General features: G+C 38.3%; 2 protein-coding genes across 2 annotated transcripts; one reads left to right on the top strand and one right to left on the bottom strand.

Annotated features, from left to right (window-relative positions):
- Nucleotides 1-113: 113 nt before the first annotated feature.
- On the bottom strand, nucleotides 114-1,049 carry LOC145140676 (uncharacterized). The gene has a single exon (XM_079074085.1). The coding sequence runs from the start codon at nucleotides 1,047-1,049 to the stop codon at nucleotides 114-116; it is 936 nt and encodes a 311-aa protein (XP_078930211.1).
- Nucleotides 1,050-32,828: 31,779 nt separating this feature from the next.
- On the top strand, nucleotides 32,829-37,401 carry LOC145136547 (putative disease resistance protein At5g66900). Its single transcript, XM_079070667.1, has 5 exons — nucleotides 32,829-33,744; nucleotides 33,866-34,269; nucleotides 34,614-34,969; nucleotides 35,152-35,366; nucleotides 36,410-37,401. The coding sequence occupies exons 1-5, from the start codon at nucleotides 32,997-32,999 to the stop codon at nucleotides 37,225-37,227; spliced, it is 2,541 nt and encodes an 846-aa protein (XP_078926793.1). The 5' UTR covers nucleotides 32,829-32,996; the 3' UTR covers nucleotides 37,228-37,401.
- The last annotated feature ends 34,688 nt before the right edge of the window (nucleotides 37,402-72,089 follow it).

Raw genomic sequence — 72,089 nt, 5'->3', positions numbered from 1 at the left:
CAAAACAAATAAAAGACTAATCTTTTTTGACCCAAACCCATTATTCAAATCAGCCCATCCATGTCAAGATTATCCAACACTCACCCTCTTAATCTTGACAGTAATCTGATTCCTCAAAGCAGTGTTGGCTCATCATCATCTTGAATCATATTAGCTTCTTCTTCTTTTATTTCTTTCTTAGGACACTCAGCTGCATAATGTCCATATTCTTGACAATTATAGCATTTAATATGTCTCTTGTCTCGATACATACCTTGCTCCCTTCGATCTTCATAACTTTGGAACCGACCATCTCGACCTCTACCACGACCTCTTCCTTGACCCCGACCTCTTCCTTGTCCAGATTGATCTTGATTGTAGTTACCACGTTTGGTTCTCTCTTCCCATTCCTCTTTTGACAGTAAAATTTTGTTTTGATTTTGATCACTCTCATCTTCATCAAGAACCTTGATTCTCTCTTCATATGCTTTCAACCTCCCCACAGCTTCCTCAAGTGACATGTCCTCTATCTCTGAATATTGCTCGATAGATGCAACAATCTGTAAAAATTTCTTAGGAACTGAATTTAGAAGTTTTCTTACCACTATCTCATCCTCCAAGCTAGACCCAAGACTCTTGAATTTGGATGCAATCTCACTAAGTTTTCCCGAAAATTCATCAATCGTGTCACCCTCTTTCATCTTCAACATCTTTAGCTCGGTTCTAAGTGTTTGCAGTCTCGCCTTTTGAACTCTTTCGGCTCCCAAATACCGCACACGAAGCGCTTCCCACACATCTTTTGCATCCTTATGCTTAGCCACTTGAAGCAATATATCTTCAGGTAGAGTTTGAAACACAAATGCTCTTGCCATCAAATTTTTCTTTGCCTCAATCGCTTTTCCAGTTTCCGGATTAACCGCTTCCCATAAGTCGTATGCTTGTAAGATCGACTCCACCATAATCGACCAACTTGTATAATTTGTAGCTGTTAACTTGGGGCATTGCAGCGGGATACTTTGAGTGGTCACGGGTACAACCTGACTTGATCCTCCCGGGTTTGTTGCTGGCATCTTCCTTAACTTGACCTTTCTTCATGTACAGAACCAACCACACAGATCACACACACAAACAGATCACACAGATCTGAATTATTTAGGATCTTCTTTCTTTCTTCAAACCACCAACACACACTTGCAGGTGCACAAAAACTTTTTTTTCTGATCTTCTTCCTCACTTTGACTAGCTTCTTCACATAGATAGCTTCACCACATAGGTTCCTGTCTTCTTCACCCAGACCATGAATTCAGCACACAACACTTTCTCAGCACACAGCTTTCTCTTCACACAGATCAAAAAGAAAAAACCAATCACACAAATTTTTGTTTTGGAACTCGGCTCACACAGAGCTTTTGGCTCACACAGAACTGCAACAGCAACAGGTTCACATAGAACCTTAGGTTCACATAGAACCTCTTCAAAGATCCCACATGTTGAGCCTAGGGCTCTGATACCAAATGTTAGAGCAGCCCCTACAGCCCCTGAACAAATAAAAGGAAAACAAGGAAGTGTTCTTTGTTGTTGCTGCACACGAAAATAAGAATAAGAGGAAACAGGAAACTGATTTCTATTCAAAAGGCTGCACTCTTCAATCCAAAAGTAAAAAGGGGCTATAAATAGCCTACAAATACACAACGGAAACATAGAAAACCAAACTAAAACCTAGCCACTAGAATAGGACACTATAAGACCAAATATACCACGTTTTCTTGCCTTGAACCTGGTCAAATTTCCTTTGTTCAAATACTAAACAAAACAAATAAAAGACTAATCTTTTTTGACCCAAACCCATTATTCAAATCAGCCCATCCATGTCAAGATTATCCAACACATGACACATTCTTTTCAGCTTAGGTACATAATTTACTCTTTTAGCCCCACCCATTCAAAAACCTTTCATATTAAGTCCAAATGATACCAAACACCCCCTGACTTCTAAAATCCTATGCAAAATAAATCCCGAAATTACACCTTAACCCTGGAGGTTCAAACCTTGTCATTTGGCTTCCCGAAACTCACAACCCACTAATAATTAATTAATCTTGGACAATAATAACATATAATAAAAATACAAATTGCTTCTCGGGTTCCAGGTCCATTATTTAATTACCTTATTCTAAACGGGATGTTATATATATATATATATATATATATATATATATATATATATATATATATTAAAATGTATGGTTTTTAATTCCCTTCAAATAGAGTATAATATTGGTATAAAATATATTTTTAAAAAATAAAAAATAAAAAATAAGGGAAAGTGAAAGGTGACTATTTCCCGACTTTTGGTGAGTGAAAGACGATTAAGTGGAAAGCTGACGTGATATAAAAAAAGTGAGTGGTGAGGTGTGAGTACACCATCCGATCTTATGGTGATTTTAAAAAGTTTGAATTATGAAAATGGTGAAAAGTTGGATTTTCATGGTGACTTTGTATTGAACAACTAGTTGATGAATCAGATGGTGTTAACTTTTTTTTTCTTCTTATGCCTTGAATCCATTCCTAATAGTAGAAATCATTTCCCATGAGTTGAAAATTGATTTAGGTGAAATGGGTGGCCAAAAGGGAGTTTTCCCATTTTTCGTCGATGTTTGTTGTTCGGGGCCTCTTACGGATGTATGGGCTTCTATCTCGCAAATGTTGAATTTTTTGTGCTAACATTTTAGAAGGCCTTCATGGCCTTGCAAACTCTTTGAAAGGGTACATATGTGATGGTTCAAGCATTGTACCCTACCACCACCTTTTACTTATTCCTTACTAACTCATAGTTACATCATCCCTCATCCCTTTTCCATCTCACCGGTATGAAATGGTCATCTCTCATTTTCCATTACTTTTTTTATTTAAATATATAAAATTGTAATTTCATAATTATGTAAATATTTAATAATAAAATATGGATATTTCATTAAATCAATATTATAAAACATTACATAATTAAAAATTATAAATAAATAAATAAGAAATCTATCACTCTGGATGCATTAGATGGAGGTTGGCTTTGGGTTTAGGTGAGTTTGGTGGTGTTTACTGAACCAACTTGATTCAAACTTGATTTTCGGCTTGGATGGGGGTTGGCTAAACGGAACATATCCGTGAGAGCAGAAAAATTGAGAAATTAGGTTGGGCTTACAGTTGGCATAGAGTAATATTGTGGTACATTTGGATAATGAAATTTGTAACACCCGAAATCTTGAGGAACAATTGTTGGGAATAAATCCCCTTTTAGGATTGGACACAGCGTGTTGCAGGAAGAAACATAGCGTGTCTAGATAAGAAGAAGCGCAACTTTCATTAAGGTCAACACGATGTGTTGCCTCTTGGAACATGACGTGTTGACGGCTGGAATGAAAACCCTAATCTTCTGGGTTTTTGCTCCCTATTTAAAGGAATAAGGAGGCTAGGGTTTGTCCATCCTCAACCCCTCAAGCCATGAAAGAAACCCTAATCATCTTCCTCCATTTTTAGAGCTAGTTTGGTGCTTTTTGAAGCTAAGAAGGAAGAATGAGGAAGAAGGAAGCAAAGATCAAGCAAGAAAGTCCCCATTCTCCACCTTGGCACTCTTCCGGACCATTGTAAGTGTACAAGACTCGATTTTTATCATTCCAAGTTGTTAGATCTTGAGTTTTGTTCCTTTAGCTTCTTATTCTTGAATGATGGAATGGTTAGACCTCATAAAGTTGGCAAATATATGAATCTCCAGGTCAAAAGGAGTTAGTCGTGTTTTGGATCTGGATTATAATCAAGTTTTGATGTCATGCATAAAGATTAGGTCATGAATCCCCATTTTGACCTAATACGGGTTCAAGACATGCATTGGACATGTATGTCTATAAAGCACTAACCTTTGGGATGGTTTTGGTGTTTGAATCACTTTTGGAAAGGATGGACTTCGGACTTTGAAGATTAAGTGCTTGTTGGTTAAGCTCTTGCATTATTAAGCTTTATGGATTAAGTTTTGAACCTTTTTGGGTAGTCCCAATGGATAAAGTTGGAAACTTTATCCTTCTGGACCACATTATGACTAGATCTGAGCTTTGGAGCTCTTGGAATCGGAGAAAACAACTTAATGTATTAAGCTGTTGAAACTCGGGCAAACACGTCGTAGTGGCAAGCCAACACGACGTGTGGCCGAGATTTTTCTCCACTGATTGGATGCTGGCGGAACACAGTGTAGCCAAGTGGCAACACAACGTGTTTGGTCAACATGGATTGTTGACTTTGACTTTGACCAGAAGTTTGATCAGAGTTGACCATGGGATATTTTGGGCCATGTTTGGGCCTTTTGGATTGTTGAATTGGGCCAAGTTATAAAGAGGGTAAAAAGGTCTTCTACCCTAGTTTGTATAGTTAGTGTGGGTCGGATCCGATTATTGATGGATGATTAACTTGTGATTGATAGCATGGGGATTCTTGTAGGCCAGCAGCCAAAGATTCTTTCTGTGAGATTCGACAGTGCGATGTTGTGACAACCGTCAAATTCTGGTCTAGTCAAAGTCAAATAAAGTCAACAAGTCAAACCGGTCAACCCTACTAACACTTGTATACTAGGGTTCACCTTATGTAATTATTGTACAACTCACTATTTTAATAAGAAATCATCACATGAAAAGTTGTATTTTTAGATTTCTTGAACCCTAATCGGGGTAAGTGAGGTAGCAAAGCGATAAAACACTATTACATACCCTTCGGAGGTGTGTAAGACTCTTAATCATGGCTTAACGGGGTTTGTGGACCTTGCGTTTCAAAGCCAAACACTCAAAAAGGTCACAAAAGAAATCTCTCCCAATCTCTTTCACTCTATCTCTCCCTATCTGAAATCTCTCCAAGTATGTCAAATCTCTCCCAAATCTCTCTAAGTATGCCAAATCTCTCCACGTATGTCAAATCTCTCCCAAATCTCTCCAAGTATGTCAAATCTCTCCTAAATCTCTCTAAGTATGCCAAATCTCTCCAAGTATGTCAAATCTCTCCCAAATCTCTCTAAGTATGCCAAATCTCTCAAAGTATGTCAAATCTCTCCCAAATCTCTCCAAGTATGTCAAATGTCTCCCAAATCTCTCTCAAAATCTCTCTCAACTGTTTATAATCACTCGGGGCATCCCGACCCTCAAATTTGACGAAAACAGCTCGAAAACGGAAGTCTACGCGAAAAACAGCCTTAAGGAGCCGAAACTCCTCTTAGGAGCCGAACCTCTTAGAGCCGAACCTCCTGAGAACCGAAACCCTCTCAACCGAAATGGACCGAGCGCTCGGTCTATTTCGGTCCCCTGGTCATGCTGAACCGAGACTGACTTTCGGCTCTCCTTCTCACCTTCGGTCCGAGGACCTGACCTTCGGTCCGAGGACTTGACCTTCGGTTCCGAGATGCGAGCCTGGACCGAACCTCGCAGATAGCCACCGAGACCGAGCCTCGCCTTCTGTTCCTTCTCTTCGCACCTTCGGTTCCTCTCCAGCGACCGAACCCTCCTCTCGGCTCCCACCTACTTTCGGTTCTAAGCATCAGGAACCGAACCTCCGGCCCAGACTTCGGATTTTCGCCTATTTTTCCCGGTTTTTTACCATTTTCACGTATTAAGCCCGTTTTTCGTGATTTCAACGCGGGATTTTCTCCAAAAATCATATTTTAACATATAAGACCCTAAATATTCATAATTTAAACATATTTTTATGGAAATCTTTATTTAAGAATAAAATCTAGTGGGTGAATATTTGAGGTGGAGTGTTGACTTTACTTTAGTGTATGACACAAGCAACCACCTCATACCCACTCCAGGGACCAGCCATTGTCCTTCCACCATACCTGGTCATTCAAGATTACTTTCCCCACCATTTGACCAGCCACACTCTTGGTCAAAGGCTGAAAACTCTTATCTCTCCTCACCATTCTCTCATTTCTCTCATTTTTCCTCCAAAAGACAAACACCATTCTCTCTCAATTCTCTCTCTAAATTTCGAGATTCAAGGCCATTCTCCAAGCTTTTCTTCTACTATTGGTAAGTATTATCATCCTCCACAAGATTATTTCACTTCTTTCTACTCAAATCATGGATATGTTACATAAATATCATCACATTCATGTTAGATCTTCGAACCTTCAAGGCATCTTCTTAGTGTTCTTGAGTAGAACACTTCTTTACTTCAACATCCATCCACTAAGAACACACAAGGTGAGTTCATACCCCTATCTTTTCATGTTTTTCTTAAGTTTTAAGGGGGGGAATACAAGTTAAAACACTAAGAACATAACTAAACTCATTTAACAGCCTTCATCAGAAAAGTTTAACTCCATTCACGGACTGTTTTGGTCAACTTAAACATTTTAGTTTTCAAAACTGTATTAGGTGCAAATAGTTCAGGTTCATACCTTTAAAATGACTACTTGCACATCTCCATACGATTTTTCTACAATTTATGGTGATTTTTACAAAACTGTCTATCATTTCAAGAACAAATCCGAACCAGTCTGTGATTAAGGACCTTTTTACACAAGTTGGAGGTCACTAAAAATCATAATAAAATTTATGAACAAACTAGACTCATTTTCCAAACTCTCAGAATTTACAGATTCTGATTTGGATCTTTGATGATTTTTCTATAAAATTTCTAACAACAGAATAGAAATGTTAATACTAGAAAAATGCTATCAATTTCATTTGCACCTTGTAACTTGTTGAGCAAGGTGTGTATCATTATGTGAATATATGTTTTTACATTATATGTCATTTCGTCTTAGTGTAATGACATACACCAGAAACCAAATGGATTTTACCTTCACAAGTATAGTAATTAGTTTAAGGTTATAAACAAAGTTTACATCAATTTCATACAGACATTTGATAAACTACGGAAGAATAGTTTATATTGCTTTACATTACAAACGATTATACAACTATAATAGGTATAGTTTATGTTTCATTACATTTCAAACTCTTTACCAAAGGTTTTCAGTTCACGTAAATCTGTTAATGAATAAATTTGTGAGACATTCGCTTCGTGTTACATCCATGTAACAAAATCAAAAGTCCTGTAAATTGTAACCAGAGTCTCTTGTAGGGAGAACGTGATAGTTGTGTATAGATCTATATTGGGTCTGACAAACCCACACCTGAGCTGCATGCAACAGCTAGACCGGCAGGTCTGTGGTGACAAGTGTCATTTAACTTGCGACGCCTGAAGAACGTCGTATTACGAGGCCGTCTGAGTCATAGTATGGTTATAATAACTCACATGTGGTATTAACAAAACATAAGATTTACGGGTTTTACTTCTAAATTTAACGAGTTTACGTCGATTTAAACTTGCATAAAATTACTTTAAGTATGGTAAAATACTTGTACACTTCGGTCTTGATTTTTAAGGCTACAATGCATTACATAAGAAAATATGGGATCTTTCTTGAACAAACATCATACTTACAAGAAAAGGATTTTAGCATCGCTTTCAAAAGCTTATGAACTCACCAACTTAATTGTTGACACTCTTTCAAAACTACTTGTATTCTCAGGAAATCAATAAACAGGTAACCAAGTGCTTTTGAGGATGGGACGTAAAGCGTCAAACATTTCATTTTTGTCAACATAATGTAATTGATTTGGAAACATGTAAACGCATACAATGATGTAACTCTTTCAATTATATTTATGTTAGTTGTGTTTACTTTGATCACTATTGCAATTTGTTGTTATGATACTATACATGAAGTCCTCCACCCCCGGACGTTTCCGACATCCTTGGTTTGGGGGTGTGACAGATGTGAGTTTTCTCACTGTGTTTTAGCGTGTCGAAGGAACCAATGTCGGCCCATGGTTGATATGTTAGTATGTTAGATGTCTACGTGACACGTACATGTGTATGTATGGTATGCTTACCGGGAAAGGTCCGATGCCAGGCGGGGCCTGATGAGTATATTGTATGCTAGTTATCCGTATGTGCTTTTATGCTTACCGGGCTAGGCTCGATGACTGTATGGTATGCTATTGTCTTTGTGATTATTGCACGTGCTAGTAAGATTATAAGTTTATATGATTATATGGTTATATGATTAGGTGTGTATCGGGCGGGGGCCAATGTCATGCGAGGCCTGGTGATTGACAGATCTGTAATCCGAGCAGGGCTCGATGCCAGGCGGGGGCCCGAAGCCAAGTGGGGCTCAATGTCGGGTGGGGCCCGAAGCCGAGTGAGACTCGATACCGGTCGAGGCCCGATGGAGGGCGGGGGCCCAGCATGTGATTTATGTATGTATGGTATGTGATATCTTGGGGAACTTACTAAGCTTTGTGCTTACAGTTTTCAGTTTATGTTTCAGGTACTTCGGTTTTCAAATGGAAGAGATCGGGCTGATTGCAGAGCACACACCACATGTTTCTGCTTTCTGTGATTCACTCTGATAACGATGATGGATTAATAGAGTTTTTATTACCTTGGTTTATGAAATTGAGATGATGTACTATTTTAGTAATTAATTTTTTTTTGGATCTTATGATTGGGACGTTACAAAATTGTTGGAGATGTGATGAGGGTGAAATAATCGGAGCATCTGGTTATTGTCAATAAATTGGTGGATCGAAATGAAAAACATTTCGAATTGGTCTTGTGGAACCCCTTCCATGTGATTTGTTTCGGCCGGATCTTGGGGTGAGATTGGTGGGAGGGTTGTTTGAATTCAATTTGGTAAATGAAAGTTAAAATAATGCTAGAAATTTAGGAAAGTTGTGCGAAATGAAGAGTAAAAGATGTAATATTTATAGTTGTAAAAAAATAAAACATTTAAATTTAAATTTAAAACAATAATCGTTTGTAGTCGTTGGAGGAAGTGAAAAGAGAAAGAAGGCGCGTGGGAATTGGGTCATGTGAGGGGCATCACTGCATCGCCGCATATCGAACGATGTGGTGTTCATCGCACCACCGCAGTGTCACCTCACCTCACCGTGGGATGCCATGGTGGTATACCAATATGGATAATAGGTGTGCCTTGGGCTTGGTTCCCATTTGGGCGTAAAACTTGTTAAAAGGGCCCGATTATCAAGGTATCATATCGTTATTCTAAGTGCCCAAATTCGGTTCAAGAAAGTTTGCTCGACTAATTACACAGTTTAAAACCAACTTTAAGACCCAACTTGATTTCTAGCTTTTATTTTACCTTTTAGTGTTATTTTTTTAAGGAAAATTGTTCATTTTGATAGACTTTTGACACATTTTCACATCTTTTTCCTTCTTGGATGTGTACACGTAGGGGTGGGATTGTTTGGTTAGCATGGAAATAGTCAACTTTTATGCATCATAATAAATCATTGAAACAAATCTAAAAAAAATTCAAGGTTGATTCCTAACTTATCTAATAAACCAGAATATAAGGCCATCTAGAGTCGGGTGAAGGTGCCAAAAGGGGTGGCCACATCATCAAAACACCATTCCATACCATCCCTACCTAGTTGATGAAATGGTGTGTACACACATAGAAGAAGAGAGAAAGGAATTATATATATATATATATATATATATATATATATATATATATATATATATATATCACATACATGCACACACACAGATAGAGAGAGAGAGAGAGAGAGAGAGAGAGATAGAGAGAGAGAGAGAGAAAGAAAGAGAGATCCCCTCATTTTTCCATGATAGGAGTATTTTGTAAATTTATAACTCGACAATTTAGATTCATTTCATATCTCTTACACCCCTATTCTCGTACAGACAACATGGCGGGATTCCATCTACCTGGAGATCCTTACTTCCCTAATGAAGGAAACGCTGGATGGCTCGAGGCAGAACCCGAGGAGATGATCGAGGAAGATCCTGAGGAAGACCCTGAAGATCCTGAGGAAGACCCCGAAGAGGTTGAGGAGGAAGAGGAACCCGAGGAGGAAGAGGAAATGGAGGACGAAGAAGAAGAAGAGCCAGAGGAGGAAGTCATCAACCCTCCTTACATCGCCAGGGTGCCTGCGAACCGCTTTGGCTACAACGGGCCCGAACCCCGTTGGGCAACGGTGATCGAGTGATGGAGCCGTCAGCAACGAAAACGATCACCATTTGGCGATCAACGAGGTTACTACGACCTCAGCCACGGGGGACCGGCTGATAGAGCGCTTCCAGTCATGACTCAACAGATAACAAACATCGATGATCGCAGTAGAGCGACGACGGACCAAATTCGGGAGCTGAGTGCTAATATAGAAGCTACTACTACCCGCACTAGAGACCTAGAGAGAGACTCCTACTTCAGGGACCAACTCATCAAGGACCTTCTCGCTGCCCGAGCAGAAGCAAGGGAGTATCAAGAAAAATACTTGGCACTCAAGGAAAGAGTGATTGCAGCCGAGCGACGATTGGCTGAACTACAGGGTGCATCGACCTCGTCCCAAGCACCACCAGGGGCGGATCACCGTGAGTAGAACTCATTCTACTCACACGTCCTTGTAGAATAGGTTTATGAGTATGCGTTGGTGCTACTCTTTTTGCATGTAAACTAACCCTGCGATTAAGTGATTACACTACTCAAGGGGCTATGTTATGCCAAAATTTTCTGTTACATTGATGTAGACCTGCTTAAAGGTCAAATTCTCCTAAACAATATGTACCAAATTATATCAATGAAATTGGCATGTATTCTATTTCACTACGAGTTTATAATAAATCTCATAGCATGGCAGTGCAAACAATTACTTTCGGTGTTTCTGAGATTCTTAATGTGCACCTCCTGGTTAGTTGTAATTATGAGACGATCAACTTAGAAATGGTGAGTCCGCCTTAGGTCCTGTTCCTTGTTTGGTTGTGGTCCTAGGATAGACTCATTAAGTTCAATGGCCTATTGGACCATAATCACAAATAACTGGTGCGCTTCGAGTGATCATAGGAAAGGACCAGGCATGACCAAAGATTACAGAATTACATTTGGGGTCACTACTAAATTCGGGAAGTTCGAGCACAAGAACTTTCTTCATAAATCATTTCTGAATGTTTTAAGTCGGGTCATATAACAAATAATCAAAGTCAATAAACTCCGACTTACAATAGAAGACTTACCGATTTTTCGTCTTTATAACTTTTGACAGAACTATGCCGCCAAGGAAAAGACCCAGACCTTCCGGCAGCACAACACCACCTCCTCCGCCGCCGCCTCCACAATTTGATTATGTGATGTTCCAGGCTACAGTAACAGCAGCCGTGGCGGCCGCAATGTCGCAGATAGGGACAAACGGTGTTGGTGGCTCTGGATCGGGTGCTACACACTCTAACCACGGGGACAGTACGGGTCGTACAAGAGAGTGTTCTTACAAAGACTTCACGAATGGCAAACCTGATTTCTTTAATGGAAGCGGGGGAGTGGTCACGCTAATGCAATGGTTCGAGAGGACTGAAGCAGTTTTCGAAATCTGCGCTTTCCCTGAAGCAAGCAAAGTCAAGTATGCGACATTCACTTTCACCGGTAAAGCTCTCACTTGGTGGAATGGCCGAGTTAAGTCACTTACTCCTGCAGTGGCTAACTCTATCAGCTGGGAAGACTTGAAAGCTTTGATGCTAAAGGAGTATTGCCCGAGGGGCGAAGTGCAAAAAGTGGAAGAAGAACTCTGGAACCTCAAGATGTCGGGCACAGACCTTGAAACCTATACTACCCGATTCAATGACCTCGCACTCCTCTGCCCAACAATGGTCACTCCAGAAGAGAAGAAGGTAGAACGATACCTCTGGGGGCTGTCATCCCAGATTCAAGATAGTGTGCTGGCCTCGAAACCCACTACTTTTGACAGTGCCAAGGAATTGGCACAACAACTTATCGATCATAGAGCCAGCCACGATACTGTTACTACCACACGTGATCAAGCTAAGGGGGGGGGAGCAATAAAAGAAAATTCTGGAACAACAAAAAGAAGCAGTCGGTGCCAGACTCCACCAAAAGGCAACAGACAGTTGCTGTCCGTGCTGCCATTACTCCTGTCACTCCAGCACCACCGAAGCCATATACGGGAACCCTTCCCAAGTGCAATAAATGCAATTTCCACCACACCGGTGCTTGTCGGGAAATGCACTGCAAAAATTGCAACAAAAAGGGGCATACCGTTCGCTTCTATAGGACGCCAGCCCAACCAATCACTCAAGTCGCCAATTCGGGGGCAAGTCAAGCCTGTTACGGCTGCGGGGAGACAGGGCACTTCAAAAGAAACTGCCCAAAAGCACAAACCCCTAATGCTGGTGGCGTGGGGAGGGTCCTGGCTATAGGACATGGAGAAGCAATCAAGGACCCCACGGTGGTTACTGGTACGTTTCTTCTCAATAACTCATATGCATGCATACTCTTCGATAGTGGAGCGGAGAGGAGTTTTGTGAGCCATCAATTCAAACATTTACTTAAACAAGATCCCCAATTACTAAAAGACACATACGTCGTAGAAATGGCAAACGGAAAGGCAGAGCGCACTAGCGATATATACTCAGGGTGTACCCTCACTCTAGACAATCATTCATTTAAAATCGACCTAATGCCGGTAACAATAGAAACTTTCGACATAATCATCGGTATGGATTGGTTAAGTTCTCATCGTGCTGACATTCTATGTTACGAAAGGGCCATTCACCTCAATCTGCCAAGTGGCAAAACCCTTCTCGTCTACGGTGATAAACCCAATGCAAACCTACAAATCATCTCTTGCGTCAAGGCTCAAAAGTATCTCCGAAAGGAATACCATGCCTTCTTAGCCCACGTAGTAGATAAGAAACAAGAGATGAAAGATATCAAAAACATTCCAGAAGTGTGCAACTTTCCCGACGTATTCCCTGAAGACCTTCCAGGCGTACCCCTCGCACGACAAGTCGAATTCAGAATCGACTTGGTCCCCGGAGCTACCCCAGTAGCCAAAGCTCCATACCGCCTAGCGCCGGCGGAAATGCAAGAATTGTCCAGCCAATTCAACGAGCTGTTAAGCAAAGGGTTCATCAGGCCGAGCTTTTCACCTTGGGGAGCACCGGTCCTGTTTGTAAAGAAGAAGGACGGATCTTTTCGCATGTGCATTGACTACCGCGAGTTAAATAAGCTTACCATCAAAAACCGATACCCTCTACCCCGAATCGATGACCTCTTCGACCAACTTCAAGGAGCAAGTAACTTTTCAAAAATCGATCTGAGGTCGGGTTACCATCAGCTACGAGTTCAAGAAGAAGATATCCCCAAGACAGCTTTCAGAACTCGCTATGGGCACTACGAATTTGTAGTGATGCCCTTCGGGTTAACAAACGCACCTGCGGTTTTCATGGACCTGATGAATCGAGTGTGTCGGCCCTACTTAGACAAGTTCATGATTGTATTCATCGACGACATTTTGGTTTACTCACGAAACAAGGAAGAGCACCGCCAACACCTGCGACAAGTGTTAGAGACATTGAGAGCTGAGAAGCTTTATGCTAAATTCTCTAAGTGCGAATTCTGGATCCGAGAAGTGGATTTCCTTGGTCACGTGGTCAGTGAGAGAGGGATACATGTGGACCCCTCCAAAATCAAGGCAATCGAGAACTGGTCAGCACTTACAACCCCAACGGAAATCCGACAATTCTTGGGGCTTGCTGGATACTGATGGGTTTTGAGCATTCTAACACTCCTATGGTGTACATGCAACCCTAGAAACCTTGGATCTATGTTTGACTAAGATACATGCAAATAATTATTTTTCCAAGGTTCTTATCCTAACTAGCATGGCATGGGGTACTTGAATCAAATAAAACTAGTAGAATTACTTACCTTGTAGTAGTAGTTGATTGCTTGGAGTTTGAGAGCCTAGCACCAATAATGTGGATGCCTCAAATGGAAGTCACAAATCACCATAAACTTGGAAACTTGAGAAAATAATCACAAACTTCTTGAAATCGGCCCTCTTAGTTTACACACATCAACTAGTGTTATTTCAAGAACCAAATCCTCCTTTATATAGTGTGGTGGATTAGGGTTACATCCATGTAAACCCTAATACCCATGTCTTTTCATTTCCATGAGATCCATGGGTTAAAGCTCCATGGAGTATCCATGGACTTTCCATGCAAGCCTAGCCCATTCCAAATAAGCATTAGCCCACACTATATAAATACAAGAGCCCATATTTAATTAGTCATACTTTTGATCTCTAAATTAATTCTAAATTAATTATAGATCAACACTAATTAAATAATATGATTTTATATTAATATATTAGAACTTATAATATATTAATAAATCATAACTTATACTATTCTCAAAAGATTATCCGTAAATTGTTCGGGTGAAGTGCAACCCAAATGGACCATGCCAGGTCGGGTCAAGTACATACCAAATATAGTTATGGACTTAGACACTAACTCCAACAGTCTCCCACTTGGATAAGTCTAATAACTATAGTTGCAAGTATGACTTCAGGAACCGATCAGCAATCGTAGCTCTTAAAACTCTGTTGAACTATGAAGCGCCATTTTAGATAAGTGATCATATAGTCCTCTGTTCTAGATATCAGCCGGACAAATACATGGAACATGGTCTTGCTTATTGTCCAGCATTTGTTTCCTGATTTCCGATTTGTTTGACATAGAACTTAACTGAACACATCAATTTAGTTCTGACCGGGCCCGGTACATTGGTCAAAACAAAATCATCGAGGGGCCCAGATATTGCTTCTAATTCTAGAAGGAACAGATAAACTTCGACTCATATGTTTGCTCTACTACTTGTTGAATTACACACAAAAGCACGGTTTATAACATCGAGTTACCAATGTGTTTTCGTGCAATCAATGCATAACCAACTCATAGGCAACAAATCATATCTCTAGGTTTGAAGACTTATATGATATTACCATCTCACGATCACTCGAGATAAATTCCATGAAGTGATACAAGTGAGCGTGGGTTGAATCCAATACTCAGAACTTATGAGCACTCATGAGTGTTGTAGCCCCGCTTTGTCTAACATCTTAGACCTCTACAAGCCAACCCATGACAGTCTTGATTCATATCTACTTCCAACATATGACCGACTGTGGAGAGTTTGAATAATATGATATAAACCATAACATAATTATTCTGGAAGTCAAAACATACAAAAAGAAATAATAGTAAACGATTGACAAGAGATAGAAACACTTTACTCATAAATAACAGCTTTTATTTATCATCAAATGTCAATTACATTTTACAAATTTCAAGATTATGTAACTACTAAAACTAATATCATCCTTCAGCCCTATGCTCCGAGCATGCTGGAGATGCTTTGCCCGAGTCAGTCCCTTCGTGAGGGGATCTGCTGGGTTCTCATCCGATGATACCCTCTTTGCCACGAGGATTCCTTCTTCTATTCGATGTCTGATGAAGTGATATTTTCTGTCAATGTGTTTAGATCTCCCATGATCTCTTGGTTCCTTGGCTAAGGCAACCGCACTATTGCTGTCACAGAAAATCTCCATTGGCTCCTTTATAGCTGGTACAACTCCAAGGTCTCCGATGAAGTTCTTTAGCCATATAGCCTCCTTTGCTGCCTCGCTAGCTGCTATATACTCTGATTCACAAGTGGAATCAGCCACTGTCTCCTGCTTGGAACTTTTCCAAGTAATTGCCCCTCCGTTTAGAGTAAAGACCCAGCCCGACTGAGAGCGGAAATTATCCCTGTCAGTCTGAAAGCTAGCATCACTGTACCCTACAACTCTCAAGTCCTCACTGCCACCGAGGGTAAGGACCCAGTCCTTAGTCCTCCGTAGGTACTTGAGGATATTCTTTACCGCAGTCCAGTGTGCCTTGCCAGGGTTCCCCTGATACCTGCTAACCATGCTCAAAGCAAGGGCTACATCAGGTCGAGTACACGTCATAGCATTCATGATCGATCCTACAGCTGAAGCATAAGGTATTCGACTCATTTCTGCTATCTCAGCCTCAGTACTAGGGCTTTGTGTCTTACTCAATCCGGCGTTACTCTGGATGGGTAACTCTCCTTTCTTGGAGTTATGCATGTTGAACCTTTTCAACACTTTGTCCACATAGGTGCTTTGACTAAGTCCAATTAGTCTTTTACTCCTGTTTCTCAAAATCCTTATCCCTAGGATATAGGCAGCTTCTCCAAGGTCCTTTATAGCGAAACACTTCCCCAAGCCAGGACTTTACTTCCTGCAGGGTTGGGATGTCATTTCCTATGAGTAGTATGTCATCCACATACAGTACCAAAAAGCTGACTATACTCCCACTAGCCTTGATATAGACACAAGATTCATCTTCACTCCTTGAAAAGCCAAATTCTTTGACTTTCTCATCAAAGCAAAGATTCCATCTGCGAGGTGCCTGTTTTAATCCATAAATGGATTTCTCGAGCTTACACATTCTACTGGGGTACTCTGTACTGATAAAACCCTCTGGCTGAACCATGTAAACATCTTCAGCCAACTTTCCATTAAGGAAAGCGGTTTTGACATCCATTTGCCATATTTCATAATTATGAAATGCAGCAATGGCTAACAGAACCCTAATAGACTTAATCTTGGCCACTGGTGAAAAGGTCTCTTCATAATCAACTCCCGGAGTTTGAGAATAACCCTTTGCAACCAGTCGTGCCTTATAAGTGTGTACATTACCATCCATGTCGGTCTTCTTCTTGAAGATCCATTTGCACCCAACTATCTTACGATCAGGTACATTGTTAACCAAGTTCCAAACTTGATTGTCATACATGGACTGTATCTCGCTATCCATAGCCTCTTTCCATTTAGCAGCCTCAGGGCCTGCCATGGCTTCCGTGTAGCTGTTAGGCTCATCCAGATTTACCAGTGTGTTATCACTGATAAGTGTCTCACCTTCTGCAGTAATATGAAAACCATAATAATGCTCAGGTGCATTCCTAACTCTGGTGGAACGCCTCAGAGGTCGAGATTCTTCAGTTGGCTCAACATGAGTTTCCTCCTCAGGTTGAGGGCTAGGGTTTGAGGTTCCTTCACCACTTGACTCTTGAATTTCCTCAAGGTCAATTTGCCTCCCACTGTCTCCTTGGCTCATGAATTCTCTCTCTCCCAAGACTCTTGAATTTGGATGCAATCTCACTAAGTTTTCCCGAAAATTCATCAATCGTGTCACCCTCTTTCATCTTCAACATCTTTAGCTCGGTTCTAAGTGTTTGCAGTCTCGCCTTTTGAACTCTTTCGGCTCCCAAATACCGCACACGAAGCGCTTCCCACACATCTTTTGCATCCTTATGCTTAGCCACTTGAAGCAATATATCTTCAGGTAGAGTTTGAAACACAAATGCTCTTGCCATCAAAATTTTCTTTGCCTCAATCGCTTTTCCAGTTTCTGGATTAACCGCTTCCCATAAGTCGTATGCTTGTAAGATCGACTCCACCATAATCGACCAACTTGTATAATTTGTAGCTGTTAACTTGGGGCATTGCAGCGGGATACTTTGAGTGGTCACGGGTACAACCTGACTTGATCCTCCCGGGTTTGTTGCTGGCATCTTCCTTAACTTGACCTTTCTTCATGTACAGAACCAACCACACAGATCACACACACAAACAGATCACACAGATCTGAATTATTTAGGATCTTCTTTCTTTCTTCAAACCACCAACACACACTTGCAGGTGCACAAAAACTTTTTTTTCTGATCTTCTTCCTCACTTTGACTAGCTTCTTCACATAGATAGCTTCACCACATAGGTTCCTGTCTTCTTCACCCAGACCATGAATTCAGCACACAACACTTTCTCAGCACACAGCTTTCTCTTCACACAGATCAAAAAGAAAAAACCAATCACACAAATTTTTGTTTTGGAACTCGGCTCACACAGAACTGCAACAGCAACAGGTTCACATAGAACCTTAGGTTCACATAGAACCTCTTCAAAGATCCCACATGTTGAGCCTAGGGCTCTGATACCAAATGTTAGAGCAGCCCCTACAGCCCCTGAACAAATAAAAGGAAAACAAGGAAGTGTTCTTTGTTGTTGCTGCACACGAAAATAAGAATAAGAGGAAACAGGAAACTGATTTCTATTCAAAAGGCTGCACTCTTCAATCCAAAAGTAAAAAGGGGCTATAAATAGCCTACAAATACACAACGGAAACATAGAAAACCAAACTAAAACCTAGCCACTAGAATAGGACACTATAAGACCAAATATACCACGTTTTCTTGCCTTGAACCTGGTCAAATTTCCTTTGTTCAAATACTAAACAAAACAAATAAAAGACTAATCTTTTTTGACCCAAACCCATTATTCAAATCAGCCCATCCATGTCAAGATTATCCAACACATGACACATTCTTTTCAGCTTAGGTACATAATTTACTCTTTTAGCCCCACCCATTCAAAAACCTTTCATATTAAGTCCAAATGATACCAAACACCCCCTGACTTCTAAAATCCTATGCAAAATAAATCCCGAAATTACACCTTAACCCTGGAGGTTCAAACCTTGTCATTTGGCTTCCCGAAACTCACAACCCACTAATAATTAATTAATCTTGGACAATAATAACATATAATAAAAATACAAATTGCTTCTCGGGTTCCAGGTCCATTATTTAATTACCTTATTCTAAACGGGATGTTATATATATATATATATATATATATATATTAAAATGTATGGTTTTTAATTCCCTTCAAATAGAGTATAATATTGGTATAAAATATATTTTTAAAAAATAAAAAATAAAAAATAAGGGAAAGTGAAAGGTGACTATTTCCCGACTTTTGGTGAGTGAAAGACGATTAAGTGGAAAGCTGACGTGATATAAAAAAAGTGAGTGGTGAGGTGTGAGTACACCATCCGATCTTATGGTGATTTTAAAAAGTTTGAATTATGAAAATGGTGAAAAGTTGGATTTTCATGGTGACTTTGTATTGAACAACTAGTTGATGAATCAGATGGTGTTAACTTTTTTTTTCTTCTTATGCCTTGAATCCATTCCTAATAGTAGAAATCATTTCCCATGAGTTGAAAATTGATTTAGGTGAAATGGGTGGCCAAAAGGGAGTTTTCCCATTTTTCGTCGATGTTTGTTGTTCGGGGCCTCTTACGGATGTATGGGCTTCTATCTCGCAAATGTTGAATTTTTTGTGCTAACATTTTAGAAGGCCTTCATGGCCTTGCAAACTCTTTGAAAGGGTACATATGTGATGGTTCAAGCATTGTACCCTACCACCACCTTTTACTTATTCCTTACTAACTCATAGTTACATCATCCCTCATCCCTTTTCCATCTCACCGGTATGAAATGGTCATCTCTCATTTTCCATTACTTTTTTTATTTAAATATATAAAATTGTAATTTCATAATTATGTAAATATTTAATAATAAAATATGGATATTTCATTAAATCAATATTATAAAACATTACATAATTAAAAATTATAAATAAATAAATAAGAAATCTATCACTCTGGATGCATTAGATGGAGGTTGGCTTTGGGTTTAGGTGAGTTTGGTTGTGTTTACTGAACCAACTTGATTCAAACTTGATTTTCGGCTTGGATGGGGGTTGGCTAAACGGAACATATCCGTGAGAGCAGAAAAATTGAGAAATTAGGTTGGGCTTACAGTTGGCATAGAGTAATATTGTGGTACATTTGGATAATGAAATTTGTAACACCCGAAATCTTGAGGAACAATTGTTGGGAATAAATCCCCTTTTAGGATTGGACACAACGTGTTGCAGGAAGAAACATAGCGTGTCTAGATAAGAAGAAGCGCAACTTTCATTAAGGTCAACACGACGTGTTGCCTCTTGGAACATGACGTGTTGACGGCTGGAATGAAAACCCTAATCTTCTGGGTTTTTGCTCCCTATTTAAAGGAATAAAGAGGCTAGGGTTTGTCCATCCTCAACCCCTCAAGCCATGAAAGAAACCCTAATCATCTTCCTCCATTTTTAGAGCTAGTTTGGTGCTTTTTGAAGCTAAGAAGGAAGAATGAGGAAGAAGGAAGCAAAGATCAAGCAAGAAAGTCCCCATTCTCCACCTTGGCACTCTTCCGGACCATTGTAAGTGTACAAGACTCGATTTTTATCATTCCAAGTTGTTAGATCTTGAGTTTTGTTCCTTTAGCTTCTTATTCTTGAAAGATGGAATGGTTAGACCTCATAAAGTTGGCAAATTTATGAATCTCCAGGTCAAAAGGAGTTAGTAGTGTTTTGGATCTGGATTATAATCAAGTTTTGATGTCATGCATAAAGATTAGGTCATGAATTCCCATTTTGACCTAATACGGGTTCAAGACATGCATTGGACATGTATGTCTATAAAGCACTAACCTTTGGGATGGTTTTGGTGTTTGAATCACTTTTGGAAAGGATGGACTTCAGACTTTGAAGATTAAGTGCTTGTTGGTTAAGCTCTTGCATTATTAAGCTTTATGGATTAAGTTTTGAACCTTTTTGGGTAGTCCCAATGGATAAAGTTGGAAACTTTATCCTTCTGGACCACATTATGACTAGATCTGAGCTTTGGAGCTCTTGGAATCGGAGAAAACAACTTAATGTATTAAGCTGTTGAAACTCGGGCAAACACGTCGTGCTGGCAAGCCAACACGACGGGTGGCCGAGATTTTTCTCCACTGATTGGATGCTGGCGGAACACAGTGTAGCCAAGTGGCAACACAACGTGTTTGGTCAACATGGATTGTTGACTTTGAATTTGACCAGAAGTTTGATCAGAGTTGACCATGGGATATTTTGGGCCATGTTTGGGCCTTTTGGATTGTTGAATTGGGCCAAGTTATAAAGAGGGTAAAAAGGTCTTCTACCCTAGTTTGTATAGTTAGTGTGGGTCGGATCCGATTATTGATGGATGATTAACTTGTGATTGATAGCATGGGGATTCTTGTAGGCCAGCAGCCAGAGATTCTTTCTGTGAGATTCGACAGTGCGATGTTGTGACAACCGTCAAATTCTGGTCTAGTCAAAGTCAAATAAAGTCAACAAGTCAAACCGGTCAACCCTACTAACACTTGTATACTAGGGTTCACCTTATGTAATTATTGTACAACTCACTATTTTAATAAGAAATCATCACATGAAAAGTTGTATTTTTAGATTTCTTGAACCCTAATCGGGGTAAGTGAGGTAGCAAAGCGATAAAACACTATTACATACCCTTTGGAGGTGTGTAAGACTCTTAATCATGGCTTAACGGGGTTTGTGGACCTTGCGTTTCAAAGCCAAACACTCAAAAAGGTCACAAAAGAAATCTCTCCCAATCTCTTTCACTCTATCTCTCCCTATCTAAAATCTCTCCAAGTATGTCAAATCTCTCCCAAATCTCTCTAAGTATGCCAAATCTCTCCAAGTATGTCAAATCTCTCCCAAATCTCTCCAAGTATGTCAAATCTCTCCTAAATCTCTCTAAGTATGCCAAATCTCTCCAAGTATGTCAAATCTCTCCCAAATCTCTCTAAGTATGCCAAATCTCTCCAAGTATGTCAAATCTCTCCCAAATCTCTCCAAGTATATCAAATCTCTCCCAAATCTCTCTCAAAATCTCTCTCAATTGTTTATAATCACTCGGGGCATCCCGACCCTCAAATTTGACGAAAACAGCTCGAAAACGGAAGTCTACGCGAAAAACAGCCTTAAGGAGCCGAAACTCCTCTTAGGAGCCGAACCTCTTAGAGCCGAACCTCCTGAGAACCGAAACCCTCTCAACCGAAATGGACCGAGCGCTCGGTCTATTTCGGTCCCCTGATCATGCTGAACCGAGACTGTCTTTCGGCTCTCCTTCTCACCTTCGGTCCGAGGACCCGACCTTCGGTCCGAGGACTTGACCTTCGGTTCCGAGATGCGAGCCTGGACCGAACCTCGCAGATAGCCACCGAGACCGAGCCTCGCCTTCTGTTCCTTCTCTTCGCACCTTCGGTTCCTCTCCAGCGACCGAACCCTCCTCTCGGCTCCCACCTACTTTCGGTTCTAAGCATCAGGAACTGAACCTCCGGCCCAGACTTCGGATTTTCGCCTATTTTTCCCGGTTTTTTACCATTTTCACGTATTAAGCCCGTTTTTCGTGATTTCAACGCGGGATTTTCTCCAAAAATCATATTTTAACATATAAGACCCTAAATATTCATAATTTAAACATATTTTTATGGAAATCTTTATTTAAGAATAAAATCTAGTGGGTGAATATTTGAGGTGGAGTGTTGACTTTACTTTAGTGTATGACACAAGCAACCACCTCATACCCACTCCAGGGACCAGCCATTGTCCTTCCACCATACCTGGTCATTCAAGATTACTTTCCCCACCATTTGACCAGCCACACTCTTGGTCAAAGGCTGAAAACTCTTATCTCTCCTCACCATTCTCTCATTTCTCTCATTTTTCCTCCAAAAGACAAACACCATTCTCTCTCAATTCTCTCTCTAAATTTCGAGATTCAAGGCCATTCTCCAAGCTTTTCTTCTACTATTGGTAAGTATTATCATCCTCCACAAGATTATTTCACTTCTTTCTACTCAAATCATGGATATGTTACATAAATATCATCACATTCATGTTAGATCTTCGAACCTTCAAGGCATCTTCTTAGTGTTCTTGAGTAGAACACTTCTTTACTTCAACATCCATCCACTAAGAACACACAAGGTGAGTACATACCCCTATCTTTTCATGTTTTTCTTAAGTTTTAAGGGGGGGAATACAAGTTAAAACACTAAGAACATAACTAAACTCATTTAACAGCCTTCATCAGAAAAGTTTAACTCCATTCACGGACTGTTTTGGTCAACTTAAACATTTTAGTTTTCAAAACTGTATTAGGTGCAAATAGTTCAGGTTCATACCTTTAAAATGACTACTTGCACATCTCCATACGATTTTTCTACAATTTATGGTGATTTTTACAAAACTGTCTATCATTTCAAGAACAAATCCGAACCAGTCTGTGATTAAGGACCTTTTTACACAAGTTGGAGGTCACTAAAAATCATAATAAAATTTATGAACAAACTAGACTCATTTTCCAAACTCTCAGAATTTACAGATTCTGATTTGGATCTTTGATGATTTTTCTATAAAATTTCTAACAACAGAATAGAAATGTTAATACTAGAAAAATGCTATCAATTTCATTTGCACCTTGTAACTTGTTGAGCAAGGTGTGTATCATTATGTGAATATATGTTTTTACATTATATGTCATTTCGTCTTAGTGTAATGACATACACCAGAAACCAAATGGATTTTACCTTCACAAGTATAGTAATTAGTTTAAGGTTATAAACAAAGTTTACATCAATTTCATACAGACATTTGATAAACTACGGAAGAATAGTTTATATTGCTTTACATTACAAACGATTATACAACTATAATAGGTATAGTTTATGTTTCATTACATTTCAAACTCTTTACCAAAGGTTTTCAGTTCACGTAAATCTGTTAATGAATAAATTTGTGAGACATTCGCTTCGTGTTACATCCATGTAACAAAATCAAAAGTCCTGTAAATTGTAACCAGAGTCTCTTGTAGGGAGAACGTGATAGTTGTGTATAGATCTATATTGGGTCTGACAAACCCACACCTGAGCTGCATGCAACAGCTAGACCGGCAGGTCTGTGGTGACAAGTGTCATTTAACTTGCGACGCCTGAAGAACGTCGTATTACGAGGCCGTCTGAGTCATAGTATGGTTATAATAACTCACATGTGGTATTAACAAAACATAAGATTTACGGGTTTTACTTCTAAATTTAACGAGTTTACGTCGATTTAAACTTGCATAAAATTACTTTAAGTATGGTAAAATACTTGTACACTTCGGTCTTGATTTTTAAGGCTACAATGCATTACATAAGAAAATATGGGATCTTTCTTGAACAAACATCATACTTACAAGAAAAGGATTTTAGCATCGCTTTCAAAAGCTTATGAACTCACCAACTTAATTGTTGACACTCTTTCAAAACTACTTGTATTCTCAGGAAATCAATAAACAGGTAACCAAGTGCTTTTGAGGATGGGACGTAAAGCGTCAAACATTTCATTTTTGTCAACATAATGTAATTGATTTGGAAACATGTAAACGCATACAATGATGTAACTCTTTCAATTATATTTATGTTGGTTGTGTTTACTTTGATCACTATTGCAATTTGTTGTTATGATACTATACATGAAGTCCTCCACCCCCGGACGTTTCCGTCATCCTTGGTTTGGGGGTGTGACAGATGTGAGTTTTCTCACTGTGTTTTAGCGTGTCGAAGGAACCAATGTCGGCCCATGGTTGATATGTTAGTATGTTAGATGTCTACGTGACACGTACATGTGTATGTATGGTATGCTTACCGGGAAAGGTCCGATGCCAGGCGGGGCCTGATGAGTATATTGTATGCTAGTTATCCGTATGTGCTTTTATGCTTACCGGGCTAGGCTCGATGACTGTATGGTATGCTATTGTCTTTGTGATTATTGCACGTGCTAGTAAGATTATAAGTTTATATGATTATATGGTTATATGATTAGGTGTGTATCGGGCGGGGGCCAATGTCATGCGAGGCCTGGTGATTGACAGATCTGTAATCCGAGCAGGGCTCGATGCCAGGCGGGGCCCGAAGCCAAGTGGGGCTCAATGTCGGGTGGGGCCCGAAGCCGAGTGAGACTCGATACCGGGCGAGGCCCGATGGAGGGCGGGGGCCCAGCATGTGATTTATGTATGTATGGTATGTGATATCTTGGGGAACTTACTAAGCTTTGTGCTTACAGTTTTCAGTTTATGTTTCAGGTACTTCGGTTTTCAAATGGAAGAGCTCGGGCTGATTGCAGAGCACACACCACATGTTTGCGCTTTCTGTGATTCACTCTGATAACGATGATGTATTAATAGAGTTTTTATTACCTTGGTTTATGAAATTGAGATGATGTACTATTTTAGTAATTAATTTTTTTTTGGGTCTTATGATTGGGACGTTACAAAATTGTTGGAGATGTGATGAGGGTGAAATAATCGGAGCATCTGGTTATTGTCAATAAATTGGTGGATCGAAATGAAAAACATTTCGAATTGGTCTTGTGGAACCCCTTCCATGTGATTTGTTTCGGCCGGATCTTGGGGTGAGATTGGTGGGAGGGTTGTTTGAATTCAATTTGGTAAATGAAAGTTAAAATAATGCTAGAAATTGAGGAAAGTTGTGCGAAATGAAGAGTAAAAGATGTAATATTTATAGTTGTAAAAAATAAAACATTTAAATTTAAATTTAAAACAATAATCGTTTGTAGTCGTTGGAGGAAGTGAAAAGAGAAAGAAGGCGCGTGGGAATTGGGTCATGTGAGGGGCATCACTGCATCACCGCATATCGAACGATGTGGTGTTCATCGCACCACCGCAGTGTCACCTCACCTCACCGTGGGATGCGATGGTGGTATACCAATATGGATTATAGGTGTGCCTTGGGCTTGGTTCCCATTTGGGCGTAAAACTTGTTAAAAGGGCCCGATTATCAAGGTATCATATTGTTATTCTAAGTGCCCAAATTCGGTTCAAGAAAGTTTGCTCGACTAATTACACAGTTTAAAACCAACTTTAAGACCCAACTTGATTTCTAGCTTTTATTTTACCTTTTAGTGTTATTTTTTAAGGAAAATTGTTCATTTTGATAGACTTTTGACACATTTTCACATCTTTTTCCTTCTTGGATGTGTACACGTAGGGGTGGGATTGTTTGGTTAGCATGGAAATAGTCAACTTTTATGCATCATAATAAATCATTGAAACAAATCTAAAAAAAATTCAAGGTTGATTCCTAACTTATCTAATAAAGCAGAATATAAGGCCATCTAGAGTCGGGTGAAGGTGCCAAAAGGGGTGGCCACATCATCAAAACACCATTTCATACCATCCCTACCTAGTTGATGAAATGGTGTGTACACACATAGAAGAAGAGAGAAAGGAATTATATATATATATATATATATATATATATATATATATATCACATACATACACACACACAGATAGAGAGAGAGAGAGAGAGAGAGAGAGAGAGAGAGAGATAGATAGATAGAGAGAGAGAGAGAGAGAGAGAGAAAGAGAGATCCCCTCATTTTTCCACGATAGGCCCTCAAGGAGCCATGCCACAACAAACCTGCTCTTTTATGTAAATGGTGTTCACACGTGGTAAGGGCATCTCCAACCCACCCCCAAACTCCATTTTTTCCCCCGTTTCTTTCCCCATTCTTCTCCAACCCTACCCCATTTCCACCCCCATTTTTGGAGATATGAATAGTATTCCCCCATATTTGGGGGAATACTATTCATATATCCAAAAATGGAGTTGAAGTTTGGTTGCCAATTTTAGTCCCTTTCATTTTTATTGTATACATTTCTAGTTTATTTTATATACTAATTATAATTTAAATGCAATATTTATTATACATTTCTAGTTTATTTTATCTACTAATTATAATTTAGATACAAATATGATCGTAACCTTGATATATTTATTAGAAATATAATCTTATTTATTTAATAATTATTTATAATAAAGTAATAATTAATTTAAATTTATTAAATATAAAAATTTTATTTATGATAATATAATTTGAAATATTTTTGTAATGAAAAAATATAATATATATTTGTTAAAATCTAATTAGTAGAGGGGTGTATTTGATAATATATATAAGTTATAAAAATGGAATATTCTAGGAATATACTTTTTGGGGTAAAAAATGGGGTAGAAAATGGAGTAAGGTTGGAGATGAAACACTATTTACCCCATTTTTTACTCCATTTATGGGGGGGGGGGGGAAATGGAGATGGGTTGGAGATGATGTAAGGGTAACAAATCACCCTTACGGAGCCTCTTATGGGAGTATACCCACAAGCCTAAACAAATCTACCCGTGCTAACATTAATGATCTTTTATCACTCCAAGAAGGGGACATTAGCGGTCTGTTTATTTCCCAGTTCCTTTGATTTCGATTAGGTTGTTTGATAGGACTTGAAATCTTTTTTGGAACACATGACGAATCGAATTACTGTCTTAAAAACATAACTTGACGTTTATTAAACACAACTACTACTTACATACACATACATATATGTCAATGCATTTGCCTACACTACCCTCAACACTCAAAATATACAAAAAGAACCTAATATACTAAAGAGAAAGAATATATGAAAAGAAACACGAAAATTATTTCAACTACTTTTTATTGTCGCTATAGGACCGAATTATATAGAGTATACTTATTTCACCTACTCCATTAAGTACCTGATGTGGGACTTAATGACACAAACTAATATATAAAACACATTTGTATTACTAGTATATTAGTATCAAGGAATGAATACAATCCACAACTGCAATAGTTAAACTAACAACAACAACATCCATAGTTTTAGCCTATTCATTTTTGCGAGTGAACTTTATTTAATTAGCATAACTACCTTTCAGTTTTACTAGATATTGTTGAATGTGGTATAGACCCTCTTGATTAGGCTATTGTATTGCAAGGATATATATATATATATATATATATATATATATATATATATATATATATACACACACACAATATAGTTACATAAAGGCCCCTATACTAAACATAGTATAAAATAAAGACTATAAATTAACATACCCCCTCACTTTGAGCATGGGGTTTACAAATGTTTAAACTGTCCCGAAAGTCTAAAAATAACTGTGTTGGAAGACCTTTAGTGAATATATCCGTAAACTGGTAAGTTGATGGCACATGTAAGAATCATACATGACCAATAACATGTTCCCTAACAAAATGCAAGTCTATTTCCACATGCTTGGTACATTGATGTTGTATAGATTTGCACGGTAAATACATAACACTCACATTATCGCAAAACACAACCATTGCTTTAGACAATAGACAAGATAACTCAAGAAGTAGGTTTCAAAGCCAGGCAGCTTCAGCAAATACATTAGCCACCCCGCGATACTCAGCCTCAGCAGAGGAGCACGGAACAACATGTTGATGTTTGGAAGACCAAGAGATTAGGTTATCACCAAGCTAAACACAAAAACCAGAAGTAGAGCGACGAGCGTGAGGACAGCCAGCCCAGTCAGCATCAGAGTAAGAAACCAAGTGATCAATAGAGGAAGGTCGAATAAGGAGACCGTGAGACAACGTACCTTGAATATACCGAAGATTACGTTTGAGAGCCAGAAGATGCGGTTCACGAGGATCATTCATGCACAAACAGATTTGTTGAACCGCATAATCCATGTCAGGACAAGTGAATGTGAGATACTGGAGAGCCAACAAGACTCTGATAGAGGGTGGGGCCAGAAACATGATCACCCTCAGGGACAGTTTAGACTTGGTGTCGGAAGGAGTTGCACATGGATTACATGTGGCCATGTCAACATGAGAGAGAATTTCCTTGGCAAAATCCGGTGATGGAGCGGGAGCCTTTCTTTGTATTACGAAACTGATCTTGAATATGTAACATTCGGGACATCTTATTGTTGCCAAAAAAATTCTTGAAGCCTATCCCAAAGATCTTTGGTAGAACAATCATCACTGGAAATAATCTGGGGAAGACTAGGATCACAGGTACTGTAGAATTAGGACTTTAAGTGTGCATCAATCGAGAACCATTCCTCGTCATCATTACTGGTGGGTTTTGACTTGCCCGATAAATGGCCATAAGTCATTGTTCCATGACACATGTTAGAAAATATTTGCCTCCACAAATTGTATCGAGAACCATCAACATTCAATTTGAAACTGAATTGGTTGTAAACATTTGTAAGTGAACATACCAAGTTCAGTTTGGATGGAGCAGTGGTCAATGAAGAAGCTGGTACAGTGGATATAATGACCGGAGATGGGAGCAGTCACGATAATACTAAGGGCATGCAGCAGAAAGAGGAGTAAGGCAGGGGTTGTGCGTGAGTATCAGTCTTATAGAAGCAGAGGTAGATATCGAGCACCTAGACGAAAAGAAGAGAGCAATCCATGATGAAAGAGCCGACTGTGAGCAGTGAAGAACAAGATCGTGGCAGAAAAAAAAATTCCTGACTTGTGAGAAGTACCGCACGTGAAGCAGGGGTTTAGAAACCCTAGCTTGATACCATGTTTGAACGTGGTAAAAGCCCTCTTGATTAAGGTACTATATACATATATATATATATATATATATATATATATATATATATATATATATATATATATATATATGCTTAGGTTATTTTGTTTTTACTAACTATTGTGTGCCAGAATGCACAGATCTGGACCATCGGATGGAATAGAATCAAAGGTCATGATCTGAGGGTCTATGATATTAGAATAGGATAACATGTACCATATAATCACACAAATTTCAGCATAAGGACATTTTAGTCAATTAAACTATATTAAAAAAGGAAATTTTCGGATTTTTAGGGATAATTAATTCATTTATTTTTTAAAATCTGAATATTTTAAATTAATTCAAATTTAAAAATCCGATTTTATTCTGTCAGAATGATAGAATGCCAACCATAAACTAGTAAATATATTTTTCGATTTTATTCTTTCAGAATGGCAGAATGCCAATCATAAATTAGTAAATATATTTTCGATTTTATTCTGTTAGAATACACAAAATCGATTCTTGAACTAATAATATACCAAATAATTACATTGTATGATTGTGATTCATTGAATCATAACAACATTCTGAAAGAATAACAAGTGTAATTCTTAAAAAATAACAACATTCTTAAACAGTGAGTGAGATCATTCTTTAATTCATTCTTCAAGCCTTTCCCATCAGGTCTTCAAGCCATTTCTATCACAAATGCATTGCAAAATATTTTTTAGTGATACACTTGTAACAACTGCACATTAAACATATAAATAATTAACTACAATTCTATCAGAATACAACAATAATATTCTTACAGAATAAACTATTCTTGCAGAATGGTTTTGAATATTCTTAAAGAATTTGTATTATGCAAATGTTGGAGGACCATTCATAGTTTATCAACAAAAAAAAACTTGATCTTTCATCTAAAAAGATAACCAAAAGATAAAAAGAATGAAGTATAGCCAAGAAGAGAACATGACATCTTCTTCAAAACCTAAACCCATAAAAAACTATGTAACTAGAATACTACTACTCAACCTTTAATTCTTTCAAAATTTTATAAATATAAAAAACAATACATATAGCTTAATCTAAAAGAATAATTCAAATAGAATTGACAAATTTTCGAGATCAATATACTTTTTGAGATTGACTTTATGTATATTCTAAGAGAGTGGTCAACTAACATATTTAATAAAAACGTAAACAATATATTACAAAGAATGCATCCAAAAAGCTCAATACAATCAAACATGTTAAATTATTATCTAAAATATAATTCCAAAAGAACCCTGACAAGATGATTCTTATATGATTCTGTTAAAATATAACACTCTGTACAGATTATTATAATAAAATTATAAAATTGTTGTAGAATATTCTTAAAGAATAAAACACGTGTCTTCACTAAGAACACCATTTTGACATCTTGTGAATACAAATCAAATCATGCTTGAACAACAAATGCAACTAAAAAGTAAAAACCGATAATCAGGGAACCAAAAAGAAAATCCAATTCGAGTAGACCTTAACCTAAAAAAAATACCTCATTTCTGAAAGAGTGAACAATTTGAGCAGCAGCAAAAGGTAGCTTGTTACCATTGTAATAATATAAGTCTTTGACGACATGGAGCTGTAGAAGGATTAGCCCTCTTGTCATCTATCTGAAAAAGCCCTATCCTCTTCGTTCTCCCTCCAACTTAATCTATAACGTTGGGAAGAGGCAGGCAATGAGAAAACCACATAAGGTAGAATCATATCACAACAGATTTAGGGTTCTATCAGTGGTGGCGTTGACGACCTAAAATCCCCTGCTGCCTTCGTTTTCACCTCCTTTTGCAGACTCCACAACAGGCACTGAGCACCTCTTCACCGCCATCTGCTGCTGTTGTTTTTCCCCGGTTTTTTTGCTATCGACAATGAGAAGACGCAACCCCAATCAACAAATTAGGGCATAAATCTTCAGAATCCGACGTTTAGACCACGAAGCACCAGCCTTAAACTGAAACCTAGCCATCATCCTCAATCTGAAATCAATCATACCATGAGACCTTTCGCTACTGATATCATTCTGATCATCAATATATGTAGACGAGGAAACAAATATTGCCTGAGCAGCCGTCTCATTTTTCTTTGCTGAAATAGGTAACGATGGAGAGCCGATGGAGGGAACAATGTTCATTGGAGGAAGAGGCGATGTTCGATGCAGACGAAAAAGAGGGTGATATCTAGGGTTTTAAACTGATTTCCATTATTTAAAGGAGGCATTAAATGATTTTTTTTTTACCATAATTAGATATATTAAGTTTACCATTATACACTTTTTTAATTTATTTAATGATTTATTATTTCCTGAATTCTCATTGGTGCATACATGTACACAATAATTGCTAGAAACATTTGAACCTAGCTCTCTCTCTCTCTCTCTCTCTATATATATATATATATATATATATATATATATATATATATATATATATATATATATATATATATATATATATATATATATACACACACGCACACAATATAGTTACATAAAGGCCCCTATACTAAACACAATATAAAATAAAGACTATAAATTAACAAATATGACTCCAATAGCAACATTCTCTGATTACTTCAACCTACAACCAAACATACCAAATTAGGTAGTTTACTTTGTATATTTTCAAGTTTATGATTGAATTATATTAAGAAATAAACATATTTATCGACACATTGACATGGAAAACAAATTACTTTTGTTTGCAGGACAACATCAAACTCATTATGTTTGTATTAGCATCTTTACATATCTATTAGTTTTCGGTTTTCATGTTACCATATCCAATCATTAATAATTTTGAGAAGTTGTCAGTTGGGATTTGTGGGGTCATGGGCCGATGAAACTATATGGCCAAGGTCTCTTGAAAAATTGGTTGAAGGGCAAAATATAAAGAGTTTTATCTTATAGGGATTAAATCACACATTTTGGCTTTAACCCGTTAAGCCTTCTTAATCAACTAAGCTAAAAGAAAACAGCTAAATATAGTTGCTCGGATTAAATATTGTGCTCATTCAAGTTATTAAAGACAAAGAAAAAGACAATTTAATACAGTTGAAGGTATGATGATGCTCATCAATGCAGTTGGTGCTTGTTATGGGAGTGGGCTACCTTTGGTGGGTACTGGGTAGCGGATTAGGCCCTTTAACTGTAGGCCAAGTTATAGTGGGCTGGTTGATGGACTTTAAGTTTCTGGGCCTGACTAGTTGATTGGTGGGAATGGGCCGCTACCATAAGCGTTGGGTTAAGTGGTAAACTGGATAATGTTTTTTTAGAAACTTTTAAGCCCGTAGAAGTTTGGGTGATTCTAGAATCTAGATATGTGTTTGGTAGTTTAGGAGTGTTTTGTTTTTTATATGGTTAGGGACTTGGGGTTTTCAGTTTTCACTCTCCACTCTCCCCTCTCTATTTTTACAGTTTTCGTTCATAATTATTAATAAATTTACGGCGGACTATATACATTTTACTAAAACATATAACCTGTTAAAAACTAAAAAGTTTTATAGAGATACAAACAATTTATATGAAAATTTAAAATTTTCTAATTGATTGAGAGTAGAGATATAAAAACGTGCAAATTCCAAAATTATTTACGCGGATGGTCCGCGTTCGTCCACTAGGACAGTAGCACTTCCCACTAAAATTTTGGTAACGGCGGCTGCCATTATTTCATTTCTCTTTTTCTTTTTGTAATATTATTTGTTCATTAAGATTTGAGGGAAGGCGTTGACCAGGAGGTGCAATTGTGAAGCTCTGTTTTCTTTCCAACATCTTCCAATCATCAAATCCATCCATCTCATCTCCCTGCTCACTTTTATGCTGATTTCAGTTTAAGCCACACACAAACATGGCTTTTCTCGTAGATCCCCTTATTTCCGAATCCATCGCCAAACTTACTAATCTGGTAATATATGTAGTAAAAACCACAGCCAATTTCAAGCCAGAACTGAAACAACTTACTCTCACCTTACAGAGAATAACACCGATTATTGAGGATGTAGTCAATATGAATCGGAAACTAGATCGCACAGAGGAAGAGCGGAAGATGTTCAAAGAGGAACTCGAAGAAGCGGAAAAACTCGTCAATAAATGTGCGAAAGTGAAGAGAAATATCTTCAAGAAGTTCAAGTACTCACTGAAGCTAAAAGACTTCAACGGTAAATTGTTACGATTCTTTCAAATCGAAGTGCAAGTATTCCAGACTCGGGGCATTGTGGAGACGCTTTCAGGGGTGCACGATATCAAAATAAAAATGGATAGTATAGCTTCGGATGTGAAAGATATTCAACTGAGTAAAAGCTGGAACGGTAATTACAGTGGTTCAATGTCGACGTCTACGAGAACAGACAGATCTGGAAGTGAAAACATGGAACGAGAAAAGTATGGTTGGCGAGCTCCAGCACTTCCGAAGGGAATTGTAGCGTTTGATGAACCATTAGCGAAGCTGAAGGCGGAGGTTGTTGCAGGTATCGGTAGTGACGATTATGGTGATCCAATGGATTGTGATGATCGATCGGTGTTGGTTGTTGCTGCTGCTGGCGGATGTGGAAAGACGACTTTGGTGAAAATGCTATGCAATGACACTGAAATTCGAGGTAATCCTAAATCCTAATCAATCACATTCATGAATCAAATTTTAGGGTTTTTTATATGGAAACAGGAGTAATTAGTTTAACTGGCCTGATGCTATCGCTATCGTTTCTTACATTTGAACAGAAAAATACGGGGAGAACATCTTCTTTGTGACAGTTTCAGAAACACCCAATTTCATGGTAATCGTCAATGATCTCTTTAATCCAAATTTCTCGGGTCCCCAAGTTTCGTTTCAAAGTAATGAAGATGCAAAGAACAAGCTTGAGAACTTTTTGAATGAGAAAGTAGTTGGTCCCATGCTTCTGGTATTAGATGATGTATGGTCTGATACGTTCATTGACAACTTTCCATCAAGGAACAGAGAATGCAAGATTCTTGTCACGTCTAGGACTGCATTTACAAACTATGATGTCTTCAAATTTGACCCTTTGAACGAGAAAGATGCTAAAACTCTCTTTCGCCAATCTGCATTTACTAAAGGAGGGAAGAGGCCTAGTCCAGTTATTAGTGAAAATCTTGTGAATCAGGTAACTATATGCTCTATTCCTAAAATGAATATAGGACTTCTTTTTTCTACTTTACTTTTTTTAGAACATATTGTACGGAATAACAACTTACTTTACCAATAACTTTTACAAATAATAGCAATGCTACTTTATTTTTACTAATAATAGCAATGTTACTTACTTTATTATTTTTACTAATAATAGCAACATCTTACATTTTTCAATCTATATGTGTTATGTAGTTGGTTTATTAGTTATTAAATTAAATGTTGCTATCATTGGTAAACAAAAAAATATCGTCAATTTCATTCGTTATGATTAATATATTTTATCTTCCTAAAGAAGTAAGTAATTTTTGTATGTAGATGGTAACATGTTGCAAAAGACATCCGCTTACTCTTTCTGTGGTTGGTAGATCTTTAAACGGGAAGGATAAGTCAGTATGGGAATCCATGCTAAAATCTTTGTCTCATGGAAGGTTGGTTCTAGATTTACACAAGGATGTACTCATCGGCCTAGAAAGAAGCTTTGAGGCCTTGGATGATGAATTTAAAGAATGTTTCTTGGATTTGGGGCTATTCCCTGAGGATCAAAGGATCCCGGTTAGCGCCCTCTTAAATATGTGGGTGCATTTGTACAAACATGATGATGGTGGCGTTGATACCCTTGCTAAGATCTTTGAACTTTCCTATAGAAATCTTGTCGATCTAATGATCTCAGGGTATTTCACTTATGCTCACTCTTTTTTACCATTTAAGTGTTGTTTTGATAGATGATATTTAGAAAGTATTTAAGAAAAATTTTCTTCACTTTGGTTTCTCCATTAAGTTCTTCTTTCTTCTTTAAGTTTAAAAAAAAACATATATCAAGACATCAATTTAATTTAATGTCTAAATTGTTTAGGTTTAAAAATGATTTGGGTGAAAGAGTTAACCATTGTGACCAGCAATTTGTGACACAACATGATTTGCTGAGGGAGCTTGCTATTCACTTAAATAGCAAACTGTCGTTAGAAAAAAGGAAAAGATTGATTATAAATGCACGAGGAGATGACTTTCCTTCATCAATCGAACAAGTTCAAGAACCTATGCAAGCCCGCATATTGTCTATTTCCACAGGTTTTTATTCTTTCATAAATTTAAATGGAAACTATGCAACCCCACTTATGTTGCTTTTATGTTTGTTGCCAGTTTGTTCTTTTTTCTCACTTGTCAAATAAATATAAACTAATACCTTATATTGAATACGAAAGACAGAAAATATGTTGGTTTTATACTTGTTCCCAAAAGGGTCTAAATTCAAGAAGTAGCAACGTACTTTTCATTTGTTTGTTTATTCTAGCATCCTACTTTTATTTCTTTATGTTACATCATTTGTATTTCCAAATTTTTAAATCATTGTACTTTGAAATTTTACCCAAGTACACTATTTTAATTTTGATTTTTTTTTTCTTGTTAGAATATTATATTTTGAAAACCCACCCAATTATAGCAGCTAAGATTGCTTTGTATTTTGATGACATTACTATTTTTGAAAATTATTCAAAGTACAATACCGTAATAGGAATAAATGAAAATGAAACTAGGTACATACATAAAAATATGTTGGTTTTGTATCTGTTCCCAAAAGGGCTGAAATGCAATAAATAGCAACGTATTTCCACATTATATTTTTAACTTTTTCCTTTTCAAGCCTTTTTTTTATTGAAAATCTACCTAATTATAGCCTTGCAATTCCAATTTATTATTTTTCTTATTACACATTATACTTTAAAGAAATCTATCAATTATAGCAGTTAAAGTTATTCATATTACATTACTATAATTGGTATATATTTCAATGTACATGTAATAAGAAGTTTTGAAAGAAAGATGAACTAAACAAATTAATAAAAGATGTTGCTATTTCTTAAAATAATACGACAAGTGAAAGTCTTTTTAGGTTTTTTTTGAAACGGCAAACTAACTAATCTACTCTTAAATAACCACCTATGTCTCAACCGAGACTTAAACCCTTGACCTCTCATATGAGATGGTCACTCCATACCGCTAGGCCATTGGCCCTTTGGAAAGTCTTTTTAGGTATGGGACAAAAGGGTTCTAATGAGTTTATTCTCACATTACGTTTTCATTTATTAATCAATTACAATCTTTTATTGCAGGAGAATCCTTCTCCTCAAAATGGTGCGACATGGGAGTACCCTACCTTGAAGTTCTAATCTTGAACTTAATGTCAAAAACCTACACTTTACCCAATTTCTTAGCTGGAAATCCAAAATTAAAGATTCTAAACATCACAAACCACGGCTTATACCCTACAGAATTCACCAATTTCAATTTTCTTACCTCTTCCCACAACCTAACAAGAATCAGACTCGAACGTGTCGACATAAGTCCCTCAATTTTATCACTAATAAACCTGCAAAAAGTGTCCTTCATAATGTGCAAAATTGGCAACGGTTTCAAGAAACTTAGTACCAGGCACCAAAATATCTGGCCACAATTAGTTGAAATCGAGATCGACTACTCCCAAGACTTGGTCGAATTCCCTGAGACATTATGTAGCAGCGTCTATCTCAAGAAGATAAGCATCACGAATTGTAACGAGATGTGCGGATTTAATGGAGAAATTGGGGGTTTGATTAATTTGGAAACACTTAATCTTCGTTCTTGTACGAAATTGGATAAGTTGCCGGAATCGATGTGTAAACTTGAGAATTTGAGTGTTCTTGACATTTCGGATTGTTTGAGCTTGAGTGGGTTGCCGGAAAAAACGGGGAAATTGAGAGGTTTAAGGACGATTTATATGAAGGGTTGTACAGGAGTACATGAGCTGCCAGATTCTGTCGAGGACCTGTCTCATGTACGTGTGGTATGTAATGAAGAGATATCTTACAAATGGCAGGAGTATAGTAATGTTGAGATTGATTTGGTGCACGAAGATCCATTAGAAACCCTTAAGAAAATCATGCCGTTTTGACGAACTCATGTCAATAATACAAATTATAATATTTTGTTCCCCTTGATGCTGCATATATAATATGATTAGTAGAGTGCATATTTTCTTAGTATATTGTTCTTCAAACAGATGAGATGACATTTTGATTGTGTGTATAAATGATTTTTGTAATTTGTGTAAGAGTGTTTTTTGTAATTTGTGACTGGTTCCTGAATCAAGCATAGAATAACCCCAGTCAAGAAATAATCGGGAAAAAATTGCAGATTTATGTTATTTTATGATTATAAAAATGTGAACCCCAAAAAGAAATGATATTGACATTAAGGAAATATCATATAAAAGAATGAAATCTTAAGTAGTCCAAGGCAAACACATGATACATACTCAAAATCGGTGGAACTATGAAGTGGGTTTGTGAAATATGGGATAGACCTTTGCTATGAATGTTGTTAGAAGTTGCATGTCTTAGGAAATGCTATGCTAATGGTTGAAATCTACTAATATAGATATGTGGATAATGATGTATACTAAAGTGTTGAAGTATTGTAGCGTGATGACGCGAACAACGAGTCAAACATCCCGTGAAGAAGGACGAGGACAAGCTCCAAATCAAGGGCCTCTTGTGAATAGGCCACCTAGAGTGGTCAACCAAGGCAACAATGATGGTGAGCTCCATTCCCCTCCGGTCACTCTTGAGGCAATCCAGAAGCTTCTACATGACCACAGAGAACAAAGCCGAATTGAAATGAGGCAATTGATTGACGAACGAATGAGGGATTTATCGAGAACTTTATCGGACTCTCGGGATCAAGGTGACACCCCCGAGGGTGTTGCCCAATCTGAGTCATCCACTCATGGACCTCCTCCACCACCCAACCTCTAGTTATTGCTCTAAAAGCACCATTAGTTGGACCAAAAGGAGCGCGTGAATGTGGAATCAAAGACTTTATGACGTGTCGTCCTACAGAATTCAAAGGTGACAAAGACCCAAAGGTCGTGATGAAGTGGATTGCCGAAATGGAACATGTCTTCTGTCACACCCTCAAACCGAGATGGCGGGGGCGGAGGACATCACGTACAGTATCATAACAATGCACAATAGTAAAACAAGCAACAACAACCATTGCATTAATAGTATAGTTAATACATGTGTGTTCTTTGTATAGTTGTATGACACCAAAAATGTATAGCAAAAATAAAAGACGAGTCTTGAACATGCTCTGTCTTCTAAAAAACATGTGCTCGTGTACCTGTCTACTGGTTCCCTGAGAATACAAGTTATTTTGAAAGAGAATATCAACATTTAAGTTGGTGAGTTCATAAGTATTTAGTGTCTAATGTTTGTATTTGTTTCATAAAAATGTTAGTATACTTCCCAGAAAATCCTATATTTTCTACTTAAAATGAAAAGTAGTCTTATACCCAAGACCCAACTGTTTGTTTGCCTTGTTATCTTGAAATGGTGTAAAATGTATGTTTGTACTCGAAATATGTCACACCCCAAAACCGAGAACGGCGGAAACGTTCTGGGGCGGAGGATGTCATGTACAGTATCATAACAATGCAAAGTAGTAAATAAGCAACAACATCATCCATTGCATTAATAGTATAAATTTCATACAAGTGTGTTCTTTAATAGAAGTAAGACACCAAAAGAATAATCAAAATAAAAGACGAGTCTTGAAGATGCTCCGTCTTCTCAAAACCTGGTCATCGGTACCTGTCTACTGGTGACCTGAGAATACAAGTTATTTTGAAAGCGTAGATCAGCATTAAAGCTGGTGAGTTCATAAGTATTTAGTGTCAATGTTTGCATAAGTTTGAATGAAAATGTTTGAAACTGAACAATGTAAATGTTTGTATATGTTTGAAAACTCCTAGAAAATCCTATATTTTCTACTAGTATAAAAAGTAGTCTTCTACCAAGACTCGACTGTTTTGAATGTTTGACTCTTTGTAAAAGTGAAAGCTTTTCCCAAGTATGACTATCATTTCCAAAATATAGTTTTATATTCCCCCTTTATGTGAGAAGATCACAAGTTGAATATAATGGGAAAAATGTACATGTGTACTACAGTATTATTTGTATTAATTACTGAAGTTATAACTACCTTAAAACCAATGGTTTAATTAAGGCAAAATGTGATATGATTGTTACCATGCTAATCTGACTATAACACGACGATGAAAGACGTCGGAAGAAATGACATTTGGCACCCGTAGACTTGCAAGTCCCACTGTAGCGAACAGCAAAGGTGTAGGATAGTCAATCCAGTATAGATCTATACGCAAACTCACGCTCTCCCTCCAGGAGATTCTGGTTACAAAACGTGACATAACGAAATGGTCGATGTGTCATGAAGTAGTATCTCACATTATGTTATCTCTGAACCTTATTATAGTATACTTGTTATAGTAATAGTATTCTATGTATAGTATTCTCTGAATAGTATCCTTGTTATAGTATGCTCTGTCTAGTGTTCTCTGTTATAGTATTCTCTGTTATAGCATTTGTATATGATAGTATCTTCCTAAACTATACCTATTATAGTTTACTAGTAAGTTATGTATATAAATAGATGAATGTATAACTTTGCTACCCAAAGGTAATGAACTGATTGAATAGAACTTTTATGTCCATATATGTATACAGGATATATAACTAATGTTTAGACGACATTCGGACGAATAACCGATGCCCTAAGGCCACATCCTAACGAGGAAAAGGAAATAAAGCGAGTTAGCCGTCCTAAGTCCTTTAAACATTACTTATATAACTATACATATATAGACATGATTTTGACAGTACATATAAGTTGAAAAGAGGTTTTGTAAAACATTTAAAGAGTTTTGAACAATAAATAAATAATGACTTGATGTCATTTTATAAAACGATTTAAAAGTAGATCGTTTTGAAACACAGTTTGAAGTATATGAAATCCTGGTTTGAAACACAGTTATAAATCACATGTGATTGATCTTATAACTAGCATGTTATCTACTTGTATCCCCCCCTATAAAAGCATTTAAAATCATTTAAAAGATAAGTTTCAGGGGTATGAACTCACCTGAAGTGAGTGATGCGATAGTAGGATCGGTAACGGATGCTAAGTGTCAAGTGAGGACTTGAACACACACACTGATCCTAGTTAACATATAATGAAACATATATGTATCTAATTAGTCATTTAACAACTAATTAACCAAGTTAAAACACCGTAGGTCATGGAAACACTTTGATTCAAGTGTTAATGATACTAAAGGGTTGCATCTAAGGGTTGTATGGCATGGCATTGGAGTTTATGGCCCAAGAACCACTCCTTATGGAGTTTACGGCCCTAGGTCACTTCCCCCATGAGTTTACGGCCGTAAACTCATGGTACTAAATGCCATTGTGTGATTTAAGGTCTTATAAGTCAGGGTAAGCCTTCTATGACCAAGTCCAAGCCTTAGGAAAGCATTAGGGGTACAATAACCCTAACTTGTAGAGTTTACGGCCTAAGGACCACTTCCATAGGGGTTTACGGCCGTAAACTCTTATGGGGACTTGTTTTGATTGTTGTTTAAGGTCTTAAACACTTCTAGGAAGGATCTAGACTAGTATTCTAGGCTTAGGAAGGGACTAGGGTTCATTTGACCCCATTTAGAAGGGTTTACGGCCCAAGAACCTCCCTTGGCTGTAAACTCCTTTGATCCTATGTTTCTTGGTGATTTTCAAGTGTTAACAAGTTCATATTAAGCACATAAGAAGCTAGGGCAAGTGTACTTACAAGATAGAAGCTTGATTGGGTGTTTAAGGAACGAGAACACTAGTGTGTGTTCTTGGTGTTTTGAAGATCTACATGAAAATCAATAATGAATGGATGAAATGATGTATAAACACTAGGTGATAGGTTATAACAATAAATCAAGTCAAGTGAAACTTACGTTTTCGGAAGATCGGGTGAAGAACGGGATGCTACTTGAGAGAGAAAGGTAAGTGTTCTTGAGGGTGAAAGTGGGAAATGAACCAATTGGGGAGTAAACTCATGCCTAAGGCATGAGTTCACGGCCACACAAGAGTTTACGGCCCAAACCGCAAAAGTTTGGCCGTGAACTCTTTATTAGGGTGCTAAGTGTGGGTTTGCTACTCCAAGACCCGAGACAGTACTTCCTTTCATTCGCTCGTTTGAAGAATAAATACTAAAAACACTCAAACGGACTCCAAATTGGCTAACAATTATCAGAAATGTAATTGACTTTTAATTGAAGTGCTTGACTTTAGAGTTTGTACGAATGAAAATTTCGGGTTGTCACATCATCCCCCTGTTAAAGGGAATTTCGTCCCGAAATTAGAGTTTAAGCAAATTAGTAGTTACAATTAACTAAGTAAAGAGATGAGGATATTTCAATTTCAATTGATCCTCGCGCTCCCATGTGAATTCAGGTCCTCGCTTGGCGTTCCAGCGAACCTTCACATTCGGGATACGGCTTTGCTTCGTTTGCTTGACCTCTCGGTCCATGATTTCTACAGGTTCTTCCACAAAGTTGAGGCTCTCGTTGATCTCGATCTCGTCGAGTGGGATTACAAGAGTCTCGTCGGACAGACACTTTTTCAAGTTCGAGACGTGGAAAGTAGGATGTACGTTACTGAGTTCACGCGGTAGATTGAGTTTGTAAGCTACTGGGCCGATTCTAGCAAGAATCTCGAAAGGCCCTACGTCTCTTGGATTTAGCTTGCCACGCTTTCCGAAGCGTATCAAGCCCTTCTAGGGTGAGACTTTCAGAAGGACTCGGTCTCCCACCTGGAATTCCAAAGGTTTCCTTCGTTTGTCTGCGTAGCTTTTCTGACGGTCTCTAGAGGCTTTCAATCGTTCACGGATCTGAACGATCTTCTCTGTCGTTTCCCGTATGATTTCCGGACCCGTGAGAGTGCTGTCAGGAACTTGTCCTTTAGCTAATTGGGTGTCACCCACTTCAGCCCAACACAGAGAGGATCTGCACTTTCGGCCATAGAGGGCTTCAAATGGAGCAGCCTTTATGCTCGTGTGATAACTGTTGTTGTAGGAAAACTCGACAAGGGGTAAATGAGTATCCCATCCCTTCCCAAAGTCGATCACACAGACTCTCAGCATATCTTCCAAGGTTTGGATAGTTCTCTCACTTTGTCCGTCGGTCTGTGGATGGTAGGCTGTACTCATGTCCAACCTAGTTCCTAGGGAACTTTGTAGCGACTGCCAGAACCTCGAAGTGAATCTACTATCTCTGTCCGAGATAATGGATATGGGAACACCGTGCAGTCATACAATCTCCCTAATGTAGGTTCTCGTAAGTTTCTCCATCTTGTCGGTTTCTTTGATGGGTAGGAAGTGTGCGGACTTGGTCAATCTGTCGACGATGATCCATATGGTATCAAGTCCACCCGTTGTCTTGGGCAACTTGGTTATGAAGTCCATAGTGATCCGCTCCCACTTCCATTCCGGTATCTCTGGTTGTTGTAGAAGACCGCAGGGTTTCTGGTATTCGACATTGACCTTGGCGCAAGTAAGGCATTTACTTACGAAGGTAGCAATATCTGCTTTCATGTTAGGCCACCAGTATAGCTTTTTAAGATCCAGATACATCTTATCTGAACCCGGGTGGACGGAATAACGGGTGTTGTGCGCCTCGTTCATGACCAAGTCTCTGAAACCACCAAGTTTCGGTGTCCAGATCCGATTCATAAGGTATAAGGCTCCGCCACCCTTGACTTCTAAGTTCTTATCCATCCCTCTCAGGGATTCACTCGTCACATTTTCAAGTTTCAAAGCGTCGAGCCGAGCCTCCTTAATTTGTGTGGACAAGTGTGAATGGATAGTCATAGTCAATGATTTGACTCTACGACCGGAGTATTCTTTCTGACTTAGGGCGTCAGCTACTACGTTGGCCTTGCCGGGATGATAACGAATTTCGCATTCGTAGTCATTGAGTAGCTCGACCCACCGTCGTTGTCTCATGTTGAGCTCCTTCTGATCAAAGATATGTTGAAGGCTTTTGTGGTCTGTAAAGATAGTGCTTTTCGTACCATACAGATAGTGTCTCCAGATCTTTAGGGCAAACACAACTGCTCCTAACTCAAGATCATGCGTGGTGTAGTTGACCTTGTGTGTCTTCAGCTGTCTCGAGGCATAGGCGATGACCTTACCTCGTTGCATCAGAACACATCCGAGCCCTTGGTTGGATGCATCGCAATAGACTACGAAGTCTTCTATTCCTTCTGGAAGGGATAGTATTGGCGCGGTGCATAAGGCTCGCTTCAGCGTTTGGAACACCTTCTCTTGTTTCTCTTCCCAATCAAAGGACACGCCTTTCTGGGTCAGTGTAGTAAGCGGCTTAGCGATGCTAGAGAAGTTCTGTATGAACCTGCGATAGTAGCCAGCGAGACCTAGAAATTGACGAATTTCTGTAGGTGTCTTCGGTGCTGACCAGTTCTCAATGGCCTTGATTTTGGAAGGGTCCACGTGAATTCCTTCTTCACTAACAACGTGGCCGAAGAATTCGACTTTTCGAATCCAAAACTCGCACTTAGAGAACTTCGCATAGAGTTTCTCCGATCGTAATGTTTCTAAGACTCTTCGTAGGTGTTGACTATGCTCCTCCTTACTTCGAGAGTAGATAAGTATGTCATCGATGAAGACAATGACGAACTGATCCAAGTAAGGGCGGCACACCCTATTCATCAGATCCATGAATACAGCTGGTGCGTTGGTTAATCCGAACGGCATCACTACAAACTCGTAGTGTCCATAACGAGTTCGGAAGGCTGTCTTGGGAACATCCTCATCTAACACTCGTAACTGGTGATACCTGAATCTTAGATCTATCTTCGAGAAGTAGTTTGCTCCTTGAAGTTGATCAAATAAATCGTCAATGCGGGGTAGAGGATAACGATTTTTAATGGTAAGCTTGTTGAGTTCCCTGTAGTCGATGCACATACGAAACGATCCGTCTTTCTTCTTGACGAACAAGACCGGTGCTCCCCAAGGTGAGAAGCTTGGCCTAATGAATCCCTTCTTGAGAAGTTCGTTAAGCTGATCGGAAAGTTCCTGCATCTCTGCCGGTGCCAGACGATAAGAAGATTTGGCTACTGGAGTAGCCCCTGGCATTAAGTCGATTCTGAACTCGACTTGGCGTTGCGGTGGTAATCCCGGAAGTTCTTCTGGAAAGATGTCGGGAAAGCCGCGTACTTCTGGAATGTTCTGAATATCATTCACTTCTTGACTCGTATCGACGATGTGCGCAAGGAATGCATGATATTCCTTTTGCAAGCATTTCTGATCTTGGATACACGAAATGATGCGAAGGTTCGTACTAGATTTGTCGCCGTAGATAACTAGAGTTTCGTTGTTAGGGAGGTTAAGACGAACTGCTTTCTCAAAGCACATGATGTCGGCGCGACGATGACTTAGCCAATCCATGCCGATTATGACATCGAAACTTTTAATTGAGACCAGCATAAGGTCTATTTGGAAAGTATGACCAACTAGAGTTAGCGTACAACCTATGTATATGCAGTTAGTAATTTCCGTTTTCCCGTTTGCCATTTCTACAGTGAAAGATTCCTCTAGTGCTCGTGGTTTTTGTTTAAGTAAGTGAACAAATTTCTGGCTTACGAAGCTTCTCTCTGCTCCGCTATCGAATAGTATACATGCATATGAATTATCGAGGAGAAACGTACCAGTAACTATCGTAGGATCAGCTACGGCTTCCTCGTGGCCTATTGTCAGAATCCTTCCCACTCCGCCGGCATTCCTTGCCTTTGGGCAGTCTCTTTTGAAATGACCAACCTCGCCACAACCATAGCAAGCCTGGCCCGCACCCATGCCGGGGACTTGGTTAACTGGCCTTGCCGGAGCCTTGCAGAATCGGGCAGTATGCCCTTTTCTGTTGCAGTTAGCGCACTGCATTTCCCGACAGGCACCATTATGATGAAAAGTGCATTTGTTGCACTTGGGCAAATTGCTGGTATACGGCTTCCTTGGCGCTGTAGCAGTAGGCACAATCGCAGCATTAACAGCCATCACTTGCTGCTTTTTGGCAGAGTTCTGTGCCGATTTTCCTTTCTTGTTATCCCAGAACTTCCGCTTGTTGTCAGCGGCTTTGGAGGGTTCTGGGGCAGCCAGGGTTGTTGTTGTTGTTGTTGTTGTTGTCGAGTTAGAGACTCCGTGATCAATGAGTCTCTGTGCCAATCGCTTGGCACTATCGAAAGTAGTGGGGTTTGAAGCTAAGACATTCCCCTGAAATGGAGGCACTAGCCCCCAAATGTACCTCTCGACCTTCTTCCCCTCAGTGGGAACCATATTCGGACATAGTGCCACCAGATCGCTGAATCTGGCAGTGTAAGCCACTATGTTGGAGCCTTTCATGGTCAGACTCCAGAGTTCTTATTCCATTTTCTGAACCTCGCCCCTTGGGCAGTATTCTTCAACCATCAGCCCTTTAAGAGCTTCCTAGCCCATCGCATTTGCCACTATTAAGGTTAGTGACTTGACATGGCTATTCCACCATGTCAGGGCTCTATCACTGAAGGTGCAGGCATCAAATTTTACTTTGCTTCCCTCAGTACAGGAACAGATCTCAAAGATCGATTCTGTCTTTTCGAACCATTGCGATAACGCAATGACTCCACCGATCCCATTGAAGGTTCGGGGCTTACAGTTTGTGAAGTCTTTATAAGTGCACTCTCGCGAGCGCACGACGACATCACCTTGCGTGGAATGGACCACTGTTCCACCTCCACTAGTTCCCTGGTTGTTGTGGTATTGTGCCATGGTTGTAGCAACAGCCGCAGCTACCGCAGCATTAAGAGCTGCCGTATCAAATTGTGAAGGAGGTGGTGTTGGAGTTGGAGTAATCGGAGGATTACGCCTTGTTGACTTTTGGGGAGGCATCTTTCAACTATAAGTTTAAAAGATGAGTATAATGATAAGAATTCAATAGTGAATTAAATGAATGAGTCCGATGAACTAAATCGCCATAGTTCAACAACTAGATAAGAGTATGAGTTCTCTAGAATCACAAGAATGAATGTTTTTGAACGAAGATTTCTACAAAAGACTAGCTAATTGCCAATATCATTGATATTTAGGATGTAATGAGTTTGGGGAAAATTGACCTATGAGTAGGTCTTACATCATATCTGCAGTAGCAAAACTTTGACAGCTGAGAAGTCTAGTTAAAGTACTTGAATGACAAGAATATTTTACAGACCAAAGCTTCATAGAGCATAGTTAAGAAAGGCTATTCCTTGAATCAAAAGAAAAGATGTGCTAAACACCTTCTAATGGCGATGGGAATTCCTCGGGCAAACCCTCAGATCTGCCAGTTGGCGAACCACATCTTGAAGGTGTCGCTGATGAGCCCTCTGGCGAACTCGAAGTTCTATGACTTCAGCTCGAGAAGCAGCCAGCTGTTGCTGCAGAGTCTCATTGACTCTCCTGGTCCTTTCCATAGCTTCTTCAAGATGGACAATCCGGACCGTGTTAACGCCTGAGTTAGCGTCAATTTCCACGATTTGGCCGATAGCTGCTCTACCTTGCTCTATATTCCGAGCAATCCTGTGGACCATTATGGGCAGGGCTCGGTCAGCAGAGCCTCCTTCGCTGAGATTGTAAAAGCTTCGGTCCCCATTGAAAGGTACTGGTTGACCCTGCTCATCACTCCAACGATTCAAGTTTGTCGCCCACATGGGTGTGGGACCTTGAAATGCAGGTCTGAAGAAGTAATGAATCGAGTATGAAATTAATCAGAGTATGAATTCAAGTCATGATGCGAGATTTAGACACAGGATGTAAATATGATCTTGTTTCAGCTCTATTACGCTTTCAAGTTTTATAGAGTACAAGATGTAATTCTGTAAAAGACTTCGTTACTATGACCCTAGTAAGCACTCCTATTTATAGGAGAGGAAAGCGTACAAAAAATATACTAAGGACTAAGCGTTAAGCTTCGAATACAATGCCCTAGTAAAATATATTACAAAATGTTCGAAGGGTACAAAACATATACTTCGACTCATTACAACAATTCGACCCTTACAATCTCCCTCTTTGTAATAATAGTCGAAGTCTTCAATTAGTGAGAAGTGTGATGGAATACAGCAACACCCTTCGAACCTCTGTATACCATGAGATAATCTTCTTCAACTCCTTCTTGTCTCCTTCATTATTCTCTTTGCAATGATTCATACGAACAATTAAGTTCGTATATTGAGACGTTGAGTACCTTTCTACTTCACTTGCCTGGAACAAGAAACGTTTAGCTTTTCCTGCTTTGTCTTTTCCAGCAAATACTATTCCAAATGGCTTAAGACAAATTTCTCCATCAGCAAATTTCTTTAATTCTGCTTGAGTCTTCGAAGGAGCCATTGGAGCTTTTATTTCCATTCCCTTGGCAGTTGCTAACTCCACATCAGTCATTGCCAAACACTCATAGTAATTTTCGATGAAGATTTTGATGTGAGCAACTCCAATCTTGAATTCTTCTGGATCTGTGTTTTGTAGGAATGAAAATGATTTGTCTTTTAAAAGCAATGCAACTTGTATGAGATTATACAAGTTCATCAATGGAAAATCAGCAACAGTAAATTCACAAATCTTTCCATCTGCCCTGGCAACCACATATTTAAAGTTTTGGACTGTGTTTTTGAAAACCACATCCTTTTTCATGCTGATCACTTTCTTTATTTTGATTAAAGACCAAACATCTTCAGGGGCTTTTCCAAGAACAGCATGAAAACGTATTTTCATGTGTGTACCATCATCCTTGTTTTTAAATTTCCCATTCTGCCTTGAACTGTGGCATGATAAACATCATTTCGTTTATCAGGAAATCCAGTTGGCTTGTGTCAGTATTTGTGACCAAATAGCTTTGCTTTGGTTTCTTTTCGAATGTGTACATGTAATTGAAAGCAACCTTGGCCTCAATTGTCTCGTAGTTATAATGTTTAGCTGGATCCCCTTTGTCCATTCCCTTCGGATCATTAGCTCGCTGAGCCATTATACTTTGAACAATTCTGAGCTTTTCAATCTCAGCCTCTGCTTCAGCCTTCTTTTCATCTTTCGATTTTTCAATAAGAATCGATTTTCCTTTGTCTTTTATTGCTGGATTATCTATTACCTCCTTTGGTTTTGAACCACTCCCACCAGTTTCCAAAGATTTACCAATTACAATTCCTTTGGAAAAAGTTCTTGTAATGGGTAATGTTGTTACAACTGTTGAAGTCACTGGTTCAGCAGAAACAATCACCGGTTTTGTTGTAGGGATCACCGGTTTTGTTGTAGGAATTTTCGAAGAAAATACTTTGCCTACCACTTTCGCATCTTCTTCACTTGACTTCCTTTCTCCCCCTTGCACCCCTGTGAAAACAGGAGGGGCAGTGGTTGTGGGAAGAAGACTGGATATGCGAAAGAGCGGTGCAAGTTGCTTGTTAAGTATGGCTTCAAATTGAACAAACTTCTGAGATAAAAAATCTGGAGTAATCAATGAAGAAGAAATCGGCTTGACAGACATCTCCTTCAACTCCTTAAGCAGCTTAAGCATCTCCTCGAAGCTTGTTTGTTCGAATGTTGAAATTTGAGAAAGTTGTGGACTCAAATTTTCATACAACTTCACAAATCGTGTAACTGCATCACAAATTATATCGACCTTCTGATTCAATGAAGCATAATCTTGTTGAACATTGACTATTTCTTTGTGCATATCTTCACGAAGTTCGCGAATCTGCAAATTGACATCTTCGCGCACCTTCTTCACATCTTGAACAAAAAGCACATGTCGTTCCTTTGCTACATTCTTCAATTCTTTCAAATCACTAGCAAATTTCGAACTTTGAGAATTGAGTCGAATTTCAGTGTTTTGATCATTGAGATCAACTTTCTCCAAGACTCGAGATTCAAAATCTTTAATCATTCCTGATACTTTGCTCACCATCCTGGCTTCGAACATCTTGAGCATAGAGTCAATCTCCAAACTAGAAACAGATGAACCACCCCCCAGATCTGCTTGAGACCGAAGTATGGAATTCAACTTCTGATTTAAGATTTTAAACTGTTTCATGGTCATCAACATGTGATCAGGAAATTCCTTTTCCTCTTCATGAAACTCCAATTCTTCGAACGTACCACCAAATCCCTCATTATCTGTCTCTGTTTCTATTTCAATGGTTTCTTGAATAGGAGAAGTTGATTTTGGTGGCTCAGTAGATTGTGAAGAAAAGATTGAAGTAAAAGGTTGATCAAGAATATGTTCGAATGTTGGAGAATGAGTGGATGATGTAATGGGAATAGTTGATGGTGAGACAGAAACAATAAGAGTAGAAATAACAGGACCTTGATCGTCATGCTTCGAACCTCCTTCACCCATATCGACATTTACATCCGTATCAGATACGTGTGCAAGGATGCCTGAAGTTCGAACCTCCTCAAAAATTGATTTGGCAATCGAAACTTCAGGTGGTATGATAACTATCTTCTCAGAAGTGGAACTTTGAATAAGATGAGTGAACTCTGGAGTTTCTGGAATTCTTTCTGCATCATCTTCAGTCGACTCAGTGGAAATCACCAACTTTAGAGCCTTCTTCTTCTTTTTCTTTGACAACTTCTTTGCCATACCCTCAGCCCTCCTTTTCTTCGACACCGGAGAAACAGGTGCTGGTACTTCTCTAATTAACACACCTTGATGTGTAATTTGGGGTTTTCGAATCATTTGTTGTGTAGGAGACTTGCGTTTATGAGAGGACTTCATTTTAATTCTTCGAAACATTCCTGTTTTCGAAGGAATGACAACCTTCTCTTGTGATTCTTCAATGATAGGCTCAATCACTTGAGTCTCAGTAACAGATACTTCAACAACCACCGGCTTCTTCTTCGGAGATTTCGAAGATTTTGATTCAGTTTCAGTATTCTTCGACTTTTTGGATTTTGTTTCATCGATATCTAGGAGTTTGCCAGTTTCAATTGTAGAATCGATTGTCTGCAAATATGTTACCAAGATAGAGTTCGAAGGATCAACTCTTTTAAGCATAACATCTGGAATTCTAGCAACTGATGGAAAAATATCAGCATTATCAGTGACATCCTTCGGACAGTGGTATGGTTGGAAAACTGCTCTTTCTTCATCATTGGCCACTAAAATTCCTTCCTTATTGTAAAAATGTTGCAGAATCAGACTCCAGTATCTTGCACACGAAATACCGTGAGTGGCATTCGTGTGTTCTACTCCTTTTTGAAATTCCTTCCATAGTTGAGTAGAATAATCGAATTGAAGATCATAATATATACCAGCTACCATGGCATACACTTCCATCCTTCCTTTATCCAAACCAGCAGAACGCCCAGTTAAACACCTTAGAAAGATCCTAAACAGGAAATTCCAGAGTCGTGGAAGACCAGACTTTTTAAAATCACTTATCTTGGACAATGGTGGCTGATAACCCATCTCATTGAACATGTGAACAATTTGGGAAAAGTAACAGCAACATATGGAGGCGTATTCGGGATATCAAGAATTTGACAGAAAACTTTCTTGGATAACCTGACCTTTTTGTCGTTCAGAAGATGAAAAGTGATCATATCAGAAGCTTTGTTGTATGTTGCAGTTGATCCTGCTTGTGAAAGCCAGGATAATGGAACCGAGAAAGAGTTAAACATCGCCTTTGACAAAACAGAATTCTTCAAAGCAACGATTAGCATCTTCATCTCTTCTGGGTACTGAGAAACTTCACCCTCCAAGTAGTAGTTTGTAGCCTGAATCTTCATGATCGGTAATGAAGAAGCATCTTCAGTGGTATGAGAATCGACATGAGCAGAAGTCGCCATTGTTAGGGTTTGAGGATGATGATGAACAGAAAATTTGGGAATTTTTCGTGTTGATCGTGTAAACGGAGAATGAACCCTTGAATCCCCTTTTATATGTTACCCTGATTTTTGAATTTGAAGCGGGATGCATTTAATGAGATCCGACGTGGCACCTTGAAAATCGGACCATTACTGCGTAAAAGTAGCCATGCGTCAAAAAGGAACTGTCACTTCTCCTAGAGAACCGGACAGAATACCATACATCATATACAGACAGCCTGTATTGTTATCCCCAAGATGATTTGTAACCATTAGGGCTCTTCGTATGGAAGCAAGGCTCTTTCACTTGTGGGTTGAAAAGCGAAGTCATACACTAGAAGTTCGAAATCATCAGCCTGAGTTGGTATTACTCAAAACCTCAAGGATTTCGTGAGTGCAGTGTTCCAAAGAAAGTTAGACAAGAAACAATGAAATAAAAATTTTGGGATTTTGTGATGTCAAAAATTTAATTTGACACGAATGCAGTTAAACCCCGGGTAAAGGTTGCTTCGTTAATCATCAAGAGAGATGATCAACAGCTTGTGTATGTTCCCGTGAATTACAATCGAAAACTTGTAGAGAAGTTTCGAAGGGCATCTTTTGTAAGGCTACATAGGTGGCTTAAAAAATTTCGTTACATATCAGCCTTAACATAAGGTGATGAATTGTAACAGAAATTACTTGTTTGACCAGTGTAGTCAGTGACAAGTTGGCTTTGATAAAAAATTTAACATGACGAGAATATTCGAATGAAACTCACACTGAAATCATATTCAAGAAAAAAATTTGTGTGCTGGATCTTGTTGGGTAACAAACATCGTGGGTTTCGAATGTTTGATCAAGACCACTCATTCGAAATGAATATGATTTGGAGTTTCGAATTTGGTTACAGAAACAAAAGTTTCGTGAATATCTGGAACTTAGTTCCCCGTCAATTCCTTAACAAGACTATGAAAATTGGGGTTCACTTTCATCACGGTCTCATGATGTCAGATCATAAACACAGATTTTTGATATGTCTAAGTCTCGATTGGTTTGATCAGAGACCTCTCGGACATATGTCTTCGTGTGTGATCGTGTAAGAACTTTTGGTGAAAAAAAAAGATGGATTTAAGACACGAAAAGTACCTCTGTTATATTTTTGGACCAAACAGTAAACTCTTAACTCATTTTAAGAAGAGTAAGGTAGCTCAGAGACTAATGTGAATATAAGCCTGATTGGGAAGAAATTTTCGTATGAATAATTTCATTAAGGCTTTCGTACACACATATTGAGTCATGGAGGCTTTGGTCAACATGCAGCAACATGCTTCTACGGACAACCTAACTAGTTCGAATGATGAAAAATTTATCACTTCATACGAAAAAATAATACCTGACCCAAATACTGCATGCTAAGTTCCCTCTGTAGCGTCATGATAATCTGCAACAAAATACTAAAAAGAAGTAAGAATCAAAATATTTTTGTTGTTTTGATTTATCGAAAATAATGACAAAACAATCTAAAATCTTTTTGGAGTTTTGAATTTTCGAAAATGAAGTAACAAAACAAAAGAAAATCTTTTTGGATTTTTGATTTTTCGAAAATGAAATGACAAAACAAAAGAAAATCTTTTTGAATTTTTGAATTTTCGAAAATTTGAAATACAAAACTTTTTGCAAACAGACGAAATTTTATAGTGATAAATGTACGAATTCGAAGCGGTCGAAGCGTTGACTATGAACAGTAACCACTGAATCAACACTTAAAATAAGTGACAAACGTGCGAATTCGAAGCGGTCGAAGCGTTGACTATGAACAGTAACCGCTGAATGCTGAATGACTTTGCGTTATCTTTTATTCAGTGCCTCTGATTTATTCTGTGTCACCCATCATTATTCTTTTTCGCATGGAACAGAATTTCCATCGATCATTCCAAGCCCTTCTATTATTTTCACAAGTGACTTTTCATCTAAAGGTTTTGTGAAAATATCAGCTAACTGATCAGTTGTTTTCACAAAATGTACTTCAATATTTCCATCCTCCACGTGATCTTTTATGAAATGATAACGAAGAGCTATATGTTTAGTCTTCGAATGCTGCACAGGATTATGACAAATTCTTATCGCACTTTGAGAATCACAATATAATGGAATCTTTTTCATATTTATTGCATAATCACGCAATTGAATTTGGATCCATATTATTTGTGAAGTGCAAGCAGCAGCAGCCACATATTCTGCTTCAGCTGTGGAAATTGATACGCATGTTTGCTTTTTCGACTGCCAGCTCACCAATTTGCCATCAAGAAATTGACATCCACCACTTGTGCTTTTTCGATCAAGAGTACAACCACCCAAGTCTGCATCTGAGTATGCTTGTACAAAAAATCCAGTTTTCGAAGGATACCACAATCCTAACGAAATTGTTCCTTTAAGATAACGAAATATATTCTTCACAGCAATGAGATGTGGCTCTCGTGGATTTGACTGATACCTAGCACAATTACACACAGAAAACATTATATCAGGTCGACTTGCTGTGAGATAAAGTAATGAACCAATCATGCTTCGATAAAGAGTTATATCAATGGCTGGTTTATCTAACGACGGTGTCAACTTTATGCCTGTTGTCATTGGAACACGTAACTTCGTGATATTCGTCAATCCAAACTTTTCGAGCAGATTTTTCATATATTTTTCTTGATTGATGAAAATTCCATTTCTGTTTTGACGAATATTCAATCCAAGAAAATTATTGATTTTGCCCATCATGCTCATTTCGAACTTACTTTTCATCAAATCTTTGAATTCCTTAGACAAAGCAGGGTCAGTTGAGCCAAAAATAATATCATCAACATAAATTTGAACAAGCATTAGATGATTCCCAACTTTCTTTCGAAATAATGTGGGATCAACAGATCCTTGTTTAAATTTAGATTGTTTCAAAAACGAAGTTAGAGTGGCATACCATGCTCTTGGTGCTTGTTTTAAACCATAAACTGCCTTATCTAAAATATAAACATGATTTGGATATTCTTCGTTAATAAAACCTAGGGGTTGTTCCACATAAACAGTTTCTTCAAGCTCTCCATTTAAAAATGCACACTTCACATCCATTTGATAAACATCAAAATCTTTATGAGCTGCATATGCCAGAAATATTCGAACAGCCTCGAGTCTTGCGACAGGGGCAAAAGTTTCTTCATAGTCGATTCCTTCTTGTTGTGAATATCCTTTAACAACAAGTCTGGCTTTGTTTCGAACAATGTTTCCATCATTGTCGGTTTTATTTTTGAAAATCCATTTTAACCCAACAATCGAAACAATTTCAGGTTTAGGAATTAATCTCCAAACCTTGCTTCGTTCAAAATCAGACAATTCAGATTGCATTGCAACAACCCAATCTGAGTGTTCCATTGCAACCTGAATTGTTTTTGGTTCAATTTTAGATATGAAAACATTGAACATGCAAAATTCTTGATGAGTATTCAATGCTTCATTCTTTGCACGAATTTGAGCTCTTGTTAAAACTCCCTCTTGTGGATTCCCAATTACTTGATCCTTCGGATGATCTCTTGTCCATTTTTCCATTGGTGGATATGATGGATCAAATTCCAAAGGAGCATCTTCGTATATGTCATCATTCTCAGAACCTGCAATCGAACAAACATCATCAAAATCATTATTATTTGCAATATTTTCTATATGCTCCCCCTCAACTCTAGGCTCCCCCTCAACATTAGCATTCAATCTTTCTTTCTCCCCCTCGAAAGAATGCACTTCGTCATTTAAAGTATTCGAATCCAAGTGCTCCCCCTCCACTGGATTATTTTGCATACTTTCGCCTTCTTGAGGAGTTGATGTTGATTCATTAGTAAATTTCGCAAATTCTAGTATGTGATTATCAGGAGCATGAATTTCAGCATCGATTGCATGATCTGAAATACCAAAAATCAAATCATAATCAATATCATCCATTTGTAAAGATTCAGTTTCAACTTGTGTGTCTTGTAAAATTGGATGATTTGCAAATTTATGCTCATTTTGTTTAACATAGTAATCATCAAATGTGAGATTGAAAGTTTCTTCCACTTTTCGTGTTCGCTTATTTAACACACGATATGCGACAGAATTGTGCGAATATCCAAGAAAAATCCCTTCATCAGCTTTTGCTTGAAATTTCGAAAGATGATCCTTGAGATTCATAATAAAACACCTACATCCGAAAACATGAAAGAATTTCACATTAGGTTTATGATTATTCAGAATTTCGTATGGTGTAATATTAAAACGCCTGTGTATGAAAGATCTATTCTGAGTAAAACATGCAGTGGATATTGCCTCAGCCCAAAGATATTGAGGTAAATTCGCATATGCCAACAATGTTCTTGCTGCTTCGCATAGTGAGCGATTCCTTCGTTCTACAACACCATTTTGTTGTGGTGTGTAAGGAGATGAAAAATTATGCAAAATCCCTTTGTCCACCAAAAATGAATCAAGAACATTGTTCTTAAATTCAGTTCCATGATCACTCTTGATCTTTCGAACAATCTTCTTTAATGTGGTTTCCATCTTTTTGATAAAGTCAATCATGATTTGTGCAACTTCGGATTTAAGCCTGAGAAAATAAACCCACGTAAATCTGGAAAAATCATCAACAATAACTAAAATGTACCGTTTCTTGTTGAAAGTTGAAACAGTCGAAGGACCATACAAATCAATATGTAAAAGTTCTAGAGGTGCGACAATTTTCGAATCTATTGTTATTGGATGACCTTGTTTATGTTGCTTGCCAACTTCACAAGCTGCACATAACAAATCATTGTCAAATTTAAGTACAGGTAAACCTCTTACCAGATCTTGTACCACAAGTTTATTAATGTTTCGAAAGTTGAGATGTGAAAGTCTTCGATGCCATAACCAGCTTAGATCAGATGTGGCTTTCGAAAGAAGGCATACAGCAGGTTTGCCTACAATAGGATTGATGTCCAGAGTGAACATGTCACCTTTCCTTTTGGATTTCAGTAATACTTCGTTTGTGTTGACATTCGAAATAATACTTCCTTCTTCGTTAAAAAGAACTTGATTGCCAGTGCCCACAACAAGTTGAGAAACACTAATCAAGTTATGTTGAAGACCTTCAACATATGCAACACGATTCACTGTGAATTGTCCATTCGTGATCTTCCCATATCCTTTGACTTGACACTTTTGATTGTTCCCAAATTTTACTACTCCAGCATTTTTGAGACTTCGAAAATCTCGTAAATTTTCTTTCTTCCCAGTCATGTGACGAGAGCAACCACTATCAATGTACCACTTGTTATCATATTGCTCGTCACTCAGTACCTGCAATCAGTGGAAAATTTTAGGTACCCAAGGCTTTTTGGGTCCTTGGAAATTAGATTTTAATTTCGAATGAAATGAAGAACTTTTAACCCAATCACAAACTTTGGTTTTGAGACTATCAATTAAGTTCACTTCATCATCTAAAGGAACCGAAACATAAGTGTTTGATGGTTTCGAATGTGTACTGACACTACCCTTCGAATTCTGAGTTTGAGAATGAACATTCTTTGCCTTTGATACTGGTTTCCAAGCTTTGAACGAGATGTTTGAATCCTTAGAAGATGAACTTCCGTTCGAAGAATTATTCACATATTTTTCATATGCTTCATGAATTTGCTCCTTTGAATATGCATTCGACTGATACATCTTTCCTTTGCCTTCAAGCCAATGATCAATGTTCTTCTTTGAAGTTATTCCTTTTTCACGTGACGTTTTCATAGTTTCTTTCTTCGTATGATTAGGAAAATTTGGCTTTTGAGGAACAAAATCAACTTTGGGATTTGTTAGAAAAGAATAAGCATATGATGAATCACCTGTTGATTTAAAATTTTGTCGTTGAACAAATGTTTGATTTGGATTAGGTTTATTTGAAAATGTTCTTGATTTGTTAGTTTCAGAAACTTTCGAAAACTTTGGTTGCTTATTCACTTCAGACCTTGTATGAATTGATTGAGATGACTGTTGGGTTTTTGTTGAAAAATAGGAATTTTTAGCTTTGAAAACATTTTTGTTTGATTGTGATTCAGACATCTTTTGTGACTCAACATTTTGCCAAAATATTTTCTTTCTTGCTTGTCTTTTCGAAATGTTGTTTTCCTTCGAAAATTTGTCAATTTGATCTTTAAATTCCTTAGAATTTAGTTTAACAACTTTTTCAGTTTCTTTTTCAACAGGTTTTGAATTCTCTTTTTCAAGTTTTGATTTTTCAACCCATTGTCTTTGTGGTTTTTGACATTGAAATACATACGAATTCTTTGTTAAGTTGTTTTCAACTATGCTTTGATTTGCGAATAAACCTTCTTCAGTTGTTTTTGAATTGTCCTCCTCAACCAACTTCTTTAATTCTGGTTTGATATTCTCAACATTTCCAGTTGTGACGAAAACTTGATTTGGAAAAATAACATCATCTGTGCATTTTAAATTTGGATAAACCACTGTATTCGTTTCAAGATAATGTTCACCTTTTTCATTCATTACTTTTTCGAACTTTTGTGTATCACCATACACTTGATCAACAACTATTCGAGGAATTTCTTCTTCCTTTGAAGATTTCTTTTCTTTCGAAATTTTCTCTTCATCTTCATCATCACTATCATCAGTTTGGATATCTTTGAGATCCACAAAGTTCATTTCACAAACTTTCGAAGTTGAAGGTATATCAGTTTCATTTTCAACCATCAAATCCTTAACTTTTTCTTTCCCTTTAGATGTTGAAGCAACATTAACAACAGACAATTGAGAACAATCAACATCTTCAAGCTCACTAATTTCACTAATATTATCAGAATTATCTTCAATATCAGCAAAATTAGATTGAGAATCAGACGTTGAATTCTCAGTCTTTTTCAAAATTTGAATTTGTTCAGATTTAGTTAAAGTATCATTCACAATATTAACTAACTCATTCGTATCAAGACATTCATCAACTTTAACTATTCCATATCTATACTTATCATTCAGAACTTTGTTAAATTCAGCTATTTCTTTTTCACAGTCATACGAAATGTTATCTACCGTAGCTCTTTCATAAGCTAAAAATGGCAGCAATTTTCTATGTTGTTCTTTACTGATTTCGCACGAATGATGAAGTTCAGTTAATTTCCCATACAATCTTTTAGTCGAATTACAGTAAATGTTCCTCTGGGCTAACAACAGTTTCGTTTCACTAGACAAATTATCCATATCCATCATGCTATTAGTTATTTGAAGTTCTAAACAATCTATCTTAGTAATTTTCGAATCTAGTTTCTTCTGTGTCTCTAGAAACTGCATAGACAGCTTCTTAGCCTCATTGCTAGCAGATACCACAATCGAATCAAAATAAGTAACAGTTTCATCGAAAGATACTAATTCAGAATTATAAGCATGTACTGGAATATTGAAAGATTCAAGAATATTACGTACCTTTGTAGTCATCAGAGATTTGTCAGCAGCTTTTGATACGAAGCATCTCCCATGAACTTCGTATTCCTCCTCATCTGAATCTTCTTCCATCTTTGCATACATTACTCCGTGGGTTGGATTTCGCATTTCCTCATCATCTGATCCAGATGACCAAATTTGATAAGTTCCATCTTCTTCTTGTTCACCACGAGCAACTAATGAAAGATTCTTTGCCTTCGCACGCACCTCCTCCAACTTTTCCACATAGTACGCTTCATCCTTCGTCTTATTCTTTTTCTCATCTTTCTTCCTTAGCATGCAATCATTAGCTAAATGATTAGCCCCGTTGCAATAATGACAATCAATCCCAACATCTCCCTTTAACTTCTTCTCTGTTTTTCCCTCAACAAACTTCGTATCCTTCTTCTCTTCCTTCTTCTTCTCATCTTCAACACTTTTACTCATAAAATTCCCTTTTGTCTCAGATGACTTTGCCTTCGGATTGAATGGCTTTTTAAAGAACTTTTTCACACGATTGTTCGAATAGAAAGCAATCACCTCATCATCTGAGTTCATGATGAACCCTTCGTCTACGTCTGAAACATCTTTCTCAGCTTCCCTTTCAGAGATCTTCGAAACCAAAGCTAGTGGACCTCCCAAACTTGCCTTTGATTCTTCAGCAATTTCATTCACTTTGCTTTCATGAGACTTCAGCTGATTGTACAAATCATTCAAAGTTGACGTATCAAAGCTCTGTTGATTCTTAACCATCATGCTCACACTACGCCACTCCTTACGAAGACCCATAACAAAAATTAAATTGAACTCCATGGCTGATCTGGTGATACCATATCGATTGCATCGATAGATTAATTCATTAAGACGATCGTAGTAAACTTCAATCGTTTCACCATCTTTCTGTCTGAAGTCCTTCAGTTCCACTAAGCATTGCTTCACAGAGTTAACTTTTGTCTTCTCACTCCCCTGAAATTTCTCCTTGAGATTGTTCTAGATCTCCTTTGCAGTTGTACAACTCCTCACATAGTTGTAAACAACTGGAGGCAAAGCACCTCTTAGTTCTCTCACACATCTCTTCTCTAGCTTTTTCAGACGATCAGACTGATTCTCAACTTCGGAATTTCCAGAAGATGATCCAATTGGTTGAACATTCATTGGTGGATTGAGATTGCCAGAAATGCAATTCCACAGTTCTTCATCCAATCCATTGAGATAATCCTGCATACGATCAGCCCATTGATCGTAATACTCAGGAATTAGCGTAGGAATTTTGGTGGATGATCCTAGAAGATGAGAAAATGAAGTCATGGAATTAAGATTGAAAGACGCCATTGATGTACAGAATAATTCCTTGAGAATTTTTGAAGAAACTTTGAGAATTTAACAACAAACTATATGATTCAAATAAGAATCACTAGCAGAACACTCGATTCAATGATTCAAGTGCAGAATCGAATCACAGACTTAGATCCAATGAATTTTTCAATTTCAAAAACTGCGGAATTTCTTAAACCAAAAAGTTGATTTAAAAATTTTTGAAAAGATGAAAATCAGATCAGAGATACGATTCCTGCTCTGATACCAATTGAAGAAGTAATGAATCGAGTATGAAATTAATCAGAGTATGAATTCAAGTCATGATGCGAGATTTAGACACAGGATGTAAATATGATCTTGTTTCAGCTCTATTACACTTTCAAGTTTTACAGAGTACAAGATGTAATTCTGTAAAAGACTTCGTTACTATGACCCTAGTAAGCACTCCTATTTATAGGAGAGGAAAGCATACAAAAAATATATTAAGGACTAAGCGTTAAGCTTCGAATACAATGCCCTAGTAAAATAGATTACAAAATGTTCGAAGGGTACAAAACATATACTTCGACTCATTACAACAATTCGACCCTTACAAGGTCGGGGGTTGAGATTTGGGTTCTGAACTACTTGAGGTAGGTTGTTGACTTCTGGTTCGGAATCGGAACCATCCGAAAAGCCTTCTGCGAGGTGATCATCCAAAGGGATTGGATGATCATCTTCTGGCTCGTCATCCAGCCATCCAGCATTGCCCTGATTTGGGAAGTAAGGGTCGCCGTGGGGATGGAATCCAGCCATATTATCTACGCGAGAAAAGAGGTATAAGAAGTATTTAATAGACGAACTAACTAAGATAATTATAAGATGATCTTTATCAGTTACTTCAGTACTTGTTTAGTGAATACCAGTTATATGTACTCAAAATAGAATAGACCTTCGAATAGGTGACCCTAACTCTAAATCCACAACCAAACAAGGACAGGAAGTAAAGCAAAGATTTACAGATTCTAAGTCTATGACATCGTAGTACATATAACCTTAGTGTATCCACTAAGCAACTATTGACCTATTGATAAAAATCTTTTTAGTTCTCAGATAAGTAATTATAGTAACACCAAATACCCCTATGGTATTTTATTGTGGTAGTGTTGGTAAGTTTTTAGACTTGTTGCCATATCACAACCATTCTTGGGCATATGCTAATCACTCCTTGGACCAGCATAGTTGATCAGGCTATGCCACTCCCAGGACTGACCATACATCGCCGAGCTTACTTGTGATATTCAACAATCGTAATACTTTTGTATTTGTCATTGTGAGACTGATTTTAGTATGAATGCAGGTATGTATACTTAGTTAAATATTTTACTATTTAAAAGTATAAACTCTTGGTCAGAGTATTTTAATCCCATTGTATTTATAGTTCGTATATCTTTTATGGGTTGATATACTTGATTGACTATAAACAATGCTCTGATACCAATCTGTCACACCCCAAAACCGAGAACGGCGGAAACGTTCTGGGCGGAGGACGTCATGTACAGTATCATAACAATGCAAAGTAGTAAATAAGCAACAACATCATCCATTGCATTAATAGTATAAATTTCATACAAGTGTGTTCTTTAATAGAAGTAAGACACCAAAAGAATAATCAAAATAAAAGACGAGTCTTGAAGATGCTCCGTCTTCTCAAAACCTGGTCATCGGTACCTGTCTACTGGTGACCTGAGAATACAAGTTATTTTGAAAGCGTAGATCAGCATTAAAGCTGGTGAGTTCATAAGTATTTAGTGTCAATGTTTGCATAAGTTTGAATGAAAATGTTTGAAACTGAACAATGTAAATGTTTGTATATGTTTGAAAACTCCTAGAAAATCCTATATTTTCTACTAGTATAAAAAGTAGTCTTCTACCAAGACTCGACTGTTTTGAATGTTTGACTCTTTGTAAAAGTGAAAGCTTTTCCCAAGTATGACTATCATTACCAAAATATAGTTTTATATTACCCCTTTATGTGAGAAGATCACAAGTTGAATATAATGGGAAAAATGTACATGTGTACTACAGTATTATTTGTATTAATTACTGAAGTTATAACTACCTTAAAACCAATGGTTTAATTAAGGCAAAATGTGATATGATTGTTACCATGCTAATCTGACTATAACACGACGATGAAAGACGTCGGAAGAAATGGCATTTGGCACCCGTAGACTTGCAAGTCCCACTGTAGCGAACAACAAAGGTGTAGGATAGTCAATCCAGTATAGATCTATACGCAAACTCACGCTCTCCCTCCAGGAGATTCTGGTTACAAAACGTGACATAACGAAATGGTCGATGTGTCATGAAGTAGTATCTCACATTATGTTATCTCTGAACATTATTATAGTATACTTGTTATAGTAATAGTATTCTATGTATAGTATTCTCTGAATAGTATCCTTGTTATAGTATGCTCTGTCTAGTGTTCTCTGTTATAGTATTCTCTGTTATAGTATTCTCTGTTATAGTATTCTCTGTTATAACATTTGTATATGATAGTATCTTCCTAAACTATACATATTATAGTTTACTAGTAAGTTATGTATACGAATAGATGAATGTATACCTTTGCTACCCAAAGGTAATGAACTGATTGAATATAACTTTTATGTACATATATGTATACAGGATATATAACTAATGTTTAGACGACATTCGGACGAATAACCTATGCCCTAAGGCCACATCCCAACGAGGAAAAGGAAATAAAGCGAGTTAGCCGTCCTAAGTCCTTTAAACATTACTTATATAACTATACATATATAGGCATGATTTTGACAGTACATATAAGTTGAAAAGAGGTTTTGTAAAACATTTAAAGAGTTTTGAACAATAAATAAATAATGACTTGATGTCATTTTATAAAACGATTTAAAAGTAGATCGTTTTGAAACACAGTTTGAAGTATATGAAATCCTGGTTTGAAACACAGTTATAAATCACATGTGATTGATCTTATAACTAGCATGTTATCTACTTGTATCCCCCCCTATAAAAGCATTTAAAATCATTTAAAAGATAAGTTTCAGGGGTATGAACTCACCTGAAGTGAGTGGTGCGATAGTAGGATCGGTAACGGATGCTAAGTGTCAAGTGAGGACTTGAACACACACACTGATCCTAGTTAACATATAATGAAACACATATGTATCTAATTAGTCATTTAACAACTAATTAACCAAGTTAAAACACCCTAGGTCATGGAAACACTTTGATTCAAGTGTTAATGATACTAAAGGGTTGCATCTAAGGGTTGTATGGCATGGCATTGGAGTTTATGGCCCAAGAACCACTCCTTATGGAGTTTACGGCCCTAGGTCACTTCCCCCATGAGTTTACGGCCGTAAACTCATGGTACTAAGTGCCATTGTGTGCTTTAAGGTCTTATAAGTCAAGGGTAAGCCTTCTATGATCAAGTCCAAGCCTTAGGAAAGCATTAGGGGTACAATAACCCTAACTTGTAGAGTTTACGGCCTAAGGACCACTTCCATAGGGGTTTACGGCCGTAAACTCTTATGGGGACTTGTTTTGATTGTTGTTTAAGGTCTTAAACACTTCTAGGAAGGATCTAGACTAGTATTCTAGGCTTAGGAAGGGACTAGGGTTCATTTGACCCCATTTAGAAGGGTTTACGGCCCAAGAACCTCCCTTGGCCGTAAACTCCTTTGATCCTATGTTTCTTGGTGATTTTCAAGTGTTAAAAAGTTCATATTAAGCACATAAGAAGCTAGGGAAAGTGTACTTACAAGATAGAATCTTGATTGGGTGTTTAAGGTCCAAGAACACTAGTGTGTGTTCTTGGTGTTTTGAAGATCTAGATGAAAATCAATAATGAATGGATGAAATGATGTATAAACACTAGGTGATAGGTTATAACAACAAATCAAGTCAAGTGAAACTTACATTTTCGGAAGATCGGGTGAAGAACGGGATGCTACTTGAGAGAGAAAGGTAAGTGTTCTTGAGGGTGAAAGTGGGAAATGAACCAATTGGGGAGTAAACTCATGCCTAAGGCATGAGTTCACGGCCACACAAGAGTTTATGGCCCAAACTGCAAAAGTTTGGCCGTGAACTCTTTATTAGGGTGCTAAGTGTGGGTTTGCTACTCCAAGACCCGAGACAATACTTCCTTTCATTCGCTCGTTTGAAGAATAAATACTAAAAACACTCAAACGGACTCCAAATTGGCTAACAATTATCAGAAATGTAATTGACTTTTAATTGAAGTGCTTGACTTTAGAGTTTGTACGAATGAAAATTCCGGATTGTCACAAAATAATATAAATGTATGTTTGTACTTGAGATAGTATAAATGTATGTTTTCCATATTTGTAAACTATCTTTACCAGAAAAATTGTATGCCTTGTTCATGTATGAACATCACTGTGTGTATGGAATGGAAGATAATATCTGTTAGTAGTTTTGTTTAAAATAAAACCACTGAAGAAATGTTTGTCTTGTAAACCGAATTGTTTAGTTAATACTTAATGTGAATGAGGTTATAACCATACTAAATTGACTAGTATAAAACACGACGTTCTTCAGGCGTCGAAAAAGATATGACATTTGTCTCCCGTAGAGCTGTCGGTCCCAACTGTAGCTAACAGCAAGGTATGGGATTGTCAGTGCCATATAGATCTATACACAAACTTACGCTCTCCCTCCAGGAGACTCTGGTTATAAAACATGACTTAGCAAGAATGTTGCTAAGTACCATGAAGAAGTATATCACATTCTAGTTAACTTGTTTTCGTATAGTATGTATATGTTTCTTGTTCTTGTAAATGAATGGTGTACTTTGTAATGAAAAGTAATAGTATGTATGTATTGATTCATGTATTGTTTCTCTGATCTAGAAAATAGTATGAATTGATTCTCTAAACTATACCTATTATAGTTTACTAGTATGTTTGTTTGAACTGTAAATGATTTGGAGAAAATGCTCATTTGCCCAGCATATGCAATTGAGTTAAGTATGTTCTTGAAAATGAGATTTAATATTCATGAATATATTTAGCATGTATAATTATGATTTAGACGACAGTCGGACTAGTGATCCTACCCTGAGCCCACAACCAAACAACGAACATGAGTTACGGTATTTAACAATAGTCCTAAGTCCGGTAAAGCATGATTATACATAAATATACAAACGAATATGATTTTGATATAAACAAAAATCTAAAATAGTTTAAAATAGTTTGAAAATGATTTTTAACAATATTTATAAGCATAGGAAATCCTTTGTTTGTTTGTTTTCACATGTAAGAGTTAACACAATTATATTGTGTTTAGCTTGTATTCCCCCCCCCCCCATAAAAACATTGAAAAAGGTAAATTGCAGGGGTATGAACTCACCTTAAATGAGTGATTCGTTTGAAGGTTCGATATAGGATGTCGTTCCACAAGTTAGATCCCGTAACAAAAACGAGTCCTAATAGCATTTCACGTAATATATATGTATACAATTAGTGAATATAATGTCAAGTATGGTAAGGAAATAGCCTAATTTGTAAGTTTCACTTACAAATGAGAGTGTTAGAAGCGATTTCGGAAGGCTGCAATGAGTTTTCGGCCAACCCTTGGGTTTTAGGCCACATGAAGATTCAAGTGATTTTCTTCGTGTTCTTGGTAAGACCAAGAAGATTCAAGTGTTTTTGGCCCAAAGATCACCAAGAAGGAAGGTGATTGCTTGAATAAATGAAGAACACTTGGTGTTCTTAGCAAGATCTGAAGGAGATTCAAGTCTTTTTCGGATGATAGTTGAGAGAGAATAAGGCGTTTTTAGTTTAGGATCTTGAGAGCAAAATTTGTGTTTTCGGTTAAAAGTGTAGAAGTGAGGAAGTGATTTCGGTCCCCCCATATGTATAGGGCCGAAATCATGATGGGACATGTTCGTTGGTTTGCGTACCGAGAGGATAAGACCGAGGTTTGCGGTTGCGAACCGAGGGTTTGCGGCCGAACATTGTTTTCGACTGCGAGGCGTTTACGGTCCGAAGGGAGTTTGCGGTCCGAAGTCTTTAAGCCACGCGAGGGTTCTCGGATTTAAGCATCTCACTTCTAATTTATGCAACACTTCTAATAAAAGGTTTTAAACATATAGAGATTTTTAATCTAAACTCAATAAGATAAATCTACTTAATAAGATAGATCAATACAACAAGTTTGACTTTAGTTGACCCAAGTTTGACTTTAGTTGACCCAATTTTGACTTTTACAATATCGAAAATAACGGGTTGTCACATCTTCTACATGTAACGCCCCGATTTTCAGGTATTGCTTAAATAAGAATTATTGGGTTAAGCTCTACTCGACGAGTTGGTTGACCTACTCGTTGAGTAGTAGCTGGATGAGATCGCGTTTTAAGTGACCTACTCGACGAGTCTATGTTGGGACTCGGCGAGTAGGAGCTGGCAGTAGAAACCCTAAATCCCGGGGTTTGCACCTCTATTTAAAGGAGCCTTAGCCTCCTTTGGCCTCTTTACAGTCTTTGAGAGCCCCTTAAAACCCTAATTCGTGTGTGTGTGCCTTGGTGTGGTGTTTGAAGCTTGGAAAAGAGAATCTTGGAGGAAGAAAGCTAAGAGTGCAAAGGAAATTGAAGTAAGGAAGGAGTGGGAAGCAGGATTTACCTCAGCTAGCATCCTTTGGAGGTATCAAAGTGCCATCCTTACTTCCCTTTTTCCCTTTTATTGAGTTTCTAGGGCTTTTTATGGATTTTCAAGTTAGTATGATGAGCTATGGGCTAGATTTGAAGTTGTAACTTCAGATCTGGACCCTCCTTGGATTCTAGAAGCATAAAGTCACAGTCTTGGTTGTGATTAAGGTCCCTCTTGAGCATGAAGTTCCATTAAGAACTTAAAATAGGCATTTAGAGCCTTTATAGCCATGCATGCACGTAAAGTTTGCAACTTTACGTGATAAGCATGCCCTAGAAGCTTGGATCTATGAGTTGGAACCGTTGCATGGCTCAAAACAAGTCTGTATGAAAAAAGGACTGAATGGACTCGGTGAGTCGCAAGGTTGACTCGGCGAGTCACATGAAGATGGCCGTGAACTCGACGAGTTGATGAACAACTCGGCGAGTCCGATGAAGATCGTCATAAGACTCAACGAGTTGAAGAACAACTCGGCGAGTCGGATGTGTTTTCTCTTGGATATGTATGAGTGTGTATCTGTCGAGTTGCAAGGATGGAAGTCGACGGGTGGCCTTAAAGTTTGATCGAGAATCAAAGGAACTCGACGAGTCACTCCGATGACTCGGCGAGTTGGAATGTACTTCAGGGAACTCGGCGAGTAGCCAAGGGTACTCGGCGAGTTAAGGTCAACATGGACTGTTGACCTTGACTGAGGACTTTGACTTTGACCAGGGGTTGACTAGTGGGTTATAGAGTACCTTATAAGGTTAAGGACTTATGAGTATGATGTACTATGATGATAGGTGGTGGAACCTGTGTCAAGTGATCCGAGAGTTGGAGTTTACCTTTCGTGTCGATATCTGCGAGGTGAGTTATCCTCACTATATCGATAGGGTCTACGGCACCAAGGCCGACCTTTTAGTTGTTATTGTTATGGTATGCTACATGTGGTTATGATCTGTTAGATCGGAATCGGGGTAGACAGTATGTTATGCTCTTATGATCCGTAGGGATTGGTATGTTAGTGACCTGCTAGGTCGGTACTTTAGTTACAGGAGAATTCTATGATTGATGATCAGTGTGACAGATATGTTTGATGTTTGTATATGCATGTATATGATAGTATGCACACATGGTTATTTGCTTGTGGTTGGGTTGAGGCGGTCCTGCTTTTTGCTGAAGGCCAATATACCCTATGAGTGGTCCGGGGAGACTGTAGGCCCACGTGGCGGACCAGTCATGCCGAAGGCTCGGGATAGATTCAGATAGACTGTAGGCCCGGTAGGGCGGTCCAGTCAGGCCGATGGCCCAGTATGCATGTTGATTGATTGATTATTACTGATATGGTATTGTCAGTGTGGCATTGGTATTTTAGGGGTAGCTCACTAAGCCCTCGGGCTTACAGTTTTCAGTTTATTGTTTCAGGTACTTCAGGAGATCATGGAAAGGCGAAGGCGTGACCGTACCGCTCCTCATCCTTATGTTATGATTTTTGGGGACACTCTGATGGAAAATGATTTGATAACATTTGTAAACAATGCTATTTGGTTTTTATTTATGATTGAAAAAGTTTAAATTTGGCGTAAAATTTATGGATGTTACACTACACTTGCAAGTGTGAAGATGGATTGAAAGTAGGATTTGCTATCCACATGCTCAAAGATGATGCTCTCGGATGGTGGAACAACCTTCACGAGGCGATTGGAACCGAAGGGATTATATCCCTCACTTGGGAAGAATTTGTGAAGTGCTTAAAAGCCAAATTTATCTCTCCGAGACGCCAAGATAAGTTGGTGAATGAGTTCTTTGCTCTTCAAAAAGGCAATATGACAATTGATGAGTACACTAATAGGTTCACCGACATGCTTCCTTTCCTTGGGAATACTCTACCTAATGAAGAGGGACGAGTGAACCGCTACCTTAACGGACTTCCGGGGGACTATTCCTTGGAAGTGGGAAAAGCCACTACACTTGATTATGCAATTGAGGCAGCCTCTAGAGTGGAAGACATGATACTCAAGAAAGCAAGTGAAAGACAAGTGATTGGTGAAAAGAGGAAATTACATGGATCTTCTGGATCTCACAAGAAGAGTCACTCTGCATCTAGCTACTTCAAGAAAGAAGAAGGGAAGGAATGTAAGAAGTGTGGAAAGCGACATGCCGATGATTGTAAGTTGGGGACATCCGATTGCTACAAGTGTGGTCGACACGGTCACAAGGCTCGAGACTGCAAGGTTTGGGATACGCGTGATGTGGAGTGCTTCTCTTGCCGTGAGAAAGGGCATTATAGTAAGAATTGCCCAAGGCAAAAGGGTGAAAGCATGGGATCAACAGCTAAAAAGAAAGCAAACACGGGCCCGATAGCAGGGAGAGGGTACTTGATGAGTGAAGAGGAGGCAAAGGAAAACCATGATGTTGTGGCAGGTACACTACTTGTCGATTCTAACCTTGCTTGCATATTATTTGATTCAGGTGCTAGCTACTCTTTTGTATCTCATTCTTTTTGTCAGAAACTAATTGGAATGCTAGCTACATTGTCACGATCTTATAGTATTGAAATAGCCGATGGTACCCATGTTTTGGTGGGCCTCATGTACCCAGATTGTTCACTCGAAATAAATGGTCGAAATTTCTCTATTGATTTACTCCCGATGGGGATTAAAGGGTTTGATGTGATAGTGGGATTGGATTGGATGGGAGCTAATGATGCAAAAATATTGTGTGGAAAGCGGATGGTCTCCATCAAGACCACCGAGGGTGAAAAGTTTTATGTATATGGGAACCGGGACAACAAATTTCCTTGTGTGATATCGACCATCAAAGCTCAAATATGCCTCTCAAAGGGATGTGAATCATTCTTAGCCTATGCCATTGATGAGAAGAAAGAAAAGAAAGAAATTAAAGAAGTGAAGGTAGTTAGTGATTTTCCCGAAGTTTTCCCCGAAGATTTATCCAGTTTACCTCCTATAAGACAAGTTGAATTTGGCATTGACCTAGTGTCGGGTGTAAACCCAGTTGCTCGTGCACCTTACTGTCTAGCACCAACGGAAATGAGGGAACTTATGTCCCAACTTCAAGAATTACTAGACAAAGGATTTATCCGTCCTAGTTCTTCCCCTTGGGGTGCTCCCGTGTTATTTGCTAAAAAGAAAGATGGGTCAATGTGTATGTGCATTGACTATAGGTAACTCAACAAGGTCACAATCAAGAATCGATACCCCTTACCTCACATTGATGATTTTTTTGACCAACTTCAAGGAGCAAATTATTTTTCCAAGATCGATCTTTGTTATGGTTATCATCAGGTTCAAGTGAGAGATGAAGACATTGGCAAGACGGTATTCCGAAAATGTTATGGGCATTACGAGTTCCTTATGATGCCCTTTGGACTCACGAATGCCCCAGCCGTGTTTATGAATTTGATGAATAGGGTTTGCAAGCCTTTTCTCGATAAGTTTGTCATTGTCTTCATAGATGACATTTTGATATACTCAAGAAGTAAATAGGAACATGAAGATCACTTACGCAAGGTCCTACAATTACTAAAGAATGAGAAACTCTACGCAAAATTCTCAAAATGTGAATGCATGTATATGCATGTATATGATAGTATGCGCACATGGTTATTTGCTTGTGGTTGGGTTGAGGCGGTCCTGCTTTGTACTGAAGGCCAATATACCCTATGAGCGGTCCGGGGAGACTGTAGGCCCACGTGGCGGACCAGTCATGCCGAAGACTCGGGATAGATTCAGACAGACTGTAGGCCCGATAGGGCGGTCCAGTCAGGCCGATGGCCCAGTATGCATGTTGATTGATTGATTATTACTGATATGGTATTGTCAGTGTGGCATTGGTATTTTGGGGGTAGCTCACTAAGCCCTCGGGCTTACAGTTTTCAGTTTATTGTTTCAGGTACTTCAGGAGATCATGGAAAGGCGAAGGCGTGACCGTACCGCTCCTCATCCTTATGTTATGATTTTTGGGGACACTCTGATGGAAAATGATTTGATAACATTTGTAAACAATGCTATTTGGCTTTTATTTATGATTGAAAAAGTTTAAATTTGGCGTAAAATTTATGGATGTTACACTACACTTGCAGGTGTGAAGATGGATTGAAAGTAGGATTTGCTATCCACATGCTCAAAGATGATGCTCTCGGATGGTGGAACAACCTTCACGAGGTGATTGGAACCGAAGGGATTACATCCCTCACTTGGGAAGAATTTGTGAAGTGCTTAAAAGCAAAATTTATCTCTTCGAGACGCCAAGATAAGTTGGTGAATGAGTTCTTTGCTCTTCAAAAAGGCAATATGACAATTGATGAGTACACTAATAGGTTCACCGACATGCTTCCTTTCCTTGGGAATACTCTACCTAATGAAGAGGGACGAGTGAACCGCTACCTTAACGGACTTCCGGGGGACTATTCCTTGGAAGTGGGAAAAGCCACTACACTTGATTATGCAATTGAGGCAGCCTCTAGAGTGGAAGACATGATACTCAAGAAAGCAAGTGAAAGACAAGTGATTGGTGAAAAGAGGAAATTACATGGATCTTCGGGATCTCACAAGAAGAGTCACTCCGCATCTAGCTACTTCAAGAAAGAAGAAGGGAAGGAATGTAAGAAGTGTGGAAAGCGACATGCCGATGATTGTAAGTTGGGGACATCCGATTGCTACAAGTGTGGTCGACACGGTCACAAGGCTCGAGACTGCAAGGTTCGGGATACGCGTGACGTGGAGTGCTTCTCTTGCCATGAGAAAGGGCATTATAGTAAGAATTGCCCAAGGCAAAAGGGTGAAAGCATGGGATCAACAGCTAAAAAGAAAGCAAACACGGGCCCGATAGCAGGGAGAGGGTACTTGATGAGTGAAGAGGAGGCAAAGGAAAACCATGATGTTGTGGCAGGTACACTACTTGTCGATTCTAACCTTGCTTGCATATTATTTGATTCGGGTGCTAACTACTCTTTTGTATCTCATTCTTTTTGTCAGAAACTAATTGGACTGCTAGCTACATTGTCACGATCTTATAGTATTGAAATAGCCGATGATACCCATGTTTTGGTGGGCCTCATGTACCCAGATTGTTCACTCGAAATAAATGGTCGAAATTTCTCTATTGATTTACTCCCGATGGGGATTAAAGGGTTTGATGTGATAGTGGGATTGGATTGGATGGGAGCTAATGATGAAAAAATATTGTGTGGAAAGCGGATGGTCTCCATCAAGACCACCGAGGGTGAAAAGTTTTATGTATATGGGAACCGGGACAACAAATTTCCTTGTGTGATATCGGCCATCAAAGCTCAAAAATGCCTCTCAAAGGGATGTGAATCATTCTTAGCCTATGTCGTTGATGAGAAGAAAGAAAAGAAAAAAATTAAAGAAGTGAAGGTAGTTAGTGATTTTCCCGAAGTTTTCCCCGAAGATTTATCCAGTTTACCTCCTATAAGACAAGTTGAATTTGGCATTGACCTAGTGTCGGGTGTAAACCCAGTTGCTCGTGCACCTTACTGTCTAGCACCAACGGAAATGAGGGAACTTATGTCCCAGCTTCAAGAATTACTAGACAAAGG

This window comes from Lactuca virosa, chromosome 9 (assembly GCF_052849685.1).
Source record: "Lactuca virosa cultivar CGN04683 chromosome 9, Lactuca_virosa_CGN04683_v6, whole genome shotgun sequence".
Taxonomy (NCBI): domain Eukaryota; kingdom Viridiplantae; phylum Streptophyta; class Magnoliopsida; order Asterales; family Asteraceae; genus Lactuca; species Lactuca virosa.
The sequence above is the reverse complement of the archived record's forward strand: the minus strand, read 5'-3'. Positions and strand labels throughout refer to the sequence as shown.

Bases quoted from the DNA above. Each gene is read 5' to 3' on its own strand.
- LOC145140676 (XM_079074085.1), bottom strand. From the start codon at position 1,049: ATGCCAGCAACAAACCCGGGAGGATCAAGTCAGGTTGTACCCGTGACC.
- LOC145136547 (XM_079070667.1), top strand. From the start codon at position 32,997: ATGGCTTTTCTCGTAGATCCCCTTATTTCCGAATCCATCGCCAAACTT. The intron at 33,745-33,865 runs GTAATCCTAAAT...ACATTTGAACAG, and splicing joins CAATGACACTGAAATTCGAG to AAAAATACGGGGAGAACATC. The intron at 35,367-36,409 runs GTTTTTATTCTT...CTTTTATTGCAG, and splicing joins CATATTGTCTATTTCCACAG to GAGAATCCTTCTCCTCAAAA.